At 44.5% G+C, this 72,089-nt stretch overlaps 2 protein-coding genes across 2 annotated transcripts; one reads left to right on the top strand and one right to left on the bottom strand.

Moving 5' to 3' along the window:
* Nucleotides 1-593: 593 nt before the first annotated feature.
* Nucleotides 594-10,571, bottom strand: atp5f1d (ATP synthase F1 subunit delta). The gene is made up of 5 exons (XM_056277698.1): nt 10,347-10,571; nt 8,443-8,596; nt 4,580-4,668; nt 1,084-1,213; nt 594-725 (listed from the first exon to the last, which is right to left on the bottom strand). The coding sequence occupies exons 1-4, from the start codon at nt 10,461-10,463 to the stop codon at nt 1,091-1,093; spliced, it is 483 nt and encodes a 160-aa protein (XP_056133673.1). The 5' UTR covers nt 10,464-10,571; the 3' UTR covers nt 594-725; nt 1,084-1,090.
* Nucleotides 10,572-11,745: 1,174 nt separating this feature from the next.
* On the top strand, nt 11,746-33,069 carry cbarpb (CACN subunit beta associated regulatory protein b). Its single transcript, XM_056277909.1, has 10 exons — nt 11,746-11,794; nt 14,388-14,460; nt 20,699-20,850; nt 23,931-23,992; nt 25,226-25,388; nt 25,976-26,159; nt 26,602-26,754; nt 27,291-27,531; nt 28,232-28,421; nt 31,397-33,069. The coding sequence occupies exons 2-10, from the start codon at nt 14,413-14,415 to the stop codon at nt 32,922-32,924; spliced, it is 2,721 nt and encodes a 906-aa protein (XP_056133884.1). The 5' UTR covers nt 11,746-11,794; nt 14,388-14,412; the 3' UTR covers nt 32,925-33,069.
* Nucleotides 33,070-72,089: the final 39,020 nt, after the last annotated feature.

Raw genomic sequence — 72,089 nt, forward strand, 5'->3', positions numbered from 1 at the left:
TGACCATCACCTTTCTGGTTAACACGGCATACGCATAGCTAAGTGAAAGAACTGTAGGCAGACGGTGAGACTTTACAGCAACCTCCAAGATAACCGAACTATGCAAAACCCCCTCCATGAGACGCGCCTGTGATGTCATCATGTTGATTCATACAACAAACATGCCCTGCTAAACACCTTTCTGGCAAATCAGGAGCTTCAAAACAACGTCTGCAGCAGGCCTTCACATACCCACATGTGCAACCGCAACAGTGCATAACCGCTCAGTGTTAACACGCCTAAGAGAAGTAAGCTCAATTAATAGGAAATCATAACTGGAAGTGGCTTGCTCGACAAATATGATAATATTTCACATTTCTTTTATTGAGTGGTGGTTTGATGAGAAGTCCTCATCCCTTAATCTGACTACAAACAGTACTGGTTTGTGGCAATTTATAGCAAGGACATCTACTGCCACCTAGTGGCAGAAAGGACAGTTGTCATATTAAGCGCCTATGTAATGTCTCCTGAATGTTGGGTTTACTTGATCATACGATTTGGACACATACCATCAAAATTGATAGAGAGCAGGATAAAAACAAAACAAAACATAACCAGATAATTCCAAATACATTTATTGGTAATTTCATCCACTGTACAAAGCAAACGCTTGCGGTTACTGACTGACTGAGCTGGGAAACAGACAGCGATGGAGCATTTTCAGTTCCTTCAACACGAACGGTTACCTGGGAGAGAGAGAAAAAGAAAAAAGAAGTTCATTACACATACACACAGACACACGCAAACAATACATAAAACAGTGTATGGAATAGATGTAAGTGCTTCACTGGATGGTAAACTTCTTGTTGACATATGCAATTTTATAGCATTAACAATTCATATGCTGGATTTAGTGGCAACGATCACAGATCAGAACACAGAACACTGCCTAAAAACAGAATAAATGCATAATCAATGAACAAAAATGTGTGGCGACGGATGTGTTTAGAGTAAATGACCTTGTTTCACTATAGAAGGAGGGGGCAGTATAGCTTTTTACATCACTGACACCGAGGCGGTGCTATAGTGGTAGAAATGTCGTACCCCAGGCTTACTCCAGAGCCTTGACGATGGCCTCGTTGGCGTCTATGCTGATCTGAACCTCTGCCCTCAACGCCTCATCTGACGCACTGGCTAATTCCGACTGGGCCTTCTCCAGGTTAGCCTTGGCAGCCTGAGGAGACAAAAAGATTAAGAGAATGTTTATTAATAAATTGCAATTGCTTACACCATTGAAGGACGATTACCCAGCGATAAGGACATTCTTACATCAAGTATGGGGAGGCTACTTTGATAGAGCTCACAAATGACTATCTGGAATGAGGAGGATGAGTTAAATAAGGTGGGTTGTTTTTTTTTAACGCAATTAAATGTAGGTCATTAGGTTGAGGAGAGCCTGGAGAAGTGGAGGTATGCACTGGAGAGAAGAGGAATTAAAGTCAGTAGGAGCAAGACGGAATACATATGTGTGAATGAGAGGAAGGACAGCAGAATGGTGAGGATGCAAGCAGTAGGGGTGAGGAAGGTGTATGAGTTTAAATACTTGGGGTCAACTGTGCAAAGTAACGGGGAGTGCAGAAGAGAGATGAAGAAGAGAGTGTAGGCAGGGTGGATTAGATTGTCAGGAGTGATTTGCGACAGAAGGGTACCAGCAAGAGTTAAAGGGAAGGTTTACAAGATGGTTGTGAGACCAGTGATGTTGTATGGTTTGGAGACAGTGGCACTGATGAAAAGACAGGAGGCGGCGCTGGAGGCGGCAGAGTTGAAGATGCTAAGATTTTCATCTGGAGTGATGAAGAAGGACAGGATTAGGAACGAGTATATTAGAGGGACAGCTCAGGTTGGACGGTTTAGAGACAAAGGAAGAGATGCAAGATTGAGATGGTTTGGACATGTGTGGAAGAGAGATGCTGGGTATATTGGGAGAAGGATGCTGAATATGGAGCTGCCAGGGAAGAGGAAAAGAAGAAAGCCAAAGAGGAGGTTTATGGATGTGTAGTAGTACATATCCATGTAGTATGGATGTGTAGTAGTACACAAAGTAGTAGTAGTAGTAACTGTAGGTCATGTTTATTGGTACCGTTTGGCTGTCACATTACCTGATGAGGCAGACTGGACACTAACTGCTACCAGAGATGGGGTGTTTTGGTACAAATTATTTACTAATCAGTCATTCACAGAACTCAAGGTGACAACAGAATACAACTTGGTAAAATGCTAGCTCAAACCCACCTCAATATGTAGTCCCCCTCTTCATGTGAGAAGCCTTAAACTACATTGAAATCAGCAATTGTAAATCATCCGGAAAATCTAAGGGGACCATTTGCTACCCTACATATAAGCTGTGAATTACTCAAGCTAAGCAGGGAAGACCCTGCAAATCCTTCGATCATCCTGAAAACCTTCTGAGGTTAGCTGGAGTGTAAAAAACAGAACACCAAGGTCAAGCACAAAGGAACAGAAATGTGGGAAGGAAAGGCGAGCATAGCAAATCCCCACTGCCTCTTTGCACTGGAAGCTCCAATTGTCACAGTAGCGATTAGAAAGGAGAAATGCCAAACATAGCTGGAAGTTAAAGGTCTCCCAGTGGGGATTTGACACATCTGCTATAACTCAACAGTGACTGACCTTTCCCTCCTTATTAACAGCGTGGGCCAATGTGCATTGTTACACATGGTGTGTGAGAAGGACAAGAAAATAATTACTCATTTACTGCTATGAAGTCAACTTAACAGTGACACTGGCACTGCCCAAGGTCAAAGAGAAAGACACCTCCATCATGAGTGTGTAATATTAACAAGAATGACATTTAAAGGACTTGTTGTCCAAGTCCAATGACAAGGCCTACCAAGCAAATGCTCATCAACTGGGATGTGCTAATCAGGACAGTATAAAAAAAATCCACGCCAGGGTCAAAGAACTGCTCCTTCCTGCTCTTCCTGCTCAGAGACAAATTAAGTTAAAGGATCAGCAACTGCAGATGCCTCGAGCAACCGGATATGGGTGTCAATCTCACAAATCTCATTAAAACATAAGAAGGTCCATATCAAAATGACTGACCCATATTCAAATTACACTCTGAAGAGATCATTTGTCAAGATTTATGCCTGCCCCATACAAGATGTCATGAGTGAAATTAAAAGATAAAGACAACAATTTCATGTTACTAATGATCAAAGAGTACAGCAAAGCCGGTGTCCTGAGTCCACCCCTGAAATATGAGGAAAAGGCATAACAAATCCAGCCAAGTGTAAAAGATTTTTAAACCCGGCCTCCTGCAGCAATACAAAACAACTGCTCAGCTAAACTAATCCATTTGGAATGTCTGCCCACTGATAGATGACATTTGAAGACTTGCACGATGTTAGTGTTCAATTGTGTTACACCACTGGGCAGATAAAGAAAAGTAATGAGATCAAAATCAGGAATGCATACATGGTCCACTGAACATATTAACAGATTCTTGCTTCTTTCTTTTTTTTTTAACTTTTGGAATTCTCCTTTGATCCTTAAAGGAGAAATTAGCCTCTTTTCCTCCTCCACAGGGTGGTCAGAGCACAAGGTCAGCTACAGATCTGTGCTACTGGAGCTGAAAAGAGATGCGTGACTGTCTTACTCAAAAGCACTTCAAATGTGCTCAAGCTACTGGATACTGAAACCAGGTCCCTAGGTTAAGGGACAAGCTGAGTCACTATACCAGACTGCTGTCCACATTATTCATTCCTGCTACTCACTGATCCTTTATCAAATCTGTCAACTATCAACATCTCCCTCATCTCTCATCATCAGCTGTGGGTCGCGGCGGCAGCAGGCTAAGCAGGGCACTCCAGACGTCCCTCTCCCCAGCAACGCCCTCCAGCTCCTCCTGGGGGATCCCAAGGCATTCCCAGGCCAGAATGGACACGTAGTTCCTCCAGCAAGTTCCGGGTTTACCCTGGGGTCTTCTCCCAGTTGGTCCTTCAAGACCAGTAAGTGATGCCGCAAGTTGGCATGCCTCGGTCTCCACCTTTGCCTGCCGCCCAGCCTGCATTGCACCCTACCCCAATGTTCATCCCCATGGGTGGTGGGTCCACGGGGTCAACATAAGCATAACTATCAAGCATATCAAGCATAAATATCAACATAAGTAGATGGAAAGAACCCTTCTCAGATGCTTTTAGCACAGCAGCATGTATCTGATCATTATGTTTTCAAAAATTAATTAAACAGAAAGACATAAAAAGTCATAGACAATGAAGAAAGGTTCTTGACTAAGCTTGCACTTTCAAATGAACCTATCTAGATATGTTTTCCCACAAAGGAGTTATGGAGAATTTAAACAATCTCACCAAGGGGAACTTCACGTTGTAATATGTCTATAAGAGTTTGTATTGTAATGATGAAAATTGGGCCTGTATCGTCTCATGCCAGTGCATCAGCCTAGACTGCACCTGAAGAAATTAGAACCACGGTGTATAACGCATGCATGCACGCACGCACGCAAACACACACACACACACACAGGAAGACGGCAAGCACTATCTAGGAAGGAGATACTCACAGCAATGTCCAGCTGGTCCAGTGGAACTGCCTCCTCAGCCAATAGCTGCACTGAAGAATCAGAATTGACGGTCACAGACCCACTGCTAACTGTCAACAAATACACAAAATAAATAAGTTAATACTTACAAAGTGATTTCTGTGAAGGACAGCATAATAAATGATCAATGATGTTATTGATCACAACTATTAATACTTTCCAAAAAGACCAAGGCTTCATATGTCTGCTATTCCTGAGATGACTGAAACCCTTCTGATACTCCAATCTCAACGCATATCATCAGCTGAGATGCATGTATGAAGAGAGAATGAAGCTTATACACAAGCAGTTCAGCCCCACCCATTGCGTCATATTATTTCCTCATACAATTCCATGCCAACACACACACAAAAAAAAGCAAGATGTGGGAAAAGTCTTGATGTGAGAGCAAGACAACCATAACTGGCTGGCTGCAGTATCAAAATGGACACCTACACTCACCGGCCACTTTATTAGGCACACCTGTCCAACTGCTCGTTAACGCAAATTTCTAATCAGCCAATCACATGGCAGCAACTTAATGCATTTAGGCATGTAGACATGGTCAAGACGATCTGCTGCAGTTCAAACCAAGCATCAGAATGGGGAAGAAAGGTGATTTAAGTGACTTTGAACGTGGCATGGTTGTTGGTGCCAGACAGGCTGGTCTGAATATTTCAGAAACTGCTGATCTACTGGGATTTTCACGCACAACCATTTCTAGGGTTTACAGAGAATGGCCCGAAAAAGAGAAAATATCCAGTGAGCGGCAGTTCTGTGGGCGAAAATGCCTTGTTGATGCCAGAGGTCAGAGGAGAATGGCCAGACTGGTTCGAGCTGATAGAAAGGCAACAGTAACTCAAATAACCACTCATTACAACCGAGGTATGCAGAAGAACATCTCTGAACGCACAACACGTCGAACCTTGAGGCAGATGGGCTACAGCAGCAGAAGACCACACCGGGTGCCACTCCTGTCAGCTAAGAACAGGAAACTGAGGCTACAATTCGCACAGGCTCACCAAAATTGGACAATAGAAGATTGGAAAAATGTTGCCTGGTCTGATGAGTCTCGATTTCTGCTGCGACATTCGGATGGTAGGGTCAGAATTTGGCGTCAACAACATGAAAGCATGGATCCATCCTGCCTTGTATCAACGGTTCAGGCTGGTGGTGGTGGTGTAATGGTGTGGGGGATATTTTCTTGGCACACTTTGGGCCCCTTAGTACCAATTGAGCATCATGTCAACGCCACAGCCTACCTGAGTATTGTTGCTGACATGTCCATCCCTTTATGACCACAGTGTTCCCATCTTCTGATGGCTACTTCCAGCAGGATAACGCGCCATGTCATAAAGCTCGAATCATCTCAGACTGGTTTCTTGAACATGACAATGAGTTCACTGTACTCAAATGGCCTCCACAGTCACCAGATCTCAATCCAATAGAGCACCTTTGGGATGTGGTGGACCGGGAGATTCGCATCATGGATGTGCAGCCGACAAATCCGCAGCAACTGCGTGATGCTATCATGTCAATATGGACCAAACTCTCTGAGGAATGTTTCCAGTACCTTGTTGAATCTATGCCACGAAGGATTAAGGCAGTTCTGAAGGCAAAAGAGGGTCCAACCCGGTACTAGCAAGGTGTACCTAATAAAGTGGCCAGTGAGTGTATATAACTCGTGAAAAGTTCATTGAAAGGACTCGGAGGAAGTGGCATCAGAATCAGAGAGCAAAATTGGAAATGAAAATGAGGACCCAACAGGGTTTGAAAATAAGAACAAGAAGAAAAACTTCAAATTGCTCAAGCGATTCTAGTCAGTCAATGAGAACAGAGGAGATGTATCTCGTTGAGATGACATCCATGATAAGAGCAGACGGGATTTTCAAGGACCCAAATGAGGTCGGAAAGTCCCGGAGAAAACTTGGAGATGTACAATCGATCAGGATAATTAGAAGCGAGATGGTTATCATTTATTGTATCTCAGAGCATCAGAGAGAGCGTCAGAGAGAAAGAGAGCCCTCAAGGTATTTGGAAGTTATCTCTGTGTGACTTTCTTCCCACTCAGATTATAAGCAAAGAAAAAGGGAGTGATAAGTGGCGTGCCACTGACAGTGAAGGCTGAGTCATTTCAGGATGCTTCAGGTGTGTGTGTGAGGCAAGAAGAACAACTAGATTCCGATGGGGGGGGGGGGCAGTCATTCTGTGTGTTTGAGTTTTGAAGGGGAATTGCCGGAAAGAATGTACCTTGATTATGTGAGTTACAGGGTGAAGGCCATACGAGAGAGTTCCTCTCAGATTTTTTTGTTGTCAAGAATATGGACATGTTGCTGCAGTATGTAATGGAGTCAGAAGATGTGGAAGATGTGGGGAGAACAACTGCAATGTGGAAGATTGTAACGTTGAGAAAGCACAATCGAAGTACCTTCACTGCAAGGGAAACCATAATACGGGGTCAGCATAGTGTCCAAAAATAATTAAGGAAAACAAAGTGCATAAGATGAGAACAGAAATGAGATTGTCGTACGCCAAAGCTGCTAAGAGAATCAAGAGAAATGACGAAATGGTAGAAGTGCAAAAAGAACCGGAGCCGAAAAGTCATGGAGCTGACCAGAATATTTGCATGGACAAGAAAATATTTTTGGCATTCATTGTCATGGTCATAAATTGCGCTGCTGAAATAATGGGGAAGTTGGAAAGGATCAAGAAGGTCTGGATGCTGCCAGGAGATATTTGAATGTTTTTGACATATCTGGAGAAGATCTAGATGTTACACTGCAGGAAGAATTTGCATCAACTCAGACTGGGTTTAGGTTATAGAATGGACAATGTCATGAATGGGACCACTTTGGGTGTACACTTAGTACTGTGAAGTTCTTACATTTTGGTAGGTGGCGGTAATGCAACATTTCGGGATGCCAACTGCCAATAAAATCAAAGAAGAGGAAGAAGAAGAAGAAGCAGAAGCAGCAGAAGAAGGAGGAGGTTAACTGAAATGGCTGACTTAGGATGTTTAACCTAAAATCCCATTTAAACGAACCTTAATCATGCAAGAATAGCAGACATACACTTAACAAGAGTTTGGTATAATTAAGCAGATATTTGTGATTCAGTAATAAAGAAAGTAATCTGTAAAAATTATGTCATTACAGAATTGCATCTAGTCAAAAGCTTCGCACACACTGTGAACACAAGGTTGCTTTGGCAATATACATAAAAAAAAAACAACAACCAAAAACAACTGAAAGCTGATTGTAATTGACATAAGAGTATTGTGGATGTAACTGACATAAGAGTATTGTTTTCCACAGTTGGTGGTATACTTAAGGACTGGGGGGGTACTCCTAATCCTTTACATTACACTTATTGTTGAACAAGTATTACATTCACAACATTTAAAAGGAAATCCCAGTAGCAACTATCGTTTGCTATGTTATATGTACTATGCACTGTGGTCAGTTTACAAACACTTTTATGACTTGACAGGATCAAATCTGTTTGTTTCTATGCATAAAACATATTATTTGGATGGATGGTTAACCAGGACAAACATCTCTATTTTTAATATGGAAAACTTTGAACCAGAAATCTATTAACTCATACTGAGTCCTTATATTTATATCCTTCTCAAAGATAAAAAATCTTGAAATACACTATTGTATGTGTTGAAACTCATTAAAACAATGAGATACAATCTGTTCTCTGATGGCTTTTGAGTCACAGCACAGAGTTCACCATTTTCAACATTCGGTTAATTGAAGGAAAAAGTAACTGAGTAGGGAAGAAAAATGTCACTTATGAGCAGGGCATGAGCCCTTCTTTTTCATGACGCGCAATCTCACCGAAGTATTTTACTGAGGAGCCATCATCATTGAAGACTGTGACAACCCCAGGCCTGAGAACCTGCAGCGTGGGCACATGAGAAGGGAGAATACCGAACGCACCAGTCAGTGTGGGCACATCAACCTGCTTCACACTGGCCGCATTGAAGTACACCTGGAAGAGAGAGGATAAAGAAAGGAGCACAAATTTAATGAACACTGACACAAAAATGTAATAGTCTGCAAGATTCAACCTTAAAGAACCACTGATTTGTGTTCCAAATTGATGTGGATGGGTTAAGCAGCATCCTGAATAATTCATCAATCTCCATTTAGTACCTTAACTATTCAGGGAAGAGTTCAGTTTCCTTTACAACACTATCCAATGCTACGTGGACATAAAGCTGTCATTGTCAATAAATTGATAACTTTGTGTTTTAATCAATCAATATGTCATCATGTGGATTTTTAGGCTTAAAGTGCAAAGTATCCTTTGTATCAAAACAAAATGCATAACGGTTCTGAGGCCCAGATCCCTGGGTGTCAGGTGGAGGAAGGAGTTGTAAACTAAACTCTGAGGCTTAGTGCTACAGTGTTAATACAAAATCCTAAAACCAGTATCAAACCTCAAATTGAAAACATTGCTCCAACCAAGGTCAGGCATTAGCTCCCCAAGCATAACATGAAGAAAACTGTACGAAAGTAACAACTAACAACAAGGTTTAATTCATAACAGGTACAGGCACCATGACTGACCTTTGACAGTGTGCCTGCCCAGACTTCCCAGCATATAACTAAATAAATGAATACCAACCAACTCCCTATCCAAAGATCGCAGCCAAGAAAAATCAGTATCACTTAAGTATCACTGAAGCTTACTCTTTTGTAAAACCTGCTTTTAACATATCTTCTAATCCTTCTCTTATTTTATTCTCTTGTATCCCGGTCTCATCTCGTATTTTTAACTAACGCACTTGTCCCCCTTTGTTGTGACGATTTATTATTATTATTATTTTGAGGTTTGGTATTGATTTAACCTTGTTTGTTTTGTTTCTTTTAAATGCGCTGTACAAATGAAACATGTTAATACCATGTCGTTTACCATCATCTAGGTCAGTGGTTCTCAACCTTTTTGGGGTCCTGGACCCCCTGCGTATTTTTGATCTACCCTGAGGACCCCGCCACCTGATCTTGGGGGAGGGGGGTTGCAATTTGATAGAAACAGTAGAAACTGCATTTTAAATTGCATTATAGCATTTATTCACTCTTTGGGGCAAAAATAAGAGCTTTCAGTTGTAACTTAGATATAGTTAACAAAACAGAAATCTTATGCAGTAACTTTCAGATATATGTAACAAAACAGAATATGTATTCAGTAACTTTCAGATATATGTAACAACAGAATTTTTATGCAGTAACTTTTAACAATGCAAACGGGAGCGAGATCTCTTATTAAAATACAATAAATTACACTTGTGAAACAGATGTAATTAGAGAAAAAAGTCCTGTTACCCTTTATAGTTTAGGTAGATAAAGTCTCAGTCACATTTGAGTAAAATAATCCTATTTCTATAAATGTCATAGGATCTTTTTTTTAAAGATATTTTATTTTCACGGACCCCTTGCAATTACACCGCGGACCACTAGCCCCGGTTGAGAAACACTGATCTAGGTAAACTAAAACGCTAGCCTAGCCTAGCATAAGCTAACAGGAGTTGCACGGCAATGACATTGGCGAACACGGAATGCAAACTAAAACGTAAGCCCAGTTATCTTGCAACTGTGCACAAAGGTGACAAAAACGATCTTTATAAAGGCTTGTTACATCTTCAGATCGTAAGCCATCGCTTCAAATCAGGAGAGTTAGTTTAGCTAGTCGGTGGGGTAGCCAGGCCCGAAAAGCCTCGCCGACTGCCGTCTGTCACCTGTGTAGGAGAGGCGAAAGTGAAGGACATCTGAGGCGCGCCGGAGACAGCCTCTGCGTAGCATCGAGATTGTCTCAGCATGGGCAGGGAACGACGAAGAAGCCTTGCTGCCAACATATTTGAGAAATACAGCTTTAACCGGAGTAAACGTAAATCTCAGATATCCCCCCCAAGCCCTGGCGTGAAGTCAGTCAGTGTGCGCTTGATAAAACAAGGACGTTGGTAATCTACCCACAATGCCTTGTGGTCCCTTCGAGGATGCTGGAAAGTGTAGTCTTTATGGGAGGAGGCAATGCAATCTGGGAGATGTAGTCTCAAGTATCGACTGAACGTAAGGTATATATTGTTACGAAACCACGCCATTTAGGATATAATATGGCGAGTTATTTATAAATGGTCAGTTACCAGTTTGCTAAGTGACTGACGTTTAGTCTGTTGTTTTTCGGAACAAAGCAACTGGCTTTAACCCCGGCGAGTTCAACGTTTTCGTGAAAACAACATTTGGGGAGATATAAGTGTCCGTTTGCATTATGCTTTTATTTGGTGTGTTTGCGAAAACAAAATCGGAGGAAGTGTCAAGCGTATTATGTGTTTATTTTGCGTATTCATGTGAATTAAAAAAAATCTGAGTGAGATAGAAATGTCCCACATTTGTCTGGTATGTTTGTTTATGTGAACAAAAAATTCACGGAGGATAAAAGTGTCCCGCTAATAAAAAAACGTTCACTTTTCATTGTCATCGTTTAAATGAAGCGTTTGGATGGTGAGACTACAACGCCAGTGGATGGCGCCATTACCATATGATGTGAACCAGAATGTCGAACTTTTAGCTCTTTTTTTCCCCTCCAATTATTCTTATGTGCATCTATTACCCCCCCCCCCCATCCAGCCACACACTACATATACGCAAGCTGGGCTCATCGCACACATTTGTCATTTCTTCCAACATATACTGATGAAACAAAAACACGTTCCCTGTAATATGTGCATAATAAGTGTAATGGCTCCTATTCACACTAAACAACGCTGCAAATGAGCGAGCATGCATCCAACATTGAACTGATTTAAAAATAGGTCATGGCAACGACAAGACAACAGAGGAAAATACATCAGTGACATCCCAGCTCCTCCTTGACCAAACTGGAAGACTGCTTATGTATGTGGCAACCGATAATGGAGTCCCCAAACACGCACCAGCTTTTGGAGAGAGACCGGCCCCATCGCGGTGATGTTCATAAAAGTGCACCTTGAAGCTCTTCAGTAACCCCACCCCCACCCCCCCGCGTCACGTGGTGCGTCTCTGACAGGGTGGTGGGTGTGTCTTAAGCATCGGGGTTTCATTCATAAATACTTTTAGCCTTATAATCTAAATTAAAGTGCTCGGCGAGAGTTTCGTGTTATTGGCTCTGACCATATCCCTTTGCATGGACCATATTTACTGAATATAGGTGAGTGTTCTTTTTCTTTTTTGGTTTTACTGCATGCATGCATGTTTCTGAGACCCATTCAACACGTACGCTACCTTCTGTCCGCTTTCACCGCACACTGATGGAAATCACAAGCGCCTGAGAAATCTCACGGTGACATGTTTATTATCCTCCTTGCACGGGAGCAAGTTTTAGGTTAGACATTTTCAACGTCGCCTTACGCTGAATTTCGTTCATCACGGTTAGGGCTACTACATTGTTCTGGAGGGATTGTATATACCTGCCTATGGGAGAACTTCCAACTGCTACAGCCGCGGCTTGATAGCCTGTATTTTCTTGGGAGAATCAGAATCAGAAAGATGTGATCGCAGTCATACGGCTCCCAATAAAATACTGGGACAGCGCGTAGGCGGCGGCGCCCATACCTTACATAATAAACTGGTTATTATAAGGTCCAAAAGCCTTTCTTTCCCCCAGTTAAATTTTGTTCTATTCAGCTATTTGTCTTACGTCGTGGGCGGACAAATAAAGGGCTGTCTTAAGCAACACAAGCTTCTGCAGTTCACAGTAGATGCTGTAAATCCACGAGATGCCAGCAGTTTTGCTAATATAGCTGAAACGCTGCTAACGTGAGGGAATGAAACGGGACGTGATATGACATCAGGTGAAAGAACCACGAGTTATCGACCACCTATCTATCTGCTCAGCCAACTGATCAATACTGAGACAACATCCATACGCATCATCAACCACCAAATCATTTTAAAATGTCATGATTTACTGCAGGGTTATCAACATTTTCTGGTAGCCTGCAGCTGGCACATCATCAAGGATGAGACTATTAGGTGGCCAGTTCACACTTGTACCGGATGAGGAAGAGGTTGGTTTTCTTTGGTGGAATTCCTGGACGCCAAACTGTTGTGAGCGGTGCCTTGCTAGACAGCCGCGGCTGACTCAATGAACCAGAAAGTACAGTCTTCAAGTCGACCATGAGTGGTTCTACGTAATCAGATTTCTTCTTTTCATCAAGTTTTAAAAGGTCTAGAGACAGTAAGAACAGTGACCTGAGCATTGCTTTAACTTTCCCCACATAAAAAAAAACGTCTTATGACGAATATGTTTGGATGGGAGCCTGGTGAAGTGCAAACCACTGTTTTCCGCTCCATAATATTGTAACAATCACCAGAATATCATCAGGAAATCATCACTGGGAGGTTTTAGTCTGACAAGTAATTAGTTCGGTTTTACTTCTCTAGGAACTATGGAGAATACAGCCCCATGCGTAAAACCTTGCGGTGCCATTTAAATACTTGATTCCTTCCATTACAGGTTAAGCCAAAAATAAAATAAAATAAAATAAAATACAGATGCTGCTGCTGCTGTTTGCAGGCCATCGGGCAGCCCTGAGGGGAACACTGCTGCTCAGGAGTAGAGAGGCAGGGAGAGTAGAGAGGCAGAGAGAGTAGAGAGGCAGTAGAGAGGCAGGGAGTCAGCAGTAGCTTACAGGTCTTGGTACTGGAGTGAGTTGAGTGGATGCGGTGCAGTTGCTGGAAGGCAGGCAAGGAGTGCTGAGTGGTGCTGGCATGTTCCTTCTCTCCTGCTGGGTGAGTAATTCTGCTGAAGAACTGTGCATGCGTGTGTGTGTGTGTGTGTTTGTGCGTGCGTGCATGCATGCGTGTGAGAGAGAGAAAGAAAGAGAGAGCGAGAGATGTGTGTGCATGCGTTGGTGTGTGGGAGGATGGCTGCAGCAAGAGCATGGCTATGATCTTTAGGAGGGAACGCATAGCAGCAGCAGTAGTGATGGTAGTGGAGCTCAGCTGTTTGGAGTCTGCTTAGTAATGGGACAATATTGTGTGTGTGTGTGTGTGTGTGTGTGTGTGTGTGTGTGTGTGTGTGTGTGTGTGTGTGTGTGTGTGTGTGTGTGTGTGTGTGTACATGTGAAAAAGGACTTATGGACAACAATTTATAGCAGAGACATTTCTAACCTTTATACCCTCTATGTGATTCAAGACAGACAGACAGACATACACACAGACACAGACACAGACACACACACTTACATATTTGATCGCACTAACACACACACACACACACACACACGTTTGATCTCTGCTCTGATTCATCTTGCTGCCTTTCATGTCTGTTGAGTATAAACCCTTATTAGCCGAGCAATCTTGCATCATTGGTTCTATATAATCTTCTGTATAAATATAATGGCGGTATGTGGTCTCAGAATTTGTTGCATTACAAGTTAACTCCCCGTACTTCACGGACTATTATTTTCATTAGTATTATTTTTAGTTATTATTTAGATTATTATTTTTTAGTGGGCTGTGTTATCGTCCTGATTTTGTAAATTGACTGCGGTATGGCGGTGTGTTCCGATACCGTTTGACATTTAGATTTGTTAACACATATAAGACAAAGTATCTACGATCTCTGGGATCTAGTGTTGCTATCTTATGGTTTTCTCTTCAGAGGATGAGCAGCAACAGAAACCTTTATTTCCTGTGTGTAAGTTTGTTTGTTTGTGTGTTTGTGTGTGTGTGTGTGTGTGTGTGTGTGTGTGTGTGTGTGTGTGTGTGTGTATCTATACGTGCATGTTATCTCCCAGGGGGACCCTCTTGCTGGCGTGGACCATGAGCAATGAGTCTACCGTCTGGAACATTCTACCAGAAAACTCCACAGTAAGTCTGCCTGTCACCACTGTCCTGCACTCAAACTTCCTGTGTGTGTGTGTGTGTGTGTGTGTGTGTGTGTGTGTGTGTGTGTGTGTGTGAGTCCACTCCAGCTCATGACCAACAGAATTGTGCTCTCTTTCGTCTTCTCTCCTGACCCAGTGACTAGTTAATAGAGAACATCCTGGTCTGGGCCTGAAATAATTCAATCTATGATCTAATCTCATCCTTAATTTCCCCCCTCAGAACTCGCAATCTGACGTCAGAGTACAGCCCTCATCAACACTTATCGCGAATTCACTTGGCAGAGTGTATGTAAATGGAAACACTCGTTACATACAAGTACATCTCTTCTATAGGGTAGAGTAGAACGCCGTTGTATTTATGGCTATTTTATGGCCTCGGTCTCTGATATCAACACTCAGCGACAGGGCCCAGAGAGCTTGTCTGCACTGCCACACACACACACACACACACACACACACACACACACACACACACACACACACACACACACACGAGTCGCTATCGGTGTTTTTATCTTTTCAATTTTAAGCCTGTTGAATGCAGAGCCGCCTTTATGGAGTCATAACAGCATGCGTGTTCAGAGAAGTGTGTTTTGAGAAAAAACATGGATAGCCATTTTGGATACATAATCTGGGTTGTGGTCTTAACCAGGAGTTCGGTATAACACCTTTCGTGTAATTGCAGTAGCTGTGCTTTTACGGTTATCCTCTTCCGACACGCTTTGTTCACCAGACCTTTTGCTGGGATAACCGGATGTTATCTACATATTTCACACTATTCTTTTGTAAGTACATGATACATGGCTGTTTGATAGTGGAACAACTGATTAGGGTATGATATGATTGTCATTTGATGGTTGAGGCAATTCAGTGTGTGTTTCTGCAATGCTGTGCATGTGTACATTAGTCGGTAGCAGCTTGTTCCTGCAGTTCTGATCTTATGGACTTGATATTCTGTCTCTTAAGTCAGCACGAGTGCACATGCTTGATGAAACAGGAGCGTTTGGACAGCAAATGAGATTATAAAAGGGTGTGGCGGTTTGTCGTGACATCAACATGAACAAGTCAAGTCAATTTTATTTGTATAGCCCAATAACACAAATTACAGATTTACCTCAGTGGGCTTTTATAGGAACACAACATCCTGTCCTTCGATCCTCACACTGGATAAGGAACAACTCCCTAGGAAAAAAAAAACCTTTAACAGGGAGAAAGAATAGGAAGAAACCTCAGGGAGAGCAACAGAGGAGGGATCTCTCTCCTCTTCTAAGACGGACAACGTGCAATGGATGTTGTTTTTACACAATTTACAGAAAACAATATTGAAAGAGGATAACAGCCCAGGACCTGAGCATACACTGCAGAAGAGATAAGATAAGAAAAAAAAACACATTAGAGAAGCATATAACATTGAAACAGAATAACAAAATTATATGGATTTATAAGATATATAAAATGAAAATGTGATGAAGAGGATGCCAAGCAGTGTCCGGGTTGTGAACACCGTCACCATGGCGACCTGGAAGGAGGAAAGACACCAGTGCACGTGCACACCAGGGAGACTCACATCACACCACTCATTTCCACAGAAAAAGAGAAAGGGGAAGACATCATTCAGAGAGAGAGAGAGAAAAAAAGACATGTGAGAGAAGAGAACAGTTTGCAATAGCCAATGTATATGCTATAATATCACTGGCAGAACATCCATCCATCCATCCATCCATCCATTATCCGAACCACTTATCCTGCTCTCAGGGTCATGGGGATGCTGGAGCCTATCCCAGCAGTCATTGGGTGGCAGGCGGGGAGACACCCTGGACAGGCCATCACACACTCACACACACACACACACACACACACACACACACACACACACACACACACACACACACACACACACACACACACACACACACACACACACACACACACACACACACACACACACACACACATTCATACCTAGGGGCAATTTAGTATGGCTGATTCACCTGACTTACATGTCTTTGGACTATGGGAGGAAACCAGAACACCCAGAGGAAACCCATGCAGACACGGGGAGAACATGCAAACTCCACACAGAGGACGAACCGGGACAACCCCCAAGGCTGGACTACCCCGGGGCTCGAACACAGAACCTTCTTGCTGTGAGGCGACTGGGCTAACCCCTGTACCACCGTGCCGCCACTGGCAGAACAGTGCTTGGTAAATTCATTGAGACAGAAACCGGCCCGCCATGCAGTACAGGTTGTGAAGCCCTCAACTTAAAGGCAACTAATTGCAGGCTAAGGCAAAAAGATGTGTTTTAAGTTTGGATTTAAAGGACTCTGATTCTGACTCGAACAGACTCTGATTGTCTGATGGCAGCAGGCAGGTTATTCTACAAGAACAGGGCCCGATAGGAAAAGGCCCTGCCACCAGCTGACTTCTTTTTAACTTTGGGTACACACAGGAGCCCTGTAGTTTGAGAGCGAAGAGCTCAAGATGGACTGTACGGTTTAAGGAGATCAGACAGGTATGATGGGGCCAGCCCATTAAAGATTTTTTCCCTCCCTTTTTTCCCCAATTGTATCTGGCCAATTACCCCATTCTTCTGAGCCATCCGGGTCACTGCTCCACCCCCTCTGCCAATCCGGAGAGGGCTGCAGACTACCACATGCTTCCTCCGATACATGTGGAGTCACCAGCCGCTTCTTTTCACTTGACAGTGAGGAGTTTTGCCAGCTCATGGAAGGATCCCCCCTTGAACAGGCACCCTGACTGACCAGAGGAGGTGCTTGTGCAGCGACCAGGACACATACCCACATCCGGTTTCCCACCCGCAGACATGGCCAATTGTGTCTGTAGGGACGCCCGACTAAGCCGGAGGTAACACAGGGATTCAAACCGGCAATCCTCGTGTTGGTAGGCAACAGAATAGACTGCTACGCCACCCGGACACCCCATTTAGAATTTTATAAGTCATCAGGAGCACCTTGAACAAAGGTCTGATCCAACATCTAACATAAAGGTGTGATCTAACATGGACAGGAAGCCAATGAGGGGGGGCAACAATTGGTGTAATATGGTCAAATTTTCTGGATTTAGTTAGGATTCTAGCAGCAGCATTCTGACCCATCTGAAGACTTTTGGTACTAACATGTGGCAGATCTGAAAACAGAACATTACAGTAATCAAGTCTGGATGAAACAAATGCATGTATTAGAGTCCCTGCATCAGCCATGGACAGGAAAGACCGAATTTGAGCTATGTTACGTAAGTGGAAAAAAGGCAGTCATGGTGATTTCTTTAACATGCTTATGAAAGGAAAGGAACAACTGACAGTGTTTCCATCCTTTCAGATCAAAACACTGTTTGTCTAATGTTTGTCTCTTGGAGCATATAGGCGTATGGAGGTTTTCTTCTTCCACTAATTACTGATAATAACAAAGATTTTCATTTCAAATCGTGTCATAATTTTAGTTATATTTGAATCTCCAACGCTGCAGTGGCTGCAAGTACAGAGCCACTATGTCTGTTAAAGACACGTGGCCTCATCTTAGCCAGGTGCCACAAATATACAGATGTACTGAATGATGCTTCATACAGTTTCATCTAAATAATTCTGAAAACTAAATTTACAGGTATATGAAATGAGAGCCTCAACTAGTATTGAATACCATTATTGACAGAAACCAAGCCAAGGTGTTCGACTGGTACAGTCCGCAACGCTCCTGTGGTTGATTCACCCCCACCCCACCCCCCATATCTGAGGTACAGACAGATTAATCGACTTTGCATTCATTGATTAATTGCTCTGTGGCATGTATAGATCCACTGTCTGAGCACAAACCAACGGGCATAACTATAATCAATTCCTTGAAGCCATATGATGAAAGGGGGAAGGTAATATTGTCCAGTACGGGAGCAGCACGGTGGCCCAGTGGTTAGCACTGTTGCCTCACAGCAAGAAGGTCCTGGGTTCGAACCCCAGGCCGGCCCAGGTCCTTTCTGTGTGGACTTTGCATGTTCTCCCCGTGTCTGCGTGGGTTTTCTCTGGATGCTCCGGTTTCCTCCCGCCATCAAAGACATGAATGTTAGGGTTAATACTCCTGTCTGTGCCCCTGAGCAAATGGAAAGAAGAACTGGAGTTGGTCCCCGGGTGCTGCAGCTGCCCTCTGCTCCTATACAATAGGATGGGTTAAATGCAGAGAACAAATTTCATTGTAACCTACAATGAAAAAATAAAGTGGCTTTCTTTCTTCTTTCTAAGGTGTTCAGGTCCTGAGCATGGTGGAACTTGCATGGTGGCACATCACGCCACAAATCAGATATCGGACTCAGAGTGAGTCCTGTATGCTAACAGCTCTGTCACACCCTACAAAGAATGTCTTATGGGGGGGGGGGGGTTACATGAATGATGCGTTAGAAACAAACAAGTTCTGGGCGTCTGGGTGGCGTGGCAGTCTATTCCATTGCCTACCAACACAGGGATCACCGGTTCGAATTCCTGTGTTACCTCCGGCTCGGTCGAGTCCCCGTGTTACCTCCGGCTTGGTCGCGCATCCCTACAGACACAATTGGCCGTGTCTGCAGGTGGGAAGCTGCAGGTGGGTATGTGTCCTGTTCGCCGCACTAGCGCCTCCTCTGGTCGGTTGGGGCGCCTGTTAAGGGGGGAGGGGGAACTTGGGGGGAATAAGGTGATCTCCCATGTGCTACGTCCCCCTGGCAAAACTCCTCACTGTCAGGTGAAAAGAAACGGCTGGCGACTCCACATGTATTGGAGGAGGCATGTGGTAGTCTGCAGCCCTCCCCGGGTTGGCAGAGGGGGTGGAGCAGCGACCGCGATGGCTGCAGAACAGTAGGGTAATTGACCGGATACAATTGGGGAGAAAAAGGGAGAAAAATAATAATAATAAAAAAAAGAAACAAACAAGTTGTGCACATGAATCGAAATGCTACTTGGGTTGGCTGGCACAAATAGAGCATGTTGTGTCAGATCTCACAGATAAAACAGTGTAAAAAAAAAAGAAAAAGAAAAAAGGACGATATGAGGGCAGGTTGAGAAAAGGGACGGCTCTCATCTAAGATTTCCCCACCTGAATCCCTGAGGGACAGAGGAAACAGTCAACCAGCAGCTCACCAACAAGTGGTTATCGCGGCGCTTTGATGTTCATGTGGGAGGCTTTTTGTTTTTGCTCTCTCTGTCCCTCTCAGAGAACAGTACACTTATTGTCTAACCCCGGAGGACAAGAGCACACCTGCCCTCTCTCTCTTTCTCTCTCTTTGTCTCCCCCCACACTGCTTCCAACCCTGCTCCTGCAGCAGCAGCTTATCCCGAACAATTAATTCAGATCTGAAGCAATTCACACCCCCGAGACACCAACGGATAACCTCGCATTATTCCCGTCGAGTATTTTACAATCCAGGCAACAGGTTCTGTGGTCCACACCGGTTGTGTGGAACAAAATCTAAGTTAGAAGATTGGTACCTCTGTTCTTCGGTGTTGTGGTCGCAATCGCTCTTTCCGTGCACTGTGTCGATTTAAAAGGTTTGTGATGCCCCATCGATCCCTCGGGGAGGAATTCTTATTCGCTCGCCCCTTTTCGCAGGCAGGGAGCTGTGGGTCAGTTCAGAATAACACCCGTCAAGCTGTGTTGGGATTTGACAACTTGCTCAAGGCCACTCCAGCAGTGCGGATGCTTGCTTTCATGGGGGACTGAACCAAAGTACCCTTTCCTTCTAAAAGCACCACCTTATTAGCGTGTCTGGGTTTATCTGAGAGAGGAGGAGTGACACGCGTGTGCATGCATTTTCACCTACATCCCTTTACCTCACGTCCCTGTCTCATTTGGACTTCATGTCTCCGATAATAAAAGTTAAAAGACTGCAACTTTTTGTAGAAGTAAACTATAGACTAGACTAGATCTATACTTTCCGCAAAGCTCTCAGACCTTATGCAGTATTACAACAATATAGGTGATGAATCATTTACACTGTTACATGCTAAGCCTGGTCTACCCAACACCAGTCATCCCTTTATAAGACGTCTGAGTAGCAACGGTGACTCTTCCTCTTCCAACTCTTCTATATAACGGAGCTACATTTTTAAGCATTTCTTTTATTATTATTATTTTTTTAGCCATTCGTGTATGTATGTATCTATCCATCTCTATCCAGCCATCCATCGAGTCGTCTGTGTTTCTTTGTCGCTAATGCAAGCTGACCTTTCTGCGCTGCAGGGGATTCCAACAGAGGCTGCAGGGGAGCAGAATAATGACTACGTGCTCCTCCTTGTGATCCTCTCCATCTTGCTGGTGGGAGCGCTGATCTTCATCTCTGTCTTCCTCATCGCCTGCCGCCGCTACTGTCGAGAAGGGGGACGCTATGCCAGGTGAGAATGCACATATTGTATTTATAGTTAAGACATTAATCCATTGCAATAGCATAAACTTTGAGCAGTATAGGCAAATGGTGGTGAGGAGTAAAGGGATCAGTGTCTGTGCTTTCTGACATATACACTTGTGAACAGCGAATGACTTGTGTGAAAGTTAACCATCCATACATTATCTACATCTGCTAGATCCAATTCAGGGTCATGGGGGGGCTGGAGTCTATCCCAGTATGCACTGGGCAGAAGGCAAGGAGACATCTTGGACAGGTCATACATGCATTGCAGGGCGTACACACACCATTCACACCTATTTAGAGAACTTTAAAAGTATGCTAGTGTCTTCCTGGTTTAACATGCACGTCTTTGGGGCATCCGCGTAGTGTAGCAGTCTATTTCGTTGCCTGCCAACATGGGGCTCGCCGGTTCGAATCGAGTCAGGTGTCCCTACAGACACAATTGGCCATGTGTGCGGGTGGGAAGCCGGATGTTGGCATGTGTCCTGGTCGCTGCACTAGCGCCTGCTCTGGTTGGTTGGGGCGCCTGTTCGGGGGAGGGGGGGCTGGGGAAATACCGTGATCCTCCCACATGCTACATCCCCCTGGCAAAACTCCTCACTATCAGGTGAAAAGAAGTGGCTGGGGACTCCATGTGTATTGGAAGAGGCATGTGGTAGTCTGCAGCCCTCCCCGGATCAGCAGAGGGGGTGGAGCAGCGACCGGGATGGGTCGGAGGAGTGGGGTAATTGGCCGGATACAATTGGGGATAAAAAAAGGGGGGGGTGTTCCAAATAAATAAATAAATAAATAACATGCATGTCTTCGGACTGTAGGAGGAAACACCACTCAGATGGCATAAAATCAAACCCTGGACTCTTGCTGTAAGGCAACAGTGCTAACCACTAAGCCACCACGCCGCCTTGTATGGAAGCAGAAAATAAAATTCAGAAACAGATAGCTAAAGGGGTGCACACAAAATTAGATACACACTTGATTACACACACACACACACACGCAGGTGAACACATGTTGACAGAAGCTGTCGTTTCCAAGCTGTCCTTCAGTAATTACTTGGAGAAAATGTGGCATTCATATTCACCGTGTATATAATTGCACGGCAAATAGAGCACGTTGTAACTGTAAATGAAGCCAGCTAGCTAAATCCACCTGTGTGCTCTTTCCGGGTTATCTCGAAACCGCCATCAAATCAGCAATTATAGCGAAGGAGCGTTGAAATGATTTGGTTTTGAACAGATCGGTTTGCAGACACACAATCCTGCCACAAAAAGAAATATAGAAACAATGCGGTGGTCTCCTGAAACGGCTTCAGACATGTTAAGAACAACAGGCAACCAAGTCCCAGCTGGTGGCAGGAACTAATGCGTAAGTAAGCGTGACAAAAGCGAGATTGCACAATGCATGTATTTCATACAGTGCCCTGTTGTTCATGTGGCAGGACCCCCCGCGGGGCTGTTATGAAAGCGGCCCGATGGAAACACATTCAATATTCATGTTTGTTTATTTGTGATTCATCCATGTGCGTTCAGCGGTGACACGCGTACCTTTAACAAACTTTGCTCCTTTCTACAACAGCAGGCGTCGTTACCGACACACGTGAACGCCACAGCTAGCTTCTGATAAATGCGGCGTGCACACAGGCTGCAGAGGCTGAGGCAGGGGGAGGCAGAGCGGAGGAGAATCGAGCATACTGGTACAAATGATGAGTGTAATGAGATTTCATAGCAGCCATCGGCAGTGATTAATCTCCAGCTATGTGTGTGTGCACATAAAGAGCATGCACGTGCACGCACACACACACACACACACACACACACACACACACACACACACACACGGGAGAAAAACACACACGTACACACGGAAAAACACACGTACACTGGAGAGGCAGAGGGCACAGAGGAAATAAAAGAGAAAAGTGCTAGATCTGGGTGGACAGAGAAATCCCTCAAGTCATTCACAAACAAACACACACACATGTACACACAGACACACACACACACAGACACACGCACACACAGACACACACACACACAGACACATGCACACACAGACACACAGACACACACACATGCACACAGACACAGACACACACAGAGAGAGACACAGAGACACAGACACATGCACACAGACACACACACAGAGACACACATGCACACAGACACATACACACATGCACACACAGAGATACACACACAGACAGACACATACACACATGCACACACAGATACACACACACACACACGCACACAGACACACACAGAGTCGGTAGGATGTACAAAGGAATCAGATGGAGAGAAATGAGGGGGAAAGATCTCACTTTCTTCTTTCTGCCTCATAGAGCAGACTCTGGGCATGGGATTTGAGAAACATGCATGGTGTATCAGCAGCAATTAAAAACCATATCAGGGGAGGGTCTCTCCCTCTCAGCAATATCGGGACTCAGCTGCCACATTCGGAGGCGCTGCATTGTCCTCAATAATCACAGCATCTCAGATGTCGAGTGGCTTCTTTTGCCTTTTGCAAGGCTGTGCATGTAAGAAAGAACTTGTACTAGCGTGACCTGCTTGGTGAGACGAAGAGGAAATAAAGCCAAAAAACTACATGAAAATGCAAATCACCAAGACATTTACCGTGCATTTTCCGTGGGCCTTTAAATGATAAATGACAACCGGCAATCCAATAAAGCACTGTGCCTTGTCACTTCAAGAAATAAGAAATCCCTTTGCCCTGAAGGTTATCAGGTTACTGGCAATGATTTAGTCCCTCATTGATTATGCAGCCAGAGAGCCTGGGAATGGCTGATGCAGTGAACGCTGGCTTTGAGGCTTTCTCCTATCCAGTCATAACTACATTTTAGTACCTGCACCATGAGTCAGGTTAAAGTAACAACAGTAACTCTAACTCTGCTGAGGCGTGGTTGATGTGCGCTGGCTAATCGTAGCCCCTCATCTCGTGTTAGCCTGTGCTCCCGCCTGTGCGAGCTGGGTTCCCTGGATGAGAACCGCAGACTTCAGGGGTAATCATGTCACGGCATTGATCTGAGTGTCTCTGTGTGTGCCCCAGGGCCGGCGATGACCCTGAGAAAACCAACACCACCTACATGGAGGAGTCGCAGCCCACGCACGGTGAGAGAGAGCTGGATGGAGAGGAGAGGGAAGGGAGGGAGGAAAAGGGAGGACAGGGGAGGACAGGGGAGTAGGAGAGAAAGAGGTACAGAGGGAAAGGGCTGAGTGAATGAGAAGGGAGTGGATTTGGATGGATGCAGCAATCCTCTCAATAAGACGCATTTTTAGCTAGTCAGCATGAAAATGGGATGTAGTCGGTTAATGTCGTATGATCCCCAACCCATTTACTTAAGACTGTGATGCCGCTTGGAACAAACTGTGCCATTTTGAGTTCAGTGACTTCAGTCCCTCCAAAGAAGATAATTTATCTTTAGCACCAACAATTTGGCACCTCTTTTATAAGAATTTTTTTTATAGATCCACAGTCAGCATTTTCCCATTTTCCCATCTAAACTCTCCTCAAAACTCTTCACGCAGAATGCCTGACTCTACAGATATAGTCATTCAGCATTAATAGAGATCTGTAGATCTGGGCTGATTTATAACATCTCTCTCCTTGAGATGAGGTCATTCAAGACTGATCAGGATAAGTGCCTATAAAATTCACAGTTTTTCTTTTTCACTGAAACCCCTTTATCTATCTATCTATCTATCTATCTATCTATCTATCTATCTATCTATCTATCTATCTATCTATCTATCTATCTATCTATCTATCTATCTATCCATCTATTTGGGTGTCCGGTTGGCGTGGTGGTCTATTCTGTTGCCTACCAACATGGGGATCACCTGTTCGAATCCCTGTGTTACTTCCGGCTTGGTCGGGCACCACTACAGACACAATTGGCCATGTCTGCGGGTGGGAAACCGGATGTGGGTATGTGTCCTGGCCGCTGCACTAGCGCCTCCTCTGGTTAGTCAGGTGCCTGTTTGGGGCGGGGACTGGGGGGGAATAGCGTGATCCTCCCACGCGCTACGTCCCCCTGGTGAAACTCCTCACTGTCAGGAGAAAAGAAGCAGCTGGCGACTCCACATGTATCGGAGGAGGCATTTGGTAGTCTGTAGCCCTCCCCAGATGAGCAGAGGGGGTGGAGCAGCAACCGTGAAGGTTCGGAAGAGTGGGGTAATTGGCCAGATACAATTGGGGAGAAAAAAGGGGGGGGGGCAAAGAAAAAAGATCTATAGATCGATCGATCTATGTATCTTTCTATAAATGTACCTATCCGATTGTCTTTCTGTCTCTGCTTGTCTGTCAATCTCTGTTTACCTTTTACCCCGTATGTACCTGGACAGAAATCACAATCAGGGTGGACGAGTCGGACTGCCTGTCGGTCGCTGGCTCCCATAACCAGGAGACTGAGCGTTTCCTCTCCACCGGCACCACAGGCCGCCGGGTGTCTTTCAACGAGGCTGCGCTCTTCGACCATGGCAAGAAAGCCCAGGAGAAAGGCCGGAGGTGGGTCTACCAATGTCCATACAGACACACACACAGTGTCACATGCACCCGTCCTTGCTATTCAGTGTGCAGCTCACCATTTCATGAATACCAGCTCCACCCTTCGCTCCACGTTTTCCTATATCCATCGCAATGATGGTTATAGTTAAGAGTTAAGTAAATGAAATGAAAATGCATTTTGTATGATATGGAAAGAAGGTCTCGCTCTCTGTTTCTATAGCACTTTCTCAAGCACCCATTCCTCCCCTCTCTCCCTCTCATTCTCTCTCGGTGGCCTACTTTCCTCCCAGAATCCAACCTAATTCGGATATGCAGATGGTGCTGTGTGAATTATTCTGTTGGGCTAAGCGCTTAGTGCAACTGCTATGAGTTGGAAATCAGAAACACCTTTGATCCTCTTTGCATTTTTTTCCCTCCTCAGTGAGGATAACACCTTAGTAAAACATTTAAAGGACAGTTTTATGATAGCTTTAGACATATGAGTCACTACCTACCCGCATCCCATTTCATACAACTGCACACCGTGTTTTATGTTGGTTAGCATTCGCCAATCTACTTTGAGTTTCAACTTATATTACCCGTCCCAGGTACACCCTGACCGAAGGGGACTTTCACCACCTGAAGAACGCCCGGCTAACACACCTCAGCATCCCTCCCCCGGCCCTCAAGATAGTCACCATCCACGAGTGTGACTCAGCTGAGAACACCATCACCATGGCGACACGTCCTGCCGCCAAGTCGGCACTCTCCATCTTCCAGGTGACAGCCCCGGCCCGCTATTAGCACTGATGCATTGTTAGTCAAGACCAGAGCCAATTAGAACATCAGTCACACCGGGTCAGGCTGAGAAAACGTATCACCCTAATGTACTAAAACACAAGGATCATGGATCTTTCCACCTGCTCATTTCAATAGGCTATATGCATTGATTTCCACATTTCGGTGATGGTGCTCAATCACTGGTGTTGATTGAGCAACCTACATTTTCGACATAGCTGAAATGTGCTAAACCAAGCTGCTCCAGTAAAGCTGCTTCTGTCGCCAACGATTGATGACTGCGGTAGTGCCGGCGAGCTCCCTGGTGTGATTGTATATGTCGCTGCATGAAGCAAGAAAAACAGAACATCGACCGGCTGATGAAATTGATCCAAAGGTTGAGGAAAAAAAAAAGTTTAACCCTGTGTGTATTTGTGTGTGTGTGGCCTCCTTACAGCCGATGCTGTGCCCCCTGCCACAAACGGCACTGACGAGCCTGAGCGTCAGTCCCAGTTCAGCGCTTCCAGGGGATGCCCTAAACTCTGTGGTGGACACCAGCTTCAGCGACAGCCCCTCTGCTCCCAGCTCCAAAGAGCCCAGCTCAAGCTCTGTAAGCTACTGTGTCATCAGTCACATGACAATAATACAATTAATATTGTAAGATAAGACACTCAGAGGGTATCATCATTTCTAATACTTCTCAGCCATTGTTTGTAATTTGGTAGTGGAGTTACTGATAACTGAAATTCCTCAGTATTGACTGCCTGAGACGCACAGAGGCTTTAACACTTAAAAATGAAGTACAAAAAAGACAGGGTTGCAAATATGTCGCAAAAATAACAAACCTTAAGAATTATTATTCTTGACTTGACTGTTATGAAGGAAAATAATGAAAATGATGAAAATGTCGGGTCTGTGGAGTCAAGATGAATTTTGTAAGATAGCTGGTAAGAAGGCCAGAACAGTCAATCAGTTAGCCATCCATAAGGAGGTTAGAGGGTCAGCCAGCCTCCGGGACTGACAAGAGGAACATTGGTTGATGGTTAAACAAGAGGGACCTTGTGGAGCAGCGCTGTCATTGGGGATTACACACAGGCCGCTGGTCCTCGTCTGTTTACGTTCTCTTCCTGACCTCCCTCTTCCCAGATTGAGACGATGGGAGCAGGACCCCGCAGCAGTCTAAGCAGGGCCAGTGTGGTTGAGGGAGCGGCAGCGGGGAGTGGAGCCCCCCCTGGTGGTAGTGCTGGTACAGGGGGCCAGGGGCCTGTGCTGCAGTTCTTTACCAAGCTGCGACGCCACGCCAGTCTGGAAGGGGCCAGCCCCTTCTTCAAGATCAAGAAATGGAAGCTGGACAGCAGCCAGAGAGCCTCCAGCCTGGACACCAGAGGTAATGGATCCTTGGCCATCTATTCTTTATTTCTGCCATGTTATTTTAAGTCTCCGTGCCAATGCTGCAGAGCCTAAATGATTAAAGTAATTGATCCTTTTTTTACTGTTGATTATTAATCATAATTGTAATTGAGAGATTACTACAGTTTTAACTTTTGTGTATCTTCTTCCTTTCTTATCATGAATCATGTATTTCTGTTCAGTGTTTTCACTGGTATTTGCATGTAGTAAACAGACAGTTGTCAGGCGGGGGGGGGGGGTCAGTGAACCATCTGTGACATGCCTTTCTTGGCTGTCAATAGTCATGCCTGTATGCACACACATATACACACGCATACATACACAAATGCATAAACACACTCACACTCACAGTTACACAAACACACACACACACACACACGACAGATGGTTCAGTGACACATAGCTTGGTCTTTCCAAGGCAATTTGAGCCCCTGAATGAAGTTTCCCTACTGATCCCCTTCATCCTGTACACACACCCTCCCTTGTGGTTTTTCTAGGGCCCCTTTCTTCTCTTATATCAAGGGACCAAGAAAGATCATAAAATGCTCTTTAAGTGTCTCAAAACTGGCTTTGAGCTATCTCTTGAATAAAAAATGCAACTTCAGCTCTTCCCACTACACAGCAGCTTGACTTGAATAACTAACTGCTGGTTCCCCCCCGTGTCTGGTTCATGTCAGGCTCTCCCAAGAGGAGGCAGTTCCAGCGGCAGCGAGCTGCCAGCGAGAGCATGGACCGGGATGACAATGACACACACCACATAGACCTTATCCAGTACATAGCCCGCACCCAGGACATCACCTACTGTCCCAGCCGGCCTTCTGCACGCCTCCTCTCTCCTCCCTCCACGCCACCTCCCTCCCTCGGCAGGTATCTTTAATTCCCTTGCCATTCATCCTGTCCACTGCTTGGCTTCCTTGCACTCATTTACTCAGCTAGAAATGTGATACTAATGGTGTATGTCAGTGGTACTCAACCATGTGCCAAGGAGGGCTGAGAGTATGCAGGTTTTCATTCCAAACGGACTCAACATGTTTAACTGGACAAGCACACTTAGGACTAAACGGTGAAGTCACCTGTTGGAGTCTGGTTGGAATGAAAACCTGCATACTCTCAGCCCTCCTTGGCACATGGTTGAGTACCACTGGTGATTGATAATGCTCTGACAGACAGAGTAAGCTACAGCTCAGAGTGCCTGTTCTCCACCCTTTGCCCCTAACCTGAAGCATGCTTTTGTTCTTTTTTTCACTGCAGTTTTGCAACTGACATGGGTCAAATAGTAATTGCAAATAATGAAGTTTTTGATGGGTGATATTTACCACAATGTTCCACCAAATAGCTTATCTTTTTTCTATTACAGTAATGCATTATAGCTACTTTATAAATGTTGCTCAAATCTGCATTATACCGAACAATTCTTCTTAGCTTTTCTACACTCAATAAAGCAGCAGTAGACAACTTTTTTTGCTTTAACATATCATTATGAAGTAAATGTAAATTGCACAGTGTAGTGGCTATAGAATGACAACATTGGCGTTTAGATTGGTTCCCTGTAAGCATTGCTTTCACTATGCAATTCTGTCTGCCACTGGGTATGATCTTGTGAGAAAATGAAGGCTCGATTTATGGCACAAAGGAAGTGTGTCTACCATCGTGCAACCAAAATAGGAAGAGAATAGCGCTTTTGTTTTACGCGGTAGCTATCTCCAGTATCGGAAATGGCGGATGGTGGAACAACTGAAGTGAAAGTGGAAACTCTACCAGGCAAGAGAAAAAGAATCCTGTTGACGGAGGAGGCAAAGAAAGCAAAGAGGGAGAGTGTTAGAAACAGAGGTAAAAAAAAGAGTGTACCTCAGATGGGCATTCACTCAATGGAGCAAGCTCCAGTGTTGTATCGAACTGTTTCCCCGTCGAGATCTGTTTGGTTAAGGTAAGCATTAGGTTAAGCTTAGGGTTAGGTTGAGGTTAGATTAATGTTAATCAAGCATCCCGGTCTTGTATTGAAATCTAGCTAGGGGGAAAACAGACCTCAATGGGGAAACAAGAGTTAAATACAACACCTGGGACTTGAGAGGGTTCCATACCGACATTCAGTTGGCATTCTTTCTACTGGGTCAGTAAGTAATAAAACCTGCCCACTTATTAATACTACCAGATGTTTTAATCTGCCTGTATCATAACACTGAGATCAGGGTTTCTAGTTCAAATTGGGATTCTTATGGTCGATTTTTGCTTTGGACAGTAGCCAGGCTGCTAATAAATGGAAAGTGGTTGTCTTTGTGACAGCAGCGCAAACAATAAAAACACTTGGAAATGATAGGGGTAAAGTTGAGAAGTTGTCTATAGCAGCTTTAAAAGTAAAATGATTAGGATTTTCCAAAAAAATCAATGTAGTATAGACTCATACAAAAATAATCCCTCTCAGTCTTTATTTATGACCCACTAGACTTGTGTGGCAGTGTCTGTATCTGTAGAGACCCTGTCCTCTGCCTATATTTTCATAGTTTTCTTATTTTGTTGTGTATGGGACGTTTCTGGGCGTTAACCTTTGGGCAGCAGGACTCTATAAAAATGTAACAACCAGGTGCTAGATAGAGGTCGTGAGCAGGCATCCAAGAGGATGCTACAGCAATGCTGGGCACACCGCCGAAAAGCCGCAAATATAGCGAAGGGAAACACCAAGCGGACAAAGTTCATTCCAAAACGAGAGTGAATCTGGGGTTGGCTTTCACCCACTGGGGAGCACTGAAGGAGAGGGTGACGATGAAGAGCGACATGGAGTCAGCCTGTACACTGGGATGTGTTCTGGCTACTGTGGTCAGGGGGCAAGTCCTTCTGGTGATGTTGAGTCGGGGAGGAGGGGCCAATTTTTAATGTTGTGTTTACAAACTGCAACTGACAAGGCCTACTTGTTCTGCCTTTAAGTATTATTTTGGCATTGCACTTCATGATAACCGACCTGATCGTTTTCTGTCTTTTTGGTTCTAATTTTGCTTTCTTGATGTAGCATGCTTCAATTAACAAATACTGTTTCACCCCATTACACTTTAAAAACAACAACAGCATAATTGGTGCAACCAAGAGCACTTGGAATATAAACTTCATACTTTTAAGAGATATGAACAGGATTCATCAAGTGTGTAATTTGGAGGAATGGGTTGAGAATTGGGACAAAGGGCCACTTTCTTGCATAGAAAACCAGTCCATTCCATTGCTGACATGATCTGATGAAATCATGATGTCCACAGTAGTCCCAATGGTCACTGCAGCAATGTTGATTTATGTGCCAAGTTATGGAAAGGCAGGGTTTGCCAAAAAATATTATGGCTTAACAAAAATAGCTCTTCCCATACTTCATGCTGAAATAACCCAGTTAATTTTATTCACCAAATTGAAGCATTTAAGTAAACAAAACCACCATTTCCTGTAAATCTTTACAGATGTTTGTTCTGTAAAAATATACAATTTCCTGGAGGCTGTCCTGAGCTAATGAAGAATGATGACCCTCATATGTTCTATCATAGTTTTGATTCATAGCCGCTTACATAACTTGCATCATCTCTCTTTTGTGATCAGGGAATTCTTTGAATTGACTTTGAATGACCTTACTATTTAGTTAAGAACATGGATCCACAACCAAAGCAAGGCATGAAAACCCCTCCAGGGTGCACTGTGAACAATGCCACATCTAAAATAAATGTCTTTAGTACATACTATAGAAATGACCTTTACTTTCTGTGTTTGTACCTGTCTGCATTTCTTTCTTTCTCTCTCTCCCTCACCTTAACTTTTCCCTTTTTCTTTCCCACTCCCCCCCCCCATTGCTTTGTATGTCCACACTATAGGTTAGAGGTGGAGGTAATGGTGGAGCCAAGCTGCAGCCGTGGTGGTCCAGGGGTGATTGGTCTGTCCCCTGATCCCCAGGACGAATCACTGACCCCGGCCCAAAGGGAAAGTAACGACCCTTCGGACCTCCAGGATCCCCAGGACCCACAGGCCCTTTACAGAGACATCTGGAACCTTCGTGCCTCACTGGAGCAGTATGCCGCCTCTGACCAGAGCAGCAACAATGACAGGAACTCCATCTGCAGTGACGCTGACAGTGTGTGTTCACTGGGGGGGCGAACAGAGACAGCAAAAGGCGGGCTTCCCAGTTACCCATCGCAGGACTTGGGGGATGAGGCAGATGGCGGAGAGGAAGACAAGGATTTGGCTGTGCATAAAGATGAGGGACTCGGGATGAAGGAGGTAAGTAAGAGAAAGCAGGACAGCATGGAGTCAGACAGAAGGAGTAGCGATGGGGAGACAGGGAACCGCAAGCTGCTGCAGATGGACAGCGGCTACGCGTCGATAGAAGCTCCGTCTCGCGGTCCAGAAGATCTACGACTGCTTAGCAGCAGCCACAGCAGCAGCAGCCCCAAAGACAGAACCGCCCTGGAAAGAAGGCATCACTTCACCAGTGCAGGGCGGACTGGCACCATTGGTGAGAGCTTCGAGTCTTACCTGTTTGAGGAGGAGCCGGAGGAGGAGCTGTTGGCAGGGGCTACCGGAGGAGTTACCATAGAAACAGGAGCCAGCCCCCTGGGTTGGTCCCCGTATGGTCAGATGTTCATACCCCGGGAGGTGGCTAAGCCTTCACCCCAACCCCCAGTCCAACCCCCAGCCTTGCACCGGCGAGACTACAGCATCGACGAGAAGACGGACGCGCTCTTCCACGAGTTTCTTCGCCATGACCCCCAGTTTGACCAGCAGGAGTCGCCACTGAGAAAGCACCGGTCCCGTATCCACCTCCGAAAGCAATGGCAGCGCCACAAACAGTGGAGTGACCCGGGCGTCAGACACTACCACTCCTCCTTCGAGAGACAGCGGACCCCGTTGCGCCGAGGCGACAGCGTGAACTACCCACTGGAAACGAGCTACCACAGCACGCTCCCACGCATTGTCAGTGCACCGGACGAGGAGGCCAGCGATGGGACCGGTAGCGCTCCTGAAACCCCAAAGGCGGAGGCCACAGCCGCTGCAGTTGAGAGGAATAAGGGGGAGCGGAGTGCTGAGGTGGCGGTAGAAGTGGAGGGGGATGGTCCTCCTCTTCATACCTCTCTCTCAGAGAAAGAGGGACAGGTATGCGAGCACCCTCAGGAGGACAGCAAACAGTGTGGACCCCCACCTGAGCCCCCGAATGAGAGCTCGCCACCACAGCTCCATGACTCCACGGGCTACGGCCCTCAAACCATCACAGCCGAGCTAATGGACAAACTAACAGCGAACCTGGATGAGCGGCTTTATATGGGCCTACGCAGGTCAAAGGACGCGACAAGCGAGTGTGTGGCTGTAACAGTGACACACGCATCTCCCGACCACAGCCCAGTGTAGCAGGGCTCCAGCTGTTCTCCTCATCACCCTCTCTACTGACGACACACACTATTTTTCTGTTTTTTCATGTCTTGCCTGTCTCAAAAAAAAATTGTGAAGGTATACACACATTCAATAGCTCGATCCAGACCTATAAAACCGAACACAACCGAAAGTGTATGTCAGTCCGTAGTTAAAAAAAAAAATCCTTCCCCAGACTGAGATATACTCAAGCCACTAGTGTAGTTGTGGGGTGCTGCTTGCTTTCTAGCAATGCTACTAGGCTCTCTTGTTTTAATTATAAAGTGATTAATTCTCAGAATTATACAGTCTGTTAAACAGCGGACAAAAAAGAAAACCAACATGGATAATGTCATCACAATTGAACAGGAAATACATTAGGATCTGGTTCACCGACAATTCTCCAACAATCAAAAATTAAATGTTTTTAAAGGGATTAATATGTGCATTTCTGTTCTGTTTTCCTCCAGTGTATCTTTAGTCTGTTTACTATCTACTTTTGTGTCTCTACTGTTGTCATAGTTGCCTCATCTCTCCTTTAAGAGACATACTGTACTCTGCACTAGTTGATCCATCGTGAGACCAGGTGCTATCGGGCGTTTAGAAATCTGCAGATCTCACACGTTGGTTTGACAGCCAGTCCCTACTACACAATTGTGACTACACAATGACTATTTTTATCGCCATTCTTTTTCACGGGCTGAAATAGTCAACATCCACAGTAAATCTATTATTCCATGGTTATCTATTGGATATACGAGACATACAATGTTCTAAGACATTTCAGGAAATCACTCCACACCCTGAAACTGTAAAAAAAAAGAAGCACATCTGAGGCTAATTCCTGTTGAATTTCAAACACACTGGGAATATGGAGTTGTTTGCTCATATTCAGTCAGACTAGAAAGGAAGGATATGGATCATCGAGCTAAAAAAGCCCAGAAAATGTGTATCTGTTTTCTTAAAGAGGTTTGCTTTTTTTCCAGTATGGGATTGCCTCTTTTACAATGTCATATAATTTTTGTATTGGTTTATTTCCTACATTGTAATACTGTCTGTGTGTTTTTCTTGCTTACTGCTAGTGACAGTGAAAAGTGACAAAGTGTGGCAGGTCTAGAGCATCTTAAAGAACAGGACATGTACACCATTTCTGTGCCAAAAATATGTGTACATAGTGGGATCGTGACAGTACGGCACTACCATTCCTCTGTGGTAACTCTTAGTTACTCAGGGAGACAGATACAGTAATCTATGACTCAATAAGCTATGACGACCAGTACTCTTGGCATCATCATAGATGCCCATATGCCCTCTGATAGAATTAGACTCGGTCTGATTGTCTTGTACAGGTTTGCAGCAATGGAGTGGGCAGAAACATTGAAGGCTGTTTACAGTAACTGGTGTTGCCCCTCCTTGACGCTAGTATTTATTGAATTTCTTTATAAGAAAGGCATGCTTTCTGCATGGGATTCACAGAACAGGCTTTATTTGTGCGCAGCTCAAATTCTTCAATGTTTTGTTTTTTTCTCTTCCCCTTTTCTCTTTCCCGCTCCTAAGAACGTTGACAGCGCAGTGCATGCGATTCCTCAGGGGGGCCGACGACCACACTTCCTGCCAGCTTACAAAACCAGATCGAACAAAGATGGGGTTTTTTTTGTTGCAAATTCCCCCTTTATTCTTTACTCCACCCCCCTCATCTTCCTCTGTGTGCAATTTTAGTGGGCTAGTGCTGCCATTTAAATCAAACCGCATTAGCAGATTGCGTCTCGTGGGTGCATAAAGCCAAGGAATGGCAAGCCCGCCCGTTGAAGTGTTGCGTTGAGAACATTTTGGTCCTTTGCCATGATAGGCTACTGGTGACTAGAAGTACAAGTCTGCTTTCACATCCTCAGTATTGTGCAGCAGCAGAGGCAAGGCTTAGTGTGACCCAGTTTTGCTCATAAATTCCTGATCTCAGAGGGGCTGTTAGGCTCTCCCTCGCACATGTGCGGCGGGAGGAACCACTGCAGAAGATGGTGTTGAATATTAATCAAAACAGGAGGAGGGAAGTCCTCCTTTCATCCCTGTCGCTTCTCTCCCTCGCTCTTTGACGTACTTAACAGTGGAGCACTGTGAAAGGTCTGACGGACAAAGTAGGGGAAAAATAGCAGTCATCCCCCTCTTTTTGTTTGAGTGTGATGATAATGATGATGATGATGATGATGCGCCTTTTCAGTCCACCCAGATTAGATTTCTCTCCCCGATGAGGCATAAGTCAAAGTGGACTCTGAGGCAGAAGCTGTGTTCCTCATTAGGGGAACAATGGGCGAGATGAAAGGAGGTGAGGAGAGGTGAACTTGAATCAGTCTGTTGAGTGTGTGTGTGTGTGTGTGCATGTGTTTTGTGCTCTTGCTCATCTTTTTCTTTCACATGCCCCCCCCCCCAACACATTCAGATCTTTAACCATTAGCTCACCATGGAAAACACGGTGGGCCCTCTCTTTTCCAGTCTAATTAGCACCATTTTGTGTCATCAAATCGGTCTTTTTCCAAAGACGTTCCTTTGTGGGAAAGGTAATATCCTCCAGGAAAGCCTTTGATGCTCCCCACGTGTTACTAATTACTCAAAAATTACTCAACAGATATTGACAGCTGCACACGGGAAATTGTGATGTCATATTCCAGAAGCGGCATACTTGTGCAAAGACAAAACTTTGTTGCGTATAAAAGCACAATTTCACAGGAGAGAAACCTAGTCTATGTCTTTCATTAGATGTAGACGGATGCAGTAAAGCTGGGAAAACTGTGGTAAACGATGTTTCTTTATGAACCAGTAGCCCGTCCGATGCATTGTGTAGTCCTGTGCATAGGTTTTGCATGAGAGCCAACATTTTAGCACACATCTCTTCATGTCCTCTCGGACATGCTGACCAAATCACCAATTTCGATTTTGTGTTTGTTTGAGGCAGACGTTAACACTGGTATGACCATAGATTTTGTATTTTATGGGAATTACTTTTGTTTAGGAGTCATGCTAGGACACTGTAAATGATGAGATTTTTTTGAGATTTATTTCCATGAAAATAAAAAAAAAAGACAAACAAACAATATATTTCTGTATTCCTTGCTTGTTAGTAAAATGCTTAATTTCTTTAAGAAAAAAAGAGAATAGCTTTCTAAACAATTTTGCCTTTGTTGACCCTGATCTATTGAGCCTTGAGGGACCAAACTGTATGAAGTATTATTTTAGGGATGTTTTCCAAACAGTGAATAAATGAATGAAACCAAAAAAGTTCTACTGAGCGTTATTTAGACTTTTTTTCCCTCTGAAAGCGTGGGAAAGATTCACCGCCACGGTTCTCTTTAATAAATCTTATCTTAGTTTTGTCTGTGGCTTAGTGCCAATAGTCTATTATTGATTTTTTTTCCCCTCGCCTCTTTACATCACCTCCAAATTAATTGGAGAAAAGAGGAGCCAAATCCAACCTGTGATCTACAAAGGGAACATCTCAGAGGTCTGGCCTCCTCTCTGCAACTCCTAATCCATCCCCAACGCCATGAGAGACCACTTCAGAGGAGGACAAAGTAGGAAAACACAACACGGGGAGCGCAACCATGATATCACATGGCTGTATTCGGCCTGGTGCCAAAAACTTGATACTGGAGTGCTTTAGATATTTATCACAGTCGGGGGTACATAAATTAATCAGGACTGGTGGGATGCGGAAGTGAAACAGGCTGGCAGACAGGCAGAGATGGAGAGGAGCGACAGCTGTGAACAGAACATCACACACCCAGACTCCGTCAATATGTTGTGGTACACTACTGTACCACAACAGATACTGTAAGGTACTAAATATGTCTGAATGTATTTTTATATTTTCAACAACTTGTACTGATTAGTGTTTCGTTATTCTTGCCAAATGTTTGTAGCCTCAAAGGTGGCCACTTCTATTTTAAGCATCTGAAGGGTGGACACTTCGGAGTATTCGGAACATATGATTCATGTATGACAGGGGTCAGGAACCTTTTTGACTGGGAGAGCCATAAAAGCCAAATATTTCTAAATATATTTCATTGAGAGCCATATAGTATTTTTAACGTATAATAAATTAAATATGTCTTACTTTTAATGCGACTTCTGGTGCTGCATGGTTTTGCTGATGGCCTTGTAGTCTGGTTCATACGTGGTGAGGTTGAGCTTCATGCAGGCGTTGAGGCTTCCATCAGTTAAACGTGAGCGTAGGTTGGTCTTAATGTTCCTCATATGCGAGAATGACTGCTCACATGCATATGTAGAGCCAAACATGGTCAATACGGCAATACTCACACGCTGCATTGTGTGGTATGTCACAGGAAGCTCGTTCCAAGTTTTAAGAATCAGCTGGTCTTCAGGTTGAAGATTTTTCATTTCTGTCCACTTGTGTTCCCTCGCCATCTCTGTTCGCTGTCGCCCAAGACTTTCCAAGAGACCCCGGGGATGCATGTCAGGTCGATTTTGTCCACTGCCCACTCGTGGATGAGTGATGAACTTGAAAAGACCAGTGCGCGCACGAAATTCTCCAAAACGTGCTTTGAATGACTGCAGGAGATTGGACGTAAAGCCAGCTAGCTGCTGGAGATCCAGATGTTGAGTGGAGTCACTTGCTAAGCATGCATCTCTAAATTGTTGCAGTCTTTCAAAGTGCAGAAGACGACCTGTTTCAATGTCCCTGAGAAAGACTTCCAGCTTGCTTTAAAATGCAAACACTGCTTGTTGAAGGAATGAGATTGTATTTCCAATACCTTGCATTTTCACATTGAGCTGGTTCAGATGGCCAGTTATGTCCACGAGATAGTGAAACTGCAGGAGCCAGTCAGTGTTGTCTAGCTCAGGATGCTTGACGCCTTTCATTTCAAGAAAAGTCCGGATTTCACTCAGGCAAGCTGCAAAACGGCTGAGCACCTTCCCCCTTGACAACCAATGCACGATGCTGTGTAAAAGCAGACCGGGATAATGATTCCCAACTTCTTCTAACAGAGCGTTAAACTGGCGATCATTTAAAGCTCGGGCAACAATAAAGTTGACCACTCGAATGACCAGAGACATCACCTCGCCAAGCTCCTGGCCACACGTCTGAGCGCAAAGCGCCTCCTGGTGCAGGATGCAATGAAAACTTAGGATGGCTCTCTTTTCATGTTCACGGAGAAGCGCTACAAATCCTTTGTTCTTCCCCAACATACAGGGTGCACCATCAGTACAGACAGAAATAAGTTTATCCATCGGTAGTTTTTTTCTTTAGCAAACTCCATGAAAGACGTGAATAAATCCTCTCCTCTTGTTGTCCCTTTCATTGGCAAAACAGCCAAGCTTTCCCCACGCAGTGTGTCACCTGCAGCATACCTGGCAATGATACTGCACTGAGATAGATGGCTAACGTCTGTTGACTCATCTAACGCGAGAGAAAAGTATGTCCCGGCGTTTATGTCCTTAATTTGTGTTTCCTCGACTTGATTTGCCATCACGATGCTACGATCGTGCACAGTTCTTGCTGACAGGGGCATGTCTTTTATTCGTTTGATTATCTTGTCTTTATTTGGGAAGTCATCAAACAGTTCATTGGCCACATCAAGCATGAATGTTTTGGCATACTCGCCATCTGTGAATGACTTTCCATTCCTTACTATTGCCAAAGCCCCCGCAAAGCTAGCGGAATTCCCGTCCCCTTGCTTGGTCCACACACGTAGTTGCTGCTGACTCGTCTGCACTCTCCGCTGTAGCTCCTCGCATACCCTTTTCCTGCTGTCCCCCGCTGGAGATTTCGACGCAAATGAAGCATGGTGCGTATCGAAGTGCCGCTTTATATTTGACCGTTTCATCGATGCAATTTTATCATTGCATATTAGACATACCGCAGATCCTGCTCTCTCCACAAATGCAAATTCCTCTGTCCACGCAGCCTGGAATGCACGGTAATCATCGTCTTTTTTTCTTTTCGCCATCTTTTCCGTTACAAGGGTTGAAGCGGATAAACTAGTTGGCTATCTGATAAAATTGATTTCTTCACCTTTACAATGACCCGGACATGCTCGCGAGCCATTGGTTCCCGACCCGACCCACGGGTGACCCGTGAAATTTATCTTCAAAACTAATTTCTGCTTACTTTAAAATGACACAGTATTATTAAGAAATATCACAAGTATTTTAAAATCAGTTCCAAACTGATTTAAAAAAAATTTTTTTTTTCAACTCAAAATTGTCTGGGAGCCATATGCCGTCACCGGAAGAGCCATATATGGCTCGCGAGCCATAGGTTCCCGACCACTGATGTATGACATCAATGCAATAACATATAATGTATCTTTTTTTGGGGAGGGGGGGATTTTCCCCCCTTTTTCTCCCAATTGTACCTGGCCAATTACCCCACTGTTCCGAGCCATCCCGGTCGCTGCTCCACCCCCTCTGATGATCCGGGGAGGGCTGCAGACTATCAAATGCCTCCTCCAATACATGTGGAGTTGCCAGCCGCTTCTTTTCTCCTGACAGTGAGAAGTTTCACCAGGGGGACGTAGCGTGTGGGAGGATCACGCTATTCCCCCCAGTCCCCCCCCCGCCCTGCCCCGAACAGGCACCCCGACCGACCAGAGGAGGGATAGTGCAGTGACCAGGACACACACCCACATCCGGCTTCCCACCCACAGACACAGCCAATTGTGTCTGTAGGGATGCCCAACCAAGCCGGAAGTAACGTGGTGATTCGAACCAGCGATCCCCGTGTTGGTAGGCAACAGAATAGACTGCTACGCTACCTGGATACCCTATCATATATCATTTTGTCCATGATGAAAATACAATTTCACTGCGTAACTGCCAGCATGTTCTGCGATAGGTGTTAGTTGTGAGGTGTGTGTTACCGTATAGATTGAGGTTTCTGCACGATGGCCCAATGGTTAGCACTGTTGCCTCACAGCAAGAAGGTCCTGGGTTCGAACTCCAGGCCACCGCAGGTCCTTTCTGTGTGGAGTTTGCATGTTCTCCCCGTGTCTGCATGGGTTTCCTCTGGATGCTCCGGTTTCCTCCCACCATCAAAAAGACATGTATGTTAGGGTTAATACTCCTGCCTGCGCCCCTGAGCAAGGCAATGGAAAGAAGAACTGGAGTTAGTCCCCGGGTACTGCAGCTGCCCACTGCTCCTATACAATAAGATGGGTTACATGCAGAGAACACATTCACTGTAAGAGTACAATGACAAATAAAGTATCTTCTTCTTCTCCATTCCCCTAAAGAGGGACCACTGAAAATATCCCCGTCCATTCTCTTAAGTTGCAGCAGAGTCGGTGATGGACCAAAATCAATACCGGGGCCGGGCACTGGCGTCTGCACAGGAACTTGTCACAGCAGAAGCCACAGATCACCTTATCAGTGTTTGGGTTGCCGCCAACCTGCCAATCAGAATAATACACCTAAGTCAAAGTGAGGCAAGCCACGGCAGAGTATGACAAACAAAAAAGAAGTGCAGGGGACCAGGCGACAAAGGGATGGACGGCGTTCACATTTAAAGTTCACCTCAGTATAGATGTGACTCAAGCCGACGCCGAACGCTAGCACGTGAGGCATTATGCAACTTTAGTTCATTCTTTAAAGTGACCAGTTCAGTGAAACTCTGGCAACTCATAGACACTACGGACATGTTGTACCTCATCATTTATTACAGTAAAACAGGAAATGAGGTAAGGCACAGTCTATGCTGTTGCTGGTTCAGAGTGTGTAGATAAATAATCATTAAAAACAAACATAACAACCGGGACATTTTGTATACCCATCAAACTCAGACATTCGTCCAGACAGATGTGTAGTTGGGGCGTCTGGGTAGCATAGTGGTCTATTCTGTTGTCTACCAACACGGGGATCGCCGGTTCGAATCCCCGTGTTACCTCCGACTTGGTCGGGTGTCCCTACAGACACAATTGGCTGTGTCTACGGGTGGGAAGCCGGATGTGAGTATGTGTCCTGGTCGCTGCACTGGCGCCTCCTCTGATCGGTCGGGATGCCTGTTCACAGGAGAGGAAGAACTGGGGGGAATACTATGATCCTCCCACGCACTACGTCCCCCTGGCAAAACTCCTCACTGTCAGGTGAAAAGAAGCGGCTGGCGACTCCACGTCTCGTAGGAGGCATGTGGTGGTCTGCTGCCCTCCCCGGATCAGCCGAAGGGGTGCAGCAGGGACTGGGACAGCTTGGAAGAGTGGGGTATTTGGCCGGGTACAACTGGGGAGAAAAAAGCGGGGGAAAAAAATCCAAAAAATGTCCATAATTCCCAAAATATTTTGTTCATCGAAATAATCCAGCATTATTCTGTTAAAACCAGTTCAACACACATCGAAAGTGTGTGATGTGTGATTCATACAAAGTAACTGCCGGGTAAATGGTGGTGGTTTCTAAAATGAGCTAAATTCATTATAGCTAGGAGCGAGGGGGAGGATGGCGTAGGTCTTTTGTGGGAATTTGAAACTGAGCTTTGCTGAAAGGGGAAGATCAGTAGTTTCAGCTCCGTTTAGCTCCCTCAGCGTTCACCCTTCAATGATCTTCACTGCCATCGCCCTCTTCATCAGTCTCATATGTACCAGACAGCCTGGATGTCCCAACAGTCAGTTAGTTGTTGTGAAACAGCAAAATTAGTAGTTTTTTCTTTTGTTTTTGTTTTTGTGGTCTAGTGCATTTCAGCAAATCCTCGACACAACATCCTCCTTGACTTAGAGGTGTCTGCTTATCCACCTCCATGTCAACGGTGAGTCATTTTCAAAACAACATCATACAATGACTTTTTTTTCACTATTATGAAAAAGTTGGTTTATGACACAGGAACAGAATGTGGGACAGCAAGGACCTAGGAGACGTCTCAACTCCCCCTCAGTAAGAACGGTGGCAGGGAGCAGCTAATACACAAACACACAAACACACACACACACACACACACACACACACACACACACACACACACACACACACACACACACACACACACACACACACACACACACACACACACACACACACCAGGAGTTCCCTTTTCTCTCCACTGACAAGGTACCTTGGCTATGTCAAGATTTGGGGTTTGTTTCAGTTCCTTATTATGTCTCAGCTGAGACAAAACAGTGTGTCCTATCTGGTCTGCCCCATTGGTAGCCAGACTGTTAGTATTCCCACCGTCTGCGACCTCTGATATGGGTCCTTATCTTAAGCAGGGAACTGTAAGAAAAGCTGGGAGCCTCTACCAGCAGGCCCACCCATTCAGTTCTACTGGAGTTCCACACTGCAGTGTTCCAAGTCAACTGCAGGACCAGGGGACTGAGATTTTCACTGCTATAGGGCATTTTTGGTCCTACAGATGGATTGTGAGTGAAAAGAAATTGCAAAAGGCATCATGAAAATTTTCTGTTTTTGCAACGTGAAGAAAACTACTCATTTACCGGATTATAACAGGCCTTTGAAAATGTCAACACTTTTTTTTGGGTCTGTGGCAATACTCATTGCATGAGCTCATGAAAAAAAAAGCCTGTGCAACTTATATCTCAGCACATTCTCCTCCACTTTGCCAAAGCGCAAATAGTACCCTTCAGCATCTGTGTACAGACCCAGCAGGTGGACCAGAGACTCCAATGTTAATTTTTTTTTTTTAATTTGAATCCCCCCCCCCTTTTTCTCCCCAGTTGCACTTGGCTAATTACACCACTCTTCCAAGCCGTCCTGGTCGCTGCTCCACCCCCTCTGCCGATCTGGGGAGGGCTGCAGACTACCACATGCCTCCTCCGATACATGTGGCGTTGCCAGCCGCTTCTTTTCACCTGACAGTGAAGACCTTCGCCAGGGGGACGTAGCATGTGGGAGGATCATGCTATTCCCTCCAGTTCCCCCTCCGCCCGAACAGGCACCCCCACTGACCAGAGGAAGCGCTAGTGCAGCAGAGACCAGAACACATACCCACATCTGGCTTCCCACTTGCAGCCATGGCCAATTGTGTCTGTAGGGACACCCAACCCGACCAAGCCGGAAGTAACACGAGGATTCGAACCCACGATCCCCATGTTGGTAGGCAACGGAATAGACCACCACGCTATCCGGACGCCCCACTGTTAAATTTCTATCCTGGTTTAAATATAAACATTGATGACATGCAGGCTGGGTAACCCAGCAACTGAGGATGCACAAGCCAGTGCATTCTTAGTGCCAGTCCCAAGCCTGGATAAATGGGGAGGGTTGCGTCGGGAAGGGCATCCGGCGTAAAATCTTTGCCAAATCAAATATGTGGATCATAAATAAGATTTCCATACCAGATCAGTCGAGGCCCGGGTTACCAACGACCGCCACCGGTACTGTTAACCAGCAGGGTGCCGGTGGAAACTATGCTACTGTTGGGCGAAGGAGAAGGCATATCCAGAGGCAGCGAGAGAGGAGGAAAGGTAGGAGTGTGGCGGTGAAAGTTGGAATTTTAAATGTTGGCACTATGACTAGTAAAGGGAGAGAGCTGGCTGATATGATGGAAAGAATAAAGGTAGGCATACTGTGTGTGCAAGAGACCAGGTGGAAGGGCAGTAAGGCCAGGAGTATCGGAGGTGGGTTCAAACTCTTCTACCGTGGTGCGAATGGGAGGAGAAATGGGGTAGGGGTAATTCTGAAGGAAGTGTATGTCAAGAGTGTGCTGGAGGTGAAGAGATTGTCAGACAAAGTGATGAGTATGAAGCTGGAAATCGAAGGTGTATTGCTGAATGTCATCAGCGCATATGCCCCGCAAGTTGGGTGTGAGATGGAAAAGAAAGAAGAATTCTGCAGTGAGTTGGATGACGTGGAGAGGGTACCCAAGGAGGAGAGAGTGGTGATTGGAGTGGACTTCAATGGACATGTTGGTGAAGGCAATAGAGGTGATGAGGTGGTGATGGGTAGGTATGGTGTCAAGGAGAGAAATGTAGAAGGACAGATGGTGGTCGATTTTATGAAAAGGATGGAAATGGCTGTGGTGAATACATACACTCACCGGCCACTTTATTAGGCACACCTGTCCAACTGCTCGTTAACGCAAATTTCTAATCAGCCAATCACATGGCAGCAACTCAATGCATTTAGGCATGTAGACATGGTCAAGACGATCTGCTGCAGTTCAAACCGAGCATCAGAATGGGGAAGAAAGGTGATTTAAGTGACTTTGAACGTGGCATGGTTGTTGGTGCCAGACGGGCTGGTCTGAGTATTTCAGAAACTGCTGATCTACTGGGATTTTCACGCACAACCATCTCTAGGGTTTACAGAGAATGGTCCGAAAAAGAGAAAATATCCAGTGAGCGGCAGTTCTGTGGGCGAAAATGCCTTGTTGATGCCAGAGGTCAGAGGAGAATGGCCAGACTGGTTCGAGCTGATAGAAAGGCAACAGTAACTCAAATAACCACTCATTACAACCGAGGTATGCAGAAGAGCATCTCTGAACACACAACACGTCGAACCTTGAGGCAGATGGGCTACAGCAGCAGAAGACCACACCGGGTGCCACTCCTGTCAGCTAAGAACAGGAAACTGAGGCTACAATTCGCACAGGCTCACCAAAATTGGACAATAGAAGATTGGAAAAACGTTGCCTGGTCTGATGAGTCTCGATTTCTGCTGCGACATTCGGATGGTAGGGTCAGAATTTGTACCTAATAAGTGGCCAGTGAGTGTATTTCAAGAAGAGGGAGGAACATGGGGTGATGTACAAGAGTGGAGGAAAGTGCACACAAGTAGACTATATCTTATGTAGAAGGCGCGATCTGAAAGGGATTGGAGACTGCAAGGTGGTGACAGGGGAGAACGTAGATAGGCAGCATCGGATGGTGGTCTGTTGGATGACTTTGGAGACCAAGAAGAGGAAGCGAGTGAAGGCAGAGCCAAAGATCAAATGGTGGAGGTTGAAGAAGGAAGACTGTTGTGTGGAGTTCAGGGAGGAGTTAAGACAGGCACTGGGTGGTATTGAACAGTTGCCGGATGGCTGGGCAACCACTGCAGAAATGGTGAGGGAGTCAGCTAGGAAGGTACTTGGTGTGTCATCAGGACAGAGGAAGGAAGGCAAGGAGACTTGGTGGTAGAATGAGGAAGTACAGCAAATTATACAGAGGAAGAGGTTGGCAAAGAAGAAGTGGGATAGTCAGAGAGATGAAGAAAGTAGCCATGAGTACAAGGAGACACAAGCTAAAGTGAAGAGAGAGGTGGCAAAGGCAAAGGAAAAGGCGTATGGTGAGTTGTATGATAGGTTAGACACTAAGGAAGGAGAAAAGGACTTGCACCGATTGGCTAGACAGAGGGACTGAGCTGCGAATGATGTGCAGCAAGTTAGGGCGATCAAGGATAGAGATGGAAATGTGCTGACAAGCTAGGAGAGTGTGCTGAGAAGGTGGAAGGAGTACGTTGAGGGGCTGATGAATGAAGAAAATGAGAGAGAGAGAAGGTTGGAGGATGTGGGGATCGTGAATCGGGAAGTGCAGTGGATTAGCAAGGAGGAAGTGAGGGCAGCTATGAAGAGGATGAAGAGTGGAAAGGCAGTTCGTCTTGATGACATACCTGTGGAGACATGGAGATGTTTAGGAGAGATGGGAGTGGGGTTTTTAACTAGATTGTTTAACACAATCTTGGAAAGTGAGAGGATGCCTGAGGAGTGGAGAAGAAGCATACTGGTACCGATTTTCAAGAACAAGGACGATGTGCAGAACTGTAACAACTACAGAGGTATAAAGTTGATCAGCCACAGCATGAAGATCTGGGAAAGAGATTACATTACATTACATTACAATCATTTAGACGCTTTTATCCAAAGCGACTTACAATAAGTGCATTTAATGTAGGAAATCAAGAGAACTACTAGTCATCAGAGGTCATAAGTGCATCTTCTCTCTAAACAAGCATCTAAGAGCAAAACCAGTGCTGAAGTAAAAGTGCGAGAGATGATTTTTTTAATGAGTGAATACAATAAGTGCTAAGAGCAAGTAACAGGGTAGTAGTTCTTGAAGAGGTGAGTTTTCAACTTGCGCCGAAAGATGGGCAGGTTAAGAGGAGAGGTGACGATTAGCGAGCAGCAGTATGGTTTCATGCCACGAAAGAACAACACAGATGCAATGTTTGCTTTGAGAATGTTGATGGAGAAGTATAGAGAAGGCTAGAAGGAGTTACATTGTGTTTTTGTAGATTTAGAGAAAGCATACGACAGGGTGCCGAGAGAGGAGGTGTGGTATTGTAAGAGGAAGTTGGGAGTTGCAGCGAAGTATGTAGGAGTGGTGCAGGATATGTATGAGGGAAGTGTGACAATGGTGAGGTGTGCGGTTGGAATGACAGATGGGTTCAAGGTGAGGGTGGGATTACATCAAGGATCGGCTCTGAGCCCTTTCTTGTTTGCAATGGTGATGGACAGGTTGACAGACGAGATCAGGCAGGAGTCTCCATGGACGATGATGTTCGCAGATGACATTGTGATCTGTAGCGAGAGTAGAGTGCAGGTTGAGGAGAGCCGGGAGAGGTGGAGGTATGCACTGGAGAGAAGAGGAATCAAAGTCAGTAGGAGCAAGACGGAATACCTGTGTGTGAATGAGAGGGAGGACAGTGGAATGGTCAGGATGCAAGGAGTGGAGGTGACAAAGGCATATGAGTTTAAATACTTGGGGTCAACTGTCCAAAGTAACGGAGAGTACAGGAAAGAGGTAAAGAAGAGAGTGCAGGCAGGGTGGAGTGGAGAGTGTCAGGAGTGATTTGCGAAAGAAGGGTACCAGCAAGAGTTAAAGGGAAGGTTTACAAGATGGTTATGAGACCAGCTATGTTATATGGTTTGGAGACAGTGGCACTGACGAAAAGGCAGGGGGAGGAGCTGGAGGTGGCAGAGTTGAAGATGCTAAGATTTTCATTGGGAGTGATGAAGAAGGACAGGATTAGGAACAATTACATTAGAAGGACTGCTTAAGTTGGACAGTTTGGAGACAAAGCAAGAGAGACAAGATTGAGATGACTTGGACATGTGTGGAGGAGAGATGTTGGGTATATTGGGAGAAGGATGCTGAATATGGAGCTGCCAGGGAAGAGGAAAAGAGGAAGGCCAAAGAGGATGTTTATGGATGTGGTGAGGGAAGACATGCAGTTGGCTGGTGTGACAGAGGAAGATGCAGAAGACAGGAAGAAATGGAAATGGATGATCTGCTGTGGCGACCCCTATCGGGAGCAGCCGAAAGTAGTCATAGTAGATGACATGCAGGTTGGGTAATGGCTGGCAAGTGAGGCAGTAACCACATGACTGACAAGGACCACCGATTTACTTTCTCAGTGAGAACGTAAAACCAGAAAATGTTTTGCAAGGCATACACAAAAGTCGACATTCCCACAGTAGCAACGGCAACTTCAGTTACATTGATAAAGTTTAGGTTTAAGGGTAGGAAGTAGTTAAATTTTGGATTAAGGTTAAATTAGTGGTATACCTGGCATGTCTCCTACAGATGCTGAAGGGTTCCTTGCATGTCAATATCTACGCCCCCCCCCCAAAATGTCGATATTTCACTCCATGAAATGAGAACAGTCATCATTTCGTAGCGAATTCAGGGGGCAGCTGGGAGCCACCGCAGCTTGACACGAACCCAGGCCGCCCACACCATGGGCAACTGCGCTTACCAGTCAACTCAAGGGTCCGACCCATTAGCCAATGGGCTAGTGAGTCTACACATCCGTGGTTGTTACAATATCTATCCATCTTTTTATTTTGGTCAATATTGTTACGGGAAAAAAAAGAAGAAAAAAAAGCAACACATTATCAGTTTCACAAGTAGTTAGACCATTAGGAGAAAAGTGGATTTCAAGATTTATGACCAAACATCAAAAATCTTTTAAAACAAAATATTTTCGTGAATGATGTAGAGGATTTTGCATTCCAGACAAAAGCACAAAGGAGCAAATTTTCCCTAATGCTTTTCTGCTTTCTCTCACAGCATAGTTTACAAACAAATTTCAGTACCTGTTACTGCCTCCAAAAACACACTAATTTAAACATTAAAACGTGTTGAGCCTGACTGAGAAGAATGCCTCTTTTAGCTCTATCATTATGTGCTGAGAGGGTATTTTCATTTTGGTGCTTCACCCCTCGGAGAATTGTTGATCCTCTAACCTTCACATACACTGATGCATGCACCCACAAATGTTCAGTCGGTCTCACTTTTATCTTCGGAGTCCCGTTGCCCGCCCTTCCTCTTAATCTCCTGTTCACCTTCAAACATGAGCCCACTGTCAGAACGGAGTTTCTCTATTCAGGGATGTGCTGCGTGAGATGACGTAGAGGAGGAAGACCCCACCCCACCCAACTACTGCACCCACGCACGTACACACACACACACACACACACACACACACACCTAACCATCTCCCTCATTTATCCCCCTCCACCCATGCACTCCCTTCCTCCCCCGCTTCTCCCCTCCCCAGATTGTCTTTTCACAGAGCGACTCCAGGCGCAGTACGAATGCGTGGGAGATGCCGATGACTCACTCGGCTCCTCTCTTGTTCACTATTAGATGGCTGTTCCATTCCTCACCTATTAGCTGCAGCTAAATCGATGCGATGGAAACAGCAGATAAGTGCAAAATGATGTCGCTTCATCACTGTGTGGGCTAGATGGCCTTGGCAGTAAAAAAAAATTGTTTTTTTAAAATTGTTAAACCAAGGAAGGTTGCTGACGTTTGCTATTGAGTTGCGTATCGAACAGCTTCATGAACATATTTTGTCACGCAAACTCAAAATATCGATGACCATCCGTGGCTAAATGTTCCAAAAAAGGCTAGTTGACCTCAAACAACCATGTCTTAAGGCCTGCTTACGGTGCACAATATGGCAGTGAAAGGCACTTCGGTTGCACACAGAGTCCAATCCCCAATCCCTCGCAACAACACGAGCCTCTTCTGTCAGACACGTAGCATCTGGCTGCCGGTGCGAGCTGGATACAGGCAAGGACGGCCAGACACCACGATTTTATCTTTCATTCTCCTTCAAAATAGGTTGAAGAGCACAAGGACCTAGTGAAGAATGTAAGCGTTTCCTTGTGAATGAATCATACTGAGAAAAAGAAAAAAGTGTGTGTGTGTGAGTGTGTCAGCAAGAGAGCGAGACAGAGAAATAAGAGGAGGGGGAAGCATGAGAGGAACACAGGAGTGAGGCTAACAGACTGAGGGATATTTAACTGTATTTTGAATCTCAAGCAGATAACAGCCAACATGAATGGATTGGTGCCACAGAGGGATGTGGTGACAAAGTAAAAAAAGAAAAAGAAAAAAAACTGTCAGAAAAGACAGGACACAGACAGAAACGGGGGGGGGGGTCAAAGAGACAAGAGAGAAGGAGACGAGAGAGAATGGGAGAAAACCCTGGAAAGCTGATTATGCAGCATCTTCCTCCCACACAGTCCGCCCACGCTCTCTCTCTCTTCCTCCTCCTCCTTCTCTCTGCGCAGGATTCCTCTCTACCCCCCCGTCCCCCCACCCCCCTCTCTTCTCAGCTGCGTCATCCAGTACCCCACCACCCTAAGGACTGAGCACATCTCTTCACCGCTTGGCGAACATGTACACATACACATACACATTCATACACACATACCAAAACAAAACACCATCTGTTTTGTTTGTTGAGGTCCAGCTTTCCACATTCTTTGAATTTCAGCTCTGTGTTTCATTAAAACTTAGTGAGAGATCCCTCCACAAACTGATGTCACCCTCCCTCCTCCAGAATGTTCCACTGCTGCTGTGCAATGGCTGCATAGAGGATGCTTGTCACTGAATTTCCTGCCTTTTAATTTGATGGAAGACAAAGATAGAAGAAACCAGCACGCTTGCATGTGGGATGTAATGTTAGGTTATACATTTCCCCACCTGTCCAGTGTATGTCCCCCAGGATTTGGTAGTCGGGTGAGATTTGGGGATCACCGCTACTTGGGGGGTGTATGTAGCTGTAGGTGGATGCTCTCTTCCAGGAGAGATTAGATGACAAGTGGGAAAGACACTTTCACCTCAGTCTCATCCTTCCTGTCTGTTCCATTCACACACCCACATGACCCTAATGACCATTCCGCTCCGGTTGGTCCTCCTGCAGCCGACCTGAGAGGAGAAACAGACTGGGGTCAGTGCTGGGGTGGATTAAAAGCATGACTGACTCCTGGTGCCCTCTGTCAGGAGACAACACTGGCAGGACTTTTCTGCTCACAGTGAAATTGGACCTTCAAAGCCAGACATGGAGTGGTCAACCTCACACTGCGGAAAGAATTTTACATAGTAGGAGGCAATCCACCCACAATAGGCATAAGTTCAGCACATAGCGCTTGAGAGGTTCAGCAGGAATGACAAGCAACATAGACAGAAGACACATGAAAAACATACTGAAGTTAGGACTGGATATGTAGCAATGTGATCTCTTAAAAGCCTGTCTTTAGAAGTAAAAAAAAAAAGAAGAAAAAAATCACATTGGAAAAAGAGTAGCTGTTTCTGTTTGTTAAGCTCTTTGCTAGCTAGCTACTTTGATAACAGCAGCTATTCTCCTGGAGGTCCGTTAACGTACAAGGTCAAATGTACAACAAGGTCTAAGGGTAAAGGGCCGTTGTAAATTGTTGTCATTGTTGTGACGGCAAAGCCTGGGTTCCCCAATTTTTTTAAAGAATCCTTCTCCATAACTTTTCAAGGACCTTTTCCATGACTTTTGCTTTAACATAAATGACTGCCGCTACTTAGGGAAAGTCATACTATTCAGTATTATCCATCAGTGGAAGAAGACTCATCAGTCTCTGAATGCACTGTGTGACTGTCTGCAGGTCGTTGAACATACCCCCAAAACCTCAGTGATGGGCAACCTCAGCGGCTAAAACTATGGCTTAAAAAATATGTAATCTCAGGCATCCGGGTGGCTGTCTATTCTGTCGTCTACCAACAATGGGGATCGCCGGTTCGAATCCCCGTGTTACTTCCGGCTTGATTGGGTGCCCCTACAGACACAATTGGCCGTGTCTGCGGGTGGGAAGCCGGATATGGGTATGTATCCTGGTCGCTGCACTAGCACCTCCTCTGGTCGGTCAGGGTGCCTGTTAGGGGGTGGGGGGTGGGACTGGGGGGAATAGCATGATCCTTACACGCGCTACATCCCCCTGGTGAAACTCCTCACTGTCAGGTGAAAAGAAGCGGCTGGTGACTCCACATGTATCGGAGGAGGTATGTGGTAGTCTGCAGCCCTCCCCGGATTGACAGAGTGGGTGGAGCAGCAACCAGGACAGCTCACAAGAGTGGGGTAACTGGTCGGATACAATTGGGGAGAAAAAGAGGGGGAAAAAAATAGAAAATATGTAATCTCACCTAAACATCATGTCAAAAATATGCGATCTCACTAGATAAAAATATAATTTTATAACACTGCTTTACAATTTTCTAATAATATTTCCAGGATGCTTGATAACATTTATCATTTTCTAGGTATCTTCCATGACTGGACAACTGGTCAGAACATTTTCAGGTTTTCCAGTATGGATGGGAACTATGAAAGCCCTCCAGGACTTAATTGTAATTTAGGGCTTTATATCTTACTTAACTTGAAATAGCACAGAAACAGCACTACATTCATTAAATAATGCTTGACAAAAAACATAAACCCAAAATTGACACATCACACAACATTTACAACACCAGAAATTCTCAGAGTGAATTTAATGCTTTTGTACATTAAGCCCAACAACATGCTGCAGTATGTCCACAGAGAAAGCAACCACCCACCCTCCATCTTGAAGAACATCCCAGAAAGCATTAATAGAAGACTTTCAAAATAATCATCTAATGACTCCATCTTCAATGAAGCTACACCCCCATACCAAGATGCATTACAAAAGAGCGGCTACAATTTTAAGCTCAAGTACAACCCACCATTACACACTGATTGCCAGCAAATCAACAAATGTAGCAGAAAAGAAATATCACCTGGTACAACCCACCTACAGTGATACCGTGGCCACAAACATCGGTAAGCAGTTTTTTGAACTTTTGGATAAGTGCTTTACCCCAGATCATCAATTGAGGAAGATATTCAGTAAGAACACCATCAAAATTAGTTACAGCTGCATGCCTAACATTCAACAAATAATATTGTCCCACAACACAAGAATCATGAACAAATCAATGACACCTTCATCAGAACTGGACTCCCCAAGCTGCAACTGCCGTGTGAATGACTCGTGCCCCCTCAGAAGAAAATGCCAGACGAATGAAGTTATCTACCAAGCTACGGTGACGAGAGATGACAACGGCAAAATAGAGACATATGTCAGTCTAACAGAGGAAACATTCAAAAAGAGGTTTAATGCACATGTGTAGCTTAAAAACAACTGTTTGAAGACTGTACCATCTTTAAGCCGTTACATCTGGTCATTTGCGGACAGAAACATTAATTATTCAACCACATGGAAAATCCTCTCAAAGAACAGGGCATATTCAACCAGCAGTAAAATGTGCAATCTATGTCTAGCTAAAAAATATTTTATCATTTGCAAACCAGATATGTCCACACTGAACAACAGGAATGAATTGGCCAGCAGTTGCAGACATAGATATAAGCATCTATTTTGAAATTATAAATACATCATGACAATAGACAAATACCAAACACCCCCCCCCAAGTGGACTGTTAGCGATCACGTGTTTTTGACTTTTTGAATGTTGCACCTCTCCCTTCCCCATTGGATGTTGTGCACGTGACGTGCAAGATGAGGCAGTAAATGGTATATACTTTCCCGTGTAGCTTTATTGACAGCTGATCATTGCTTATGGCATGAAACAGGCTTGTATTGTCTCATAAAGAATTTACCTGACTCACTGGATTATGGATTTTATATGTATGTATATATATATATATATATATATATATATACACACACACACACATATACGTATATATATATATGTATAGATAGATAGATAGATATCTATATATAAATCATGAAATAACATTATCATCATCATCATCACCATTATGACTACTATTGTCACCTTACATATTTTTATTCCTATTGTCTCTACCACCATCATAGCAATTGTACAATAATAACAACCAAAGTATAAACTATCTGTGTTATGTTACCAGTAGCCCTCCCTGAATTACATCAGACATATTTTCCATTCCACTGTCCATGTCTTTTAAAGTGGGTAGTTACAGTGGCTTGCAAAAGTATTAATACCCCTTGAACTTTTCCACATTTTGTCACGTTACGACCACAAACATAAATATATTTTATTGGATTTTTATGTGAAAGACCAACACAAAGTGGCACACAACTGTGAAGTACAAAGAAAATTACACATGATTTAAAAATGTTTTTACAAATAAAAAAATGAAAAGTGTGGTGTGCAAAAGTATTCAGCCCCCTTTTCTCTGAGTGCAACCAATTGCCTTCAGAAGTTGCCTGATGATTGCTGAATGATCGAATGTTGACCTAATGACTAAATAGAGTCAACCTGTGTGTAATCTAATCTCAGTACAAATACAGCTGTTCTGTGATGGCCTCAGAGGTTTGTTAAGAGAATATTGGGGAGTAAACAGCATCATGAAGTCCAAGGAACACACCAGACAGGTCAGGGATAAAGTTGTGGAGAAGTTTAAAGCAGGGTTAGGCTATAAAAAGATTTCCCAAGCTTTGAACATCTCACGGAGCACTGTTCAATCCATCATCCGGAAATGGAAAGAGTATGGCACAACTGCAAACCTACCAAGACACGGTTATCCACCTAAACTTACAGGCCGAACAAGGAGAGCACTGATCAGAGATGTAGCCAAGAGGCCCATGGTGACTCTGGACGAACTGCAGAGATCCACAGCTCAGGTGGGGGAATCTGTCCACAGCACAACTATTCGTCGTGCACTGCACAAATCTGGCCTTTATGGAAGAGTGGCAAGAAGAAAGCCATTGTTAAAAGAAAACCATAAGAAGACCCGTTTGCAGTTTGCCAGAAGCCATGTGGGGGACACAGCAAAAATGTGGAAGAAGGTGCTCTGGTCAGATGAGACCAAAATTGAACTTTTTGGCCTAAATGCAAAACGCTATGTGTGGCGGAAAACTAACACTGCACATCACTCTGAACACACCATCATCCCCACTGTCAAACATGGTGGTGGCAGCATCATGCTCTGGGGGTGCTTCTCTTCAGCAGGGACAGGGAAGATGGTCAGAGTTGATGGGAAGATGGGTGGAGCCAAATACAGGGCAATCTTTGAAGAAAACCTGTTTGAGTCTGCAAAAGACTTGAGACTGGGGCGGAGGGTCACCTTCCAGCAGGACAACGACCCTAAACATAAAGCCAGGGCTACAATGGAATGGTTTAAAACACAACATATTAATGTGTTAGAATGGCCCAGTCAAAGTCCAGACCTAAATCCAATTGAGAATCTGTGGCAGCATCTGAAAACTGCCGTTCACAAACGCTCTCCATCTAATCTGACTGAGCTTGAGCTATTTTGAAAAGAAGAATGGGCAAAAAATTCAGTCTCTAGATGTGCAAAGCTGGTAGAGACATACCCCAAAAGACTTGCAGCTGTAGTTGCAGCAAAAGGCGGTTCCACAAAGTATTGACTCAGGGGGGCTGAATACTTTTGCACACCGCACTTTTCAGTTTTTTATTTGTAAATTTTTTTTTTAAATCATGTATAATTTTCTTTGTACTTCACAATTGTGTGCCACTTTGTGTTGGTCTTTCACACAAAATTCCAATAAAATATATTTATGTTTGTGGTCGAAACGTGACAAAATGTGGAAAAGTTCAAGGGGTATGAATACTTTTGCAAGCCACTGTATTTTCTTGCGAGATCAGACCTGGGAGTAAATTGCACTCGGACACTGCATGTAGGATCACTGTTGACTGCACAGGGTTTGTCCTTGGTTTGGTCACTGGAAAACAGCCATGAGATGCATGTCTTGTAAAATAATCATGTCTAGATAAATGTGAAGCTTTTATACAGTGCATCTGGGATTTTATTCACAGCGATATTTCTGATAAAAGCTACTACTAAACATTGAAATATGTATTGAGGTGGTACATTTTATTTTATTTTTTTACACTTCATCAGTATGATTATGCATTATGATCACATTCAGTTTGTATGGGCAGAAAAGGGCGATGCATGCAACTTAATTTGCAATTTCATGATTATACTCATAGTTGCACTGCTGAGCAGTAATCAAAATTTGACATACCTTGAATAACTTGCATAATCAGACAAGTTTTTTGTATTTTTTAGAAATGTTGGAAAACTTTTTTAAAAATACAAGATTTACCCATCTTTTTCACAATTTTATTCATGTAACAGTCCCATGACAACTAGCAGTCTAAGACAAGACCAAGGACTTTCATTGAATTTACTTGCTCAATAGGCATGTTATAAATAGATTTATGCAAGGTTTTATTTTGAGGGTAGCTAGCAACCACAGTTCTGTTTTGTTTTTTTATTAGAATCATTACATTACAGTCATTTAGCAGACACTTTTATCCAAAGCGACTTACAATAAGTGCATTTAACATAGGAAATCAGGAGAATTACTAGTCATCAGAGGTCATAAGTGCATCTTCTCTCTAAACAAGCATCTAAGAGCAAAACCAGTGCTAAAGTAAAAGCGGAAGAAAATGATATTTTCTTTTAAATGAGTGAATACAATAAGTGCTAAGAGAAAGTAACAGGGTAGTAGTTCTTGAAGAGGTGAGTTTTCAACCTGCACCGAAAGATGGGCAGCGACTCCGCTGTCCAGACATCAGTGGGGAGTTAATTCCACCACTGTGGGGCCAGGACAGAAAAGAGCCGTGACCGGGTCGATGGGCAGCAGGGGCCTCTAAGCGACGGGGCAACCAGGCATTACGAGGCAGCAAGGCGATGTAGTCAGGCAGTGGTGTAGGGTTTGACCATGGCCTGGAGATAGGAAGGAGCTGTTCCTTTGACTGCCCTGTAGGCTAGCACCAGAGTCTTAAACTGGATGCGAGCAGCTACTGGGAGCCAGTGTAGGGACATGAGAAGGGGAGTTGTGTGGAAGAACTTAGGGCGGTTGAACACCAGATGAGCAGCAGCTTTCTGAACAAGCTTCAGAGGTCTGATGGCCAATGCCGGGGTGCCAGCAAGGAGGGAGTTGCCGTAGTCCAGCCGGGAGATGACCAGAGCCTGGATGAGCACCTGTGCCATCTCGTCAGTGAGAAATGGGCGAATCCTCCTGATGTTATATAGGAGAAATCTGCAGGAGCGAGCAACTGATGCAGCGTTTGCAGCAAACGACAGTTGGTTGTCCAGGATCACACCCAGACTCCTCGCTGTCCGAGTTGGCGTCACCACAGTGTTGACAATGTGATGGCCAGGTCTCGGTGCGGGCAACCTTTCCCCGGGAGGCACATCAGCTCTGTCTTGTCCAGATTGAGCTTTAGGTGGTGTGTTACCATCCACTCCGAGGTGTCAGTCAAGCACGCAGCAATGCGTGTCTGTACTTGTGTGTCAGAGGGAGGAAAGGACAAGATCAGCTGGGTGTCATCGGCATAACAATGGTAAGAGAAGTCATGCAAGCGAATAACAGAACCTAGGGATGTTGTGTACAGGGAGAAAAGGAGAGGACCCAGAATCTAACCCTGTGGAATGCCTGTAGTTAGTCTGCGAGGCTCCGACACAGATCCCCTCCATGTCACCTGGTAGAAGTGACCCGTCAGGTAGAATGCAAACATTGAGAGTGCAGAGCTTGTAACACCCAGCCGCTCGAGGGTAGAGAGGAGGATCTGGTGGTTCCCCGTTTTATAATGCAGCTGACAGGTCCAGCAGTATCAGGACAGAGGAGAGAGAGTTTGCTCTCACAGAAAGCAGCGATTCCGTCACTGCAAGGAGAACTGTCTTTGTCGAGTGACCCACCCTGAACCCAGACTGGTTGGGGTACAGGAGGTTGTTCTGGTGGAGGTACAAAGAAAGTTGGTTAAAGACAGCATGTTCAAGAGTTTTGGATAGAAACGGTAGAAGGGAAACCGGTCTGTAGTTTTTGACGTCAGAGGGGTGAAGTGATAGTTTCTTGAAAATGGGGGTGGCTCTAGCAGTCTTGAAGGCAGATGGAAAGCATCCTGCCTGGAGGGAGGTGTTGATGAGGTGGGTTAGAAATGGAAGGAGTTCCGGTGCTATAGACTGAAGAAGAGGGGAGGGGACCGGGTCAAGGGAGCATGTGGTGGGGTGACTGGATGTGATGAGGTTTAGAACCTCATTGGGGGAGAGGGGAGCGAGGTGGGATAGGGTGGGACGTGGAGAGATGAGGGAGGGTGCAGAGGGTGGGATAGTGAAAGGAGCGCTAACCGAGTGGTGAGAAAAGGAGGATCTGATGTTGTTTACCTTCTTGTCAAAGAAGTTAGCGAAGTCATCAGGGAGAAGGGAGGAAGCAGGAGGAGGAGGTGGGGGTTGAAGAAGTGTAGAGAAGGTTTCAAAGAGTTTCTTAGGATTAGAGGCAGAGGATAGGATTTTACAGCAATAGAAGGCAGCTTTAGCAGCAGAAAGGGAGGAGGAGAAAGTGGAAAGAAGAGATTGGAATTTGAGAAGGTCCTCTGGGAGTTTGCCTTTTCTCCATTTGCGCTCTGCCAGTCTTAGGCTCCGTCTGTCAGTACGTACTGAGTCGGACAGCCAAGGGGCAGGTGGAGTTGGGTGTTCAGGCCTGGAGGTGAAGAGACAAAGACTGTCCAAAGAAGAGGAGAAGGTAGAGAGAAGAAGATCAGTAGCAGTTTCAGGGGGTAGGAGAGAGAAAGATTCAGGTGTAGGAAGGATAGAGGTAACAGAGGAAGAAAGATCAGTGGTGGAGAGAGAGCGGAGGTGTCTACGGATGGAAACCATGTGGGTAGGGGGAGGGGCTGAGGGGGGAGAAGAGAGGGAGAGAGTAGGACATGAAATAGTGGTCACAGAGCTGGAGGAGGAGTAACAGAGAGATTGGAAGTAGGACAGTGTCTAGTAAAGATAAGGTCCAGCTGTTTGCTGGCCTTGTGGGTAGGAGGAGAGGGTGAGAGGTGAAGGTCAAAGGAGGAGAGGAATGAGAGAAGAGGATCTAGCTTGTCAGTGTGGATGTCGAAGTCACCAAGAAGGATAAGTGCAGAGTCATCAACAGGGAAGTGCAAGACAAGTGTGTCAAGTTCCTCCAGAAACTCACCAAGGGGGCCTGGTGGGTGGTACACAACCACAATGGTGAGTTTGACTGGATAAGAGACAGTAATAGCCTGGAATTCAAAGGAGGGCAGAGAAAACTGTGGAATGGAAACAAGAGAGTATTTCCATTTCAGGGAGATTAGCAGGCCAGTACCACCACCCCGCCTCCCAGCTCTGGGAGTGTGAGAAAAAGAGTACAAGTCTGACAGAGCTGTGCAGTAGTGTTTTCTGGCGTGATACAGGTCTCAGTTAGAGCAAGAAAGTTAAGGGACAGCAAGGATGTGTAGCCTGAGATAAACTCAGCTTTCAGCACCCCAGACTGGCAATTCCAGAGCCCTCCCATCACCACTTGCTCACCGTGAGTAGAGAGAGTGGGATAGATGAGATTGGTAGGGTCACAGTGCCTAGGAGTGCCCCAACATCTATGCCAGCCCCGGGAAGAGGAAATGACAGGAATGCAAAGGAAACACATAGTCTATACTAGGTACACAAAATACAGATGACTGACTGGATCTAAAAAGAGCAGTTCTTGCTTGACGAAGTCTTGGCTTGCCTTTGTTCACTCTCGCCTTCGTTCAACCTAGACCTGTTTGCCTGACGCTTCCAAGTAGCAGCAGTGATTTAAAGAACACTGATTGCTAATTGTCTGCCAGGAGTGCAGGCCACACCCTGGCCACTTAACACCCAATTGGCCAAAGAGCTAAACTGAAACTAGGCCTATTGCCCAGAAACTGGTCACTTATGTAAAACTCTATCAAACCTCACACAAAACTATTAAAACTGCAAACAACAAGTTACCAAGGAATATATTTATAAGCTAAAAGGATAAATAAGTCAAAACAGCTAGGCAACAAGAAATATTTAAGGACACACTAGGTGAAAAACAGCTACAGCTAGAATAAGATCCCACTAGTTCCCACTAGGAACCAGCATCAGACCTATAGAGAAAAGCACTAATACTCAAGCAGCTGGAATAAGAGTAATAGCAACTTGTTAAGCAAGAAAGATGATACTTACTCTATTCTAGATGAACCAGCAATTCAGAATCACTCCAGAAGTTAAAATATACACTGGATCCCCATTAGCTGCAACATTGCAGCAGCTACTCTTCCTGGGGTCCACAAAAAAGCTTTACTTTGTGACAATGCAACCATAACACCTTACATTATTACATTACAAACAGGACAAAGACTAGAAAACATACACAGAAAAGACAAGCTCCTGACAGTATAATAATCAAAATAAATGAAATCTTGGGATAGGCTCCAGCATCCCCGCAACCTTAAGTAGGATAAGTGGTTTGGATAATACATGGATGGAAAATATATGAAATCCAATGACTTCATTTATGAATAGTAGCCACCAGTGTTGGATAAGATGCCTTTAAATACATTTCTTTACAATTTACTGATTACCTTGCAATTGCAATTAGTAACACAATTTGTTGGATAACTCTGTCGCCGTAATCTAACCTGATTATATTTGATTACTTTGGGATTAGCCGGGTTCATGACTAGCATTACTGGCATTACTGTATTTCAAGTAGTTTATGATCATTTATGTTCTTAATCTCACTCCAGTATGTGATTTCTTTAAACATTCTTCTGGGTTGTCCAAAAGCAATCACAAGTTAGTTACTGTATTTCTATCATTAAAACACTATAACCAAATAGATACAATCTACTACCCAACCTATTAGTTACCAAAGTCATAATTATGAGCTAAAGATTACTTATGTACATACACGACATACAGTATTTCCCACAGAATGCATATAGTCCCAATACAGTTTTTTTTTTTACTCTTTCCCGCTTTTTCTCCCCAACGCGTTGCAGGCATCAAATTTAAAATGAGTGAATATTTGCAAAAAACAATAAAGTTTCAGTTTGAACGTTAAATGTCTTGTGTTTGTAGTGTATTCAATTGAATATAGGTCGAAAAGGATTTGCAAATGATTGTATTCTGTTTTTATTGACATTTTACACAACGTCCCAACTTAATTGGAATTGGGGTTTATATATATATATATATATATATATATATATATATATATATATATATATATATATATATATATATATATATAGTTTTTCTGATGGCAGAATTTATATGATTTAAATTAATGTATATTTGATACTACAAATAGGCAATCTTCAGTCACTTCTTTGGTTATTTAGAATTTCTTACATTAAGACTACTTGTGCTTGCCTAGCTCTTCTTACAATATGTTTCAACAATGAAGATACATCTATGTGACCACAAAAGAACAAATACACATAGAGGCACACACATATGCACAAGACACATGTACTCTCACACAATGTTGCACCCAATACTCATGTTTGGAGGTACTAGCCATATGAACTGCCTTTTCATTCCTTCTCATCAGTATTCAGTTTTTTTGTATCTAACTTAATCCAATTAAGACACCTTATATACATGGCTGTTATGGATATCCCCTATTCATTTCCTGAATGCTAAAAGAAAATCACAAAGGAAAGCAAAATATCCTCCTGAATATCAGGGAGGTCTATTATCTCTCTGTATTAAGCTAACAATTTATCCATCGTCATGTTCATTCATTAACCATCTCTTCAATTTTCCATTCCAGGAAAGCCAGTGATTTTCTATTTCCTGCATTAGTGTGTATTTTCATTCCAAATAATAGTATCTTCTTAATTTTATATTGTATTCATGCTGGAATATAAATACTTTTTACAAATCTGAAAACTAATGTCTTTAGATTCACTGACATTCTCACTGTTCCTGCAGCGTCTCCATTGGAGTTCTTGAGTTGGCCTAAACTGCATTATATGTACAAAAGTATTGGGACACCTGGCCATTACACCTACAGGAGCTTTTATGACATCTCATTCTAAATCCATAGGTATTAATATGGAGTTGCCCCCCCCCCCATTTGCAGCGATAACAGCTTCCACCTTCTAGGAAGGCTTTACATAAGATTTTGGAGTGTGTCTGTGGGATTTTTTTTTGCCCATTCATCCAGAAGAGTATTTGTGAGGTCAGGCACTGATGTTGGGTGAGAAGACCTGGCTCGCAATCTCCATTCTAGTTCATCACAAAGGTATTTGATGGGGTTGAGGTCAGGGCTCTGTGCAGGCCAGTCAAGTTCTTCCACACCAAACTCACCCAACCATGTCTTAATGGACCTTGTTTTGTGCACTGGGGCACAGTCATGCTGGAACAGAAAAGGGTCCTCCCCAAACTGTTCCCACAAAGTTGGAAGCATAGAAATGTCTTGGTATGCTGAAGCATTAAGATTTCCCTTCACTGGAATTAAGGGGCCTCGCCCAAACCCTGAAAAACAACCCCATACCATTATCCCTCCTCTTCCAAACTTTACAGTTGGCACAATGCAGTCAGGCAGGTAACGTTGTCCTGGCATCCGCCAAACCCAGACTCGTCCATCAGACTGCCAGACAGAAGCGTGACTCATCACGCCACAGAACACATTTCCACTGCTCCAGAGTCCAGTGGCAGTGTGCTTTCCAACACTCCATCCGACACTTGGCATTGTGCTTGGTGATTTAAGTCTTGCATGCAGCTGCTCGGCCATGGAAACCCATTCCATGAAGCTCCTGGCGCACAGTTTTTGTGCTGATGTTAATGCCAGAGGAAGTTTGGAACTCTGCAGTTATTGAGTCAACAGAGCGTTGACGACTTTTACGCACTATGCGCCTCAGCACTCGTTGACCCCGCTGTGTGACTTTACGTGGTCTGCCACTTCCTGAGTTGCTGTTGTTCCTAAACGCTTCCACTTTTCAATAATACCACTTAATTTTAATCAAAATTAAGTGGTATTATTGAAAAATAATTAAAACTTGATTTTAATCCAAACTTAAAACTCATCTTTTTGCCTTAGCTTACAATTAGTTGCCTTTGAGTGCTTCACAACCTGTACTGCATGGCGGGTCGGTTTTCTGTCTCAATGAATTTACCAACCACTTTTCTGCTGACGAGATTATAGCATAGAGATTATGACTAATTGATGACTTAATTGATTATGACTAATGAATATTGCAAACTGTTCTCTTCTCTCACGTCTTTTCTCTCTCTCTGAATAATGTCTTCTCCTTCCTCTATTTCTATGTGTGAATGGTATCATACGAGTCTCCCTTGTGTGCACGTGCAGTCGGTTCTCCTCCCAGGTCTCCGTGGTGATCGTGGTCGCCACATGGACACTGCCTGGCATTCCCCTCATCACATTTTCTTTTTATATATCTTATAAATCCATATAATTTTTTTTTTACATGATGATCCTGGTCGCGTGGCTTGGGTCCTGGACTTTTCCGATGGCATCTGGACACTGCTTGGCATCCTGCGCATCATATTCTTCATACATTTTTTAAGTACAATATAATTCTGTTTATCCTCTTTCAATGTTGTATTGTGTAAATTGTGTAAACACAACATCCATTGCACATTGTCCATCTTGGGAGAGAGATCCCTGCTCTGTTGCTCTCCCTGAGGTTTCTTCCTATTTTTTCTCCTTGTTAAAGGGTTTTTTTTTTTAGGGAGTTGTTCCTTATCCTATGAGAGGGTCTAAGGACAGGATGTTGAGTTGCTGTAAAGCCCACTGAGGCAAATTTGTAATTTGTGATATTGGGCTATAACAAATAAAATGGACTTGACTTACAGTTGACTGTGGACTATCTAGCAGGGAAGACATTTCATGAACTGACTTATTGCAAAGGTGGCATCCTATGACAGTATCATGCTTTAATTCACTGAGCTCTTCAGAACGACCCATTCTTTCACAAATGTATGTAAATGCAGACTGCATGGCTAGCTGCTTGATTTTATACACCTGTCGTAATGGGTCTGAATGAAACACTTAAATTCAATGATTAAGAGGTGTGTCCCAATACTTTTGTACATATAGTGTATCTCAGTACATTTGAATCTTGTAGTCATGTTGTTACTTTCCTACCCACAGAATTAGCTCGATTTTCTGGGTGAATTAAATTTCTACTGTCTCCTGGTCTACGAAGGTCTTAGTCTCTTAGTTAAAAGTGATGATCAATGTTGCTAAATTCATTATCCCACTCTTCAAACCACTCTCCTGCAATTTCACTTACATCTTGGAACTTGACCCTTCTGTTAGCCATATCCACTATCAGATCTAGGATAATATGTATCCTAATGCCATGATAGTCCATTACAGTTTCCTTCTTTGCAATTCTAACAATAGCTTGGTTTGCCATATAGTTATTTTAGGTTTAGGAGTGGGGACAAGGTCTGGTTTAAAGAGTCTAAACACATGTTTAGCAAGGCGGTGAGAGACGCTAAATGACTTTACTCTGAGAAACTTCAACAGCAGTTCTCAGAAAACAACTCGGCCTCTGCCTGGAAGGGTGTCAGACAAATCATCAACTACAAACTGAAAGTCCCCTACTCCACTAATGACTTGCGGCTGGCCAACAATCTGAATGAGTACTATTGTTGATTTGAAAGACAGTGGGACAGTGTTGACACCATCCCCTGTGACTCCATCCACCAGCTCCAGACCAGCAGCTCCTCCTCCCCACCTCAACAGGGGCTCAGGCCTCTCCACAACTGCCCATCTTAGAGGCCCCCTCCTCCCCTACCACACCGTCAACACTCTCCATCTTGAAGACGGGACGTTAACAGGCTGTTCAAGAGACAGCATCAAAGCAGCTGGACCAGACTCTTTCTCTCCCTCCACTCTGAAGCACGGTGCTGATCAGCTGTCTCCAGTGTTCATAAACATAAATTTTAACACCATACTGGGGATATGCCACGAACAAGCCTGCTTCAAGAACTCCATCATCCCCATTCCCAAAAAACCAAGGACCACAGGACTCAATGACCAGAGACCCATAGCCCTGACCTCTTTGGTAATGAAGTCTTTTGAGCGCCCTGTATTGTCCCACCTTAAAACCATCACCGACCCACTTCTGGACCCCCTGCAGTTCACCTACAAAGTCAACAGGTCTGTGGACGATGCAGTAAACATGGAACTCCACTTCATCCTCCAGCATCTTGACTCTGTAGGTACCTATGCCAGAATCCAGTCTGTGGATGTCAGCTCCGCCTTCAACACCATCATCCTGGATCTGCTACAGGACAAGCTCTCCCAGCTACACGTGCCTGAATCCATCTGCACGTGACTGAATCCATCTGCAGGTGGATCACCAACTTCCTATCTGACAGGAAGCAGCATGTGGAGCTTGGGAAACATGTCTCTGACTCTCGGACCATCAGCACTGGTTCCCCTAAATGCTGTGTCTTATGTCCTCTGTCCTGTGTCCTCTACTCTTCTCACTGTATACAAATAGCCTCACCTCCAGTCACCAGTAAGTCAAGCTCTTGAAGTTTATTGATGACACCATCCTCATTGGGCTCATCTCTGGTGGGGATGAGCTGGCACGGCGCTAAGGAGGGGCTTGCCTGTGCTTCAGCTCCCCCTAGTGCTGGCATAGCACCCCCATGAAATCAAATAAAAAGTTACCAAACTAAATATATTTGTAAGGCTGTTTATCTTTTTCACTTTTTATCTAATTTTTGTCCGAAAATGACCAACATTTATTTAATGACATTATGAAATGTAGGAAATGCACTTAGGTCTGACGTCACTGGGGTTTTCCCCTTGAAATTGTCAACTTCCCCCTCCCGCCCAGTGCTGTTTGCTAGTAATCTTTTTTGCCCTTGCTACCAAAATGGAACATTTCGTGATCCCAATTAAGCGTGCTCGTAGTTCGGAAGAATCAGTACCAGTAAGCAGTGTGGAGGATACCGACATTCCCCGGCTAAATACTGAGGATACTGCAACAGACAACACCTCGGAGTCAGATGAAGAGTGTTCAGCAGCAAGTGCTTGTCCCATGGGGGAGCTAGCTATTGCCAGTGACCATTTTGCTAATGCTAATACTAACTCTTCTGCTGTTAACCTTGGCAGCAGTTCAGCCTCAAGCAAGGTTTGTGGACCGGAGGATCTTAGCGAAAATCCAGTGGAAGGACTGCGACGCCCTGTGCGCAAGTACCCAGCAACGACCTTTGGTACTCAGAAAAGGAGCTTTAATCGCGTATGGTATGAGCAATATAGCTGGCTGGAATATTCAGTGATTAAGGATGCAGCCTTCTGTTTCTCATTCAGACATTTTGCCCCTGCGGGCAGTTGTGGATTTCGTTCAGAGGAAGCTTTTACTGTGTTTGGGTTCCAGAATTGGCGTAAAGCACAAGCATCTTTCAAAGCCCACAACGTAAGTGCTGCACATAGGTTGTCTATGGAAGCATGGTGTGAGTTTAAGCAGAGAAAGCAGGATGGTTCGAAAATGGAGAAAATGCTCGATAAGGGACATTCAAAGCTGGTTCAAGAAAACCGGGAGTATATGAAGGCAGTAGTGGAGAGCCTGCGATATACAGCGTGCCAAGAGATAGCTCAATGAGGCCACAGAGAGGACAGTCAGGCGGCTAACAGAGGAAACTTTCTCCAGCTCCTAGATATTATTGCTATGTTTAACAAAACAATTGCTAAAAAGATCTCAGACAACCCATCAAACTCAAAATACATCCACCATGAGATACAAAATGAAATTTTTAGTATTATGGCTGACATGGTGAGGAAACAAATAAGTGATGAGATAAAGGAAACTGGGCCTTTTGCCATAATGGTCGATGAGAGCAAGGATATTAGTAAGAAAGAGTAAATCTCAGTGGTCCACTATCTACACAACGAAACTGTGCTTGAGGAGTTTTTACACTTTATGCCAGCTCATGGATTGGATGCAGACTTTCTGCTGAAAAGTATTAAAATGGCACTTAGCCAATGCAACATTGACGTAAGTAACTGCATCAGCCAATGCTATGATGGAACTGCAGTGATGTTGGGATGTAATAATGGGGTACAAGAGAAGTTCAGGAAAGAGGTGTCACAAGCTCTATGTCCACTGCCACGCACACCGGTTAAATTTGGTTCTGGTTGATTGTGTGAGTAACGTGCAACCTGCGGCCGAGTTTTTTGAGACAGTGCAACTATTGTACAATTTCTTTTCTGGCTCGGTGGTCCATGACATTTTCTTGAAAAAGCAGAAAGAACTGCAACCATCAGAACAACATGTTGAGTTGAAAAAACTATCCGACACACGCTGCGCCTGTACACTGCATTGTGCGCAATAAAAAAAAATCGCTCCCAGCCATCCAGGCTACTCTCCAGGACATCATAGGCCAGACAAACGCGAAAAGAAAGACAGAAGCTAGGGCTGTGCAAGGGCTTATCGATGAATAGTTCATTTTAAACCTCACTTTACTTGAGGATGTATTCAGGGTGAGCAAGTTTGCCTCGGACCAGTTACAGTCACCCAACCTGGATATCTTGTCTGCAAATGATCTGATTCAGTCTGTCATCGCAGCGTTTTTGGAAAAACGGTCAGAAGAGTTATGGAACAACCTACAAGAGCGTGCTAAAGAGCTGTGTGTTAAGGCTAGCATAGCACAGCAGAGACCACCACCACCAAGGAGAGAAGATTGGCAGCAATCCAGCCGTTTACGGGACTATGTGGTTGAGGCCCCGAATCCGATACACTGCACACATTCATCAGATGACCTGTGCACACAGCTTTTTTATCTGGTAATTGACAGGCTGGTCAATGAATTGAGGAGACACTTCTCCACAGATGCGGGTCATGTGCTGACAGGGGTCTCAGCCCTCAACCCAAAACACAAATCTTTCTTAAGATAAGCAGTGAATATTGCCAATGGCACAGAACTATGGCATCACCGAAGATAACTTAAATGCTGAGTTACACCAAGTCCGACGTCTACTAGAAAGGAAATCACAGCAAGGACACACCATTAATACCACTTTGGAATTTTTGTCACTGATGGCACCATACAAGGACGCGTTTATGGATCTGTACAAACTCACATGTATATCCTTGACACTCCCCGTTACATCTGCATTCTGTGAGCGAACTTTCTCCCGTCTCCGACGCTTGAAGACATACTTGAGCACCAGCGGGGATGCTTATACCAGTAACCTTGGACTTTTGGCCGTGAATATTAGGAGAGCAAGAGCCTTGGATGTCCACCAGATCATCGATACATTTGCCCTCAGCCACAACAACCGACGCATTGCCCTTCTGTGAAATGTCCACTGGTAATTGACTGGTGTTTTTTTCCCCATGGCGATGGGTTGAATATTGTGTTGTATATTGTGAATGATTGTAACTGTGTGTTAACTATTATCATATGGATAGACATTTAGTTGTTTTGGTATCATATGGCATTGATGGTTATAACCAATTGCTTAATAATTATGTGGACACTGTGTTTGAGTTCCCTGCAGTTTTGTGTTTTGACATAGAGGCCTCTGGCGTTAGGTCTGCGCTTTGCATTGTGCGTGTCGTGATTATGCTATAAATCTAGCTGTTTATCTAAATCTGTGTGGAACGCCAAATTTGGCTCTTGTACTGAGTGAATGTCAGCCATTGGCATTATAGCAATTACAGTTCTGTGTTACTTGCAAACTAATATTAAATTAGCGTGCCCACACCTGTTTTTGTGTTTTGTACCTATGCACTAGGCTAGCCTATATCTCAGAGCTCCCCCAGTCAATGATCAAGCACCCCCATAGCACCGGCAATCAAAGTTCTCTGGCGCCGCCACTGGGGAGGAGTCTACCTACAGGTGGGAGACTGACCATCTGGTGTCTTGGTGCGGCCAAAACAACTTGGAGCTCAACACTCTAGACAGTGGGGATGGTTGTGGACTTCAGAAAGAACCCAGCCCCACCCACCACCATCATCCTGTGCGGTTCCCAAGTTGACACTGGAATCCTTCCGCTACCTGGGCACCATCATCACCCAGGACCTCAACTGGGAGCGGAACATAAGCTCCCTCAGAAAGATAGCATAGCAGAGATTGTGCTTTCTGCAGCAGCTGAAGAAGTTCAACCTGCCAAATCCAGTGATGGTGCACTTTTACACCACCATCATTGAGTCCACCCTCGCCTCCTCCATCATTATCTGGTACGCTATTGCCACTGCCAAGGACAAGGGCAGACCAGACTGCAGCGTATTATTCGCTCTGATGAGAGGGTGGTTGTCTGCTGTCCCTCCTGGACCTGCACACCTCCAGGACACTGAGACAAGAAAAAGATCATGATCGACCCTTCCCACGCAGGCCATGGTCTCTTCAAGACACTCCTCTCTGGCAAGAGGCAAAGGTCTAAAAAAAAACAGAACCTCGTGCCACAAGAACAGCTTCTTCCCTACAGCAGTCGGCCTTTCTAACAAGCCCCCAGACACCCACGGATACTGACACTGCCACCCAACCATCTTGCACATGTGCACACACTCATGTAAAAACACAGTGTAACCCTCTGGTTAAATTATAGGCCTTAGATATATTACATTGCACTATTAGATAAGAGTTTGGCCTATGTTTGTTATTTTGTATACCTTTTGAATATGAATATATTATATTGTTGATATTGTTCTGCAAAACAGTTGTTTACCAATGTGAAATGCATACTTTCGTGTTGAAACTTACCATTGTTATGATTGGTTGGCTGTGGAGAGAATACCTTACCTTGAATGTGATTGGTTGAGAGGGCAGCGGAAAACGTCAGCACGAGCAGACTGGAGGGGGAGGAGGTGGTCTCTCGTCCCTTGTGTGAGCCAAATGGAGCAGTTTGATGTCGAGTTGTTATATGCTATTTTGCGGTGAGAGAAATGTAATTGAAGTTTAGTGAACAGTGATGTGTGCGGGTGTCTGACCGAGACCCATCCCAGGAACTGTTTGTGTGAACTGGGGAGACAAACTGACTACTCGTCAGTCCCATATGTGGACCCAGCGACGTTACGGAGCGAGCTAGCCAGTCGGTGTCCGTTGTTAGCACAGCAAGACGCGCGAATGGACTGGATGCGGTGAGGGGCTCTCCCCACAGTGAGTCGGGCCGTCTTCTAGTTTAGCGAAGTAACGTTATCAGTACAGTGTAGTGGTGGGTTCATGCGACCATCGAGGAACGCAGAAGGAGTCGTCTGTTGCCGTGTTGGGCTGCCGAGGCGAGCGCACGGTTCGACCGTGAGATGGTGCTAACGGCTAACTAGCCAGTTAGCTAGGATGGCGGCCTGCCTGACGTTCGCTGCTGTGCTGCGGTGAGAAGCGCGAGACGAAGAGGAGCATTCTTTGTGAGTACAAGTTGGATGTGCGGGCTTCCAAGGGGAGCGAAGAGGGCTGTTTAGGGTCCCCACGTACCCGATAAAGAAACAGGCCTGCAACTGGGGGTTGACTTTCTTTTATTTTATTGCCGGCTTAGTTATAGGGTTATTGAGCTGTATGCTAATGTGTTAGTCTGATTAAGTTGTTTATATTTGAATGCAGATGCTTGTTAGCCATTGAGGCTTATCACTTTCATTCATTCTAATAATTATTACTCATAATACATTTGTATATATAATTCTATGTACCTGTGTGAGTGTGGATTATTCATGTGTGTTTATTCCTGTGGTGTCTAGGCTATGGTAAGTGACACGTTGAGACAACCTTAAAGGGCTAGTCCACCATTTTAATATAAGTTACTCGGTGACACATTGAGGTGTCTAGACCATGTTAGATTGCCTTAAAGGGGTCATATGCCATATTTGAGCGCCTTAAAGGGGTAGTCAACCTTTTTAGTTGGAGTTACCAGATGACACTGTAAGACATTTAGAGCCTTTAGAACATACTTTAAACACATAAAAAGTGAAGTTAACATACTTCAATAGTTTATTGGATACCGAGTTGTATAGAGAACTCAGGAGCGTTGTCCTTGACAGGTAAAAAGGATAGATAGCGCTACAACAGTCTATCTGCCCTACTGTTAATTTCATATTTAAAATTCTCATCTATCATTTTGTAAATAGAGTACTTGCCATATTCCCAGTGTTTCCCCATTACTGCACCTTATTTTATTCTATCTTGTATATATCTATTTATCTATTTATTATCCCCCCCTTTTCTCCCCAATAGTATCCAGTCAATTACCCCACTCTTCCGAGCCATCCCAGTTGCTGCTCCACCCCCTCTGCTGATCTGAGGAGGGCTGCAGACTACCACATGCTTCCTCCGATACATGTGGAGTCAAGTCAATTTTATCTGTATAGCCCAATATCACAAATTTGCCTCAGTGGGCTGTACAGCAACACAACAGCCTGTCCTTAGACCCTCTCATTGAATAAGGAACAACTCCCTAAAACAAAAACCAAAAAAAACCCTTAACAGGGAGAAAAAATAGGAAGAAACCTCAGGCAGAGCAACAGAGAAGCGATCTCCCTCCCAAGACGGACAACGTGCAATGGATGTTGTGTTTATACAGCTTACAAATTACAACATTGAAAAAGGATAAACACAATCATAATGGACTTATAAAATGTATGAATGTCACCAGGCACTTCTTTTCAACTGACAGTGGAGTTTTGCCAGGGGGATATAGCGCATGGAAGGATCATGCTATTCCCCCCAGTCCCCCCGAACAGGCGCCTCGACCGACCAGAGGAGGCGCTAGTGCAGTGACCAGGATACATACCCACATCCGGCTTCCCACCCACAAACACAGCCAATTGTGTCTGTGGGTGGCCACTTCACCAAGCTGGAGGTAACATGGGGATTCGATCTGGCAATCCCCGTGTTGGTAGGCAACAGAATAGACTGCCATGCTACCTGGATGCCTCGTATATACATAAATTTATTTTATTTTAACTTTTATCTTCACTATTTACTGTTAATTTTTCCCTCTTGCACAACATACCAAGATACATTTCTTGTATATTCTTGAACTACTTGGCAATAAATCTGATTCTGACATCTTTGCAGTCTCACAATCATACCTGTTTCCAGACTTACTCTCAGAGAAAAAACTGCACACAATTTCCCCAATTTGTTAACACAGAAAACTCTTGGCCTTAAACATTTCTCATCATCATAAAGTCTGTGAGGTTTCCTTTTCTTTTACATCTCTCATCAATTCAAATGCAGGCACTGTGAATTTTTGGCCGTGACTCTCGAGCTTTTTCTCTTATTTCATGGTTGCCCTTATGGAGTTAACTCGTTAAATGTCTCCAGTTTGTTTATTCTTCTCTCCATGTGGGACACAGCCAACTCAATGTACATGAGCCTATCATTTCCAATCTGTGGCTGTAGCGTGTTAATTACAGTATTTATCCCTGCCATAATTACAGAATGAATTAAAGTAGATGATCATTCTTGCTGATGTTTTCCACTTGCCGTATCTCCAGTTGTTAGATCGGGGAGATTGGGGCGTTTTTCCGGTGATGCTGTTACACTTTTCAGTAGTGTAACCTGACAGAACTATATATTTTAATCTAGTTAGAGGAAGTCACCAGTTTAAATTTTGTCAAGCTTTAAATTAAGCTTTTAACAGGAGCTGCACATTCCCTCAGTTCACACTTAACAACCAGACCAGTCAAACGAGGCCCCGGAAACTGAACTAGGATGCACCTGGAATAGCCCCACTCCATGTTTTCTAATACTGAGCTAGAAATTAAGACACAGGTTGATCAAGATAATAGCCATTTCGTTTTTAAAGCTCTGCTCACAGCCTGCTGTTCATTATGTCATACTGACCTGAAAGAAAAAGACTAGAAGCAAAAAAAATAAGGATAGAGTGGAGGAGGCAAGCTGCAAGAGAAAGCAAGAGAGAGAGAGAGCGAGAGAGAGGGGGAGAGAGGGAGAGAGCGCGAGCAAGTGAGGAAGCGAGAGAGAGAGAAGAGAGATGACTGCATGAGTTGAAGGCAGCTGTAGAGAAAATATGTAAATGTCTGAACTATTCTGAGACATGGATAAGATGGGAGGTTTTCAGGTTCATGTGTTTGCTATTCATGCAAACAAACAGTAGATTGTATTAATTACTCATGACAACTTTTCTGGAGTTTCTGGAACACTATGTTGGAACATGAATCACATGTGGTTATGCCATTTATGAATTTGTGAAACACTGAGATCACAAGATCACAGTACGTTGCT

The sequence above is a fragment of the Lampris incognitus genome, chromosome 3 (assembly GCF_029633865.1).
Source record: "Lampris incognitus isolate fLamInc1 chromosome 3, fLamInc1.hap2, whole genome shotgun sequence".
In the NCBI taxonomy this organism is placed as follows: domain Eukaryota; kingdom Metazoa; phylum Chordata; class Actinopteri; order Lampriformes; family Lampridae; genus Lampris; species Lampris incognitus.

Bases quoted from the DNA above. Each gene is read 5' to 3' on its own strand.
- atp5f1d (XM_056277698.1), bottom strand. From the start codon at position 10,463: ATGTTGGCAGCAAGGCTTCTTCGTCGTTCCCTGCCCATGCTGAGACAA. The intron at 8,597-10,346 runs GTGACAGACGGC...TCTCTCTTCCAG, and splicing joins CTTTCGCCTCTCCTACACAG to GTGTACTTCAATGCGGCCAG. The intron at 4,669-8,442 runs GTGAGATTGCGC...ATTTGTTGACAG, and splicing joins CTCCTCAGTAAAATACTTCG to TTAGCAGTGGGTCTGTGACC.
- cbarpb (XM_056277909.1), top strand. From the start codon at position 14,413: ATGAGCAATGAGTCTACCGTCTGGAACATTCTACCAGAAAACTCCACA. The intron at 14,461-20,698 runs GTAAGTCTGCCT...TCTGCGCTGCAG, and splicing joins TTCTACCAGAAAACTCCACA to GGGATTCCAACAGAGGCTGC. The intron at 25,389-25,975 runs GTGGGTCTACCA...TACCCGTCCCAG, and splicing joins GCCCAGGAGAAAGGCCGGAG to GTACACCCTGACCGAAGGGG.